This window comes from Drosophila persimilis, unplaced genomic scaffold (genome assembly GCF_003286085.1).
Source record: "Drosophila persimilis strain 14011-0111.01,24,50 unplaced genomic scaffold, DperRS2 tig00000124-arrow-pilon, whole genome shotgun sequence".
Classification (NCBI taxonomy): Eukaryota; Metazoa; Arthropoda; class Insecta; order Diptera; family Drosophilidae; genus Drosophila; species Drosophila persimilis.
This window is the reverse complement of record NW_020825294.1, coordinates 7,114,207-7,180,803: the sequence shown is the minus strand read 5'-3', so window position 1 is coordinate 7,180,803 and position 66,597 is coordinate 7,114,207. Positions and strand designations below refer to the sequence as shown.

General features: G+C 47.4%; 4 protein-coding genes and 1 long non-coding RNA gene across 5 annotated transcripts; 2 read left to right on the top strand and 3 right to left on the bottom strand.

The window, feature by feature from the left end:
- The first annotated feature begins 14,826 nt into the window (after positions 1 to 14,826).
- LOC6602212 (multiple epidermal growth factor-like domains protein 8) lies at positions 14,827 to 25,120 on the top strand. The gene is made up of 4 exons (XM_002027214.2): positions 14,827 to 15,401; positions 15,463 to 15,879; positions 15,944 to 22,682; positions 22,742 to 25,120. The coding sequence occupies exons 1-4, from the start codon at positions 15,030 to 15,032 to the stop codon at positions 23,872 to 23,874; spliced, it is 8,661 nt and encodes a 2,886-aa protein (XP_002027250.2). The 5' UTR covers positions 14,827 to 15,029; the 3' UTR covers positions 23,875 to 25,120.
- A 2,144-nt stretch (positions 25,121 to 27,264) lies between these two features.
- LOC6602213 (protein purity of essence) lies at positions 27,265 to 45,021 on the bottom strand. Its single transcript, XM_026987803.1, has 13 exons — positions 44,894 to 45,021; positions 44,615 to 44,709; positions 43,836 to 44,257; positions 41,580 to 43,779; positions 40,977 to 41,507; positions 34,797 to 40,902; positions 34,524 to 34,728; positions 33,768 to 34,454; positions 32,036 to 33,699; positions 31,224 to 31,706; positions 29,210 to 31,163; positions 27,554 to 29,150; positions 27,265 to 27,494 (listed from the first exon to the last, which is right to left on the bottom strand). Exons 1-13 carry the CDS (start codon positions 45,010 to 45,012, stop codon positions 27,412 to 27,414), a joined length of 16,146 nt encoding a protein of 5,381 aa, XP_026843604.1. The 5' UTR covers positions 45,013 to 45,021; the 3' UTR covers positions 27,265 to 27,411.
- A 560-nt stretch (positions 45,022 to 45,581) lies between these two features.
- On the top strand, positions 45,582 to 46,523 carry LOC6602214 (TBP-related factor). The gene is made up of 2 exons (XM_002027216.2): positions 45,582 to 45,726; positions 45,861 to 46,523. Exons 1-2 carry the CDS (start codon positions 45,584 to 45,586, stop codon positions 46,378 to 46,380), a joined length of 663 nt encoding a protein of 220 aa, XP_002027252.1. The 5' UTR covers positions 45,582 to 45,583; the 3' UTR covers positions 46,381 to 46,523.
- Positions 46,524 to 46,979: 456 nt separating this feature from the next.
- On the bottom strand, positions 46,980 to 47,421 carry LOC113565471. Its single transcript, XR_003408602.1, has 3 exons — positions 47,398 to 47,421; positions 47,140 to 47,336; positions 46,980 to 47,075 (listed from the first exon to the last, which is right to left on the bottom strand). It is a non-coding gene; the product is annotated as an uncharacterized LOC113565471 (long non-coding RNA).
- A 438-nt stretch (positions 47,422 to 47,859) lies between these two features.
- On the bottom strand, positions 47,860 to 56,736 carry LOC6602215 (CD109 antigen). Its single transcript, XM_002027217.2, has 7 exons — positions 56,666 to 56,736; positions 53,622 to 54,511; positions 49,791 to 53,553; positions 49,532 to 49,725; positions 49,295 to 49,469; positions 49,123 to 49,228; positions 47,860 to 49,058 (listed from the first exon to the last, which is right to left on the bottom strand). Exons 2-7 carry the CDS (start codon positions 54,491 to 54,493, stop codon positions 48,847 to 48,849), a joined length of 5,322 nt encoding a protein of 1,773 aa, XP_002027253.2. The 5' UTR covers positions 54,494 to 54,511; positions 56,666 to 56,736; the 3' UTR covers positions 47,860 to 48,846.
- Between the last annotated feature and the right edge of the window lie 9,861 nt (positions 56,737 to 66,597).

Sequence of the window (66,597 nt, the reverse complement as noted above, 5' to 3'; positions counted from 1 at the left end):
ACAATAATGTTTAGAGTCCTGCTGCAGTATAATTTTCAGATCTTATTACGGCATGATGAGGTTGCGTTTGTTTTCTATTTCCATTTGATATAGCGAATAGAATAAAATACTGTTTCAAAACAGGATGGTAAAAAAATTTTAATATAAAAACTCAGTAAGGGTTATTCCATTGAACCTTTAAATATAGAGCTCTACACTAGAAATGGATATTTCTCTGTCAAAGTTTTACATTCTTTCGAATTTTGTTAACTCTGCTCCAGCTCTGGACACCAACTGTTGACGTCTTCCTTTGAAATCGCTAATTGTGTCACTCTAATGTCTTTGGCCAACCATGTGCGTGAATTGCGTGTTTCATTTGGCCACGCAGCAGACCGTGGAGGACAACAGCCACAAAAGATTTTCCCCCAGTAACACGTTCTGTTTTCACGACATGAAAAATGCTTTCGATCTACGTGATGCTCATTCTTCTTTGCTGTCAATGCTACATTTATTGGGGAGTAAATGGTTCTTTTTATACCCGATACTCAAAATGAGTATTGGGGTATATTAGATTTGTGGTAAAAGTGGATGTGTGTAACGTCCAGAAGGAATCGTTTCCGACCCTATAAAGTATATATATTCTTGATCAGCATCAATAGCCGAGTCGATTGAGCCATGTCTGTCTGTCCGTCTGTCCGTCTGTCCGTCCCCTTCAGCGCCTAATGCTCAAAGACTATAAGAGCTAGAGCAACGATGTTTTGGATCCAGACTTCTGTGATATGTCACTGCTACAAAAATATTTCAAAACTTTGCCCCGCCCACTTCCGCCCCCACAAAGGGCGAAAATCTGTGGCATCCACAATTTTAAAGATACGAGAAAACAAAAAACGCAGAATCGTAGAGAATGACCATATCTTTTAGACTGCAGAATCTGAATTGGATCGTATTACTATTATAGCCAGCATCAAGAAAACAATTTCATTTTTTCTCGCCCTGTCTCTCTCTAACACACAGGTAGCATAGGCGGCTTTGCTTAGAGTAAAACATTAGCGCCTAGATCTCAGAGACTATAAAAGCTAGAGCAACCAAATTTGGTATCCACACTCCTAATATATCAGACCGAGACGAGTTTGTTTCAAAATTTCGCCACACCCCCTTCCGCCCCCGCAAAGGATGCAAATCTGGGGATATTCACAAATCTCAAAGACTATTAACGCTAGAGTAACCAAATTTGGAATCCGCACTTCTCTTAGATCTCACTATAAAACGTGTATCTCAAAATTTCGCCCCACCCCCTTCCGCCCACACAAAGGACGAAAATCTGTTGCATCCACAATATTGCAGATTCGAGAAAACTAAAAACGGGGAATCATAGATAACGACCATATCTATCAGATTGCTGAATCTGGATCAGATCAGATAATTTTTGTAGCCAAAAGGAACAAATCAATTTGCAGTGGCTACGCAGCGCCCGACGTCACGCTCAGACTGATTTTCTGTCTCTCTCGCACGCACTCTTTGTCGTGTCGTTAAATATTAGCGGCGTCTGCCGGAGGAGAGCCATACTGACTTAGTATCGGGTATAACTGTAGAGTTGCGGTGTCCGCAGCAACTCACAACGTTCCCCCTCGTTCTATTTACTTTTGATGTATCTTTTTAGAGTACTTTTAGAAGGCTGCCAGGCTCGCTAGGAGCCCGTCTTCCAGCTTCGATCCATCTGGGAAGACGTTTATGGTTACTTACCTCCTAGAGAATTATAAATGAAATACTTTGTAGAAATAACATTTACAGTAATTTGCATGTTTTTTGGGAATGCATGTGCTTAATTTGCTAATTTCTGGTTGAGATTGAAATAAATTTGTTGTGTTTTACAATTGAGCGAACAAGACCTGTGCTAGTTTTATGAGTGAAAACTGCTTCATAGTTTCCTGGTCATGCTTTAAGAGGTCCACACTTTGCTCGCTTACCATCTTGATTGCATTCGTCAGTTGTTTGACCATTTTGCTCGGCCATTTGCTTTTCCTTTAAATTTCCGTTTCCGCTCGAAGCACTTGACTGTCGTCGCCTCGTGTCACCGCCATGGAAATGTCATTTCCGTCACGCCGTGGCGCCTGGAAGAGGACCAGCGTCAAAAAGCAACACAAAACGCTTCCTCGTCATCGTGGACGTCCGTCATTGTCCTTAGCGCTTCCACGTCATTTCCATTTCCCATGTACCTCCTCTGTACAGCAGTTGACGTCTAGCCCGGTCGCCACGTTGATGATGGCTTCATAAAAACTGCTATCGACTGCAATTTTTTTCCAACTGATTTATTAATGTTGACAATCGAGGATGTCGTCTGACAATGGACCTGCTATATTCATTAAACTCATTTTAATGGAGTTCCTTTACTCATTTCGAGAGTCAACTGAAGCCATATTTACGAGTATTTTGTTGATTAATGTTGGTTTTAATGCTGCATGGTTTGTATCCTTCTGGCCTTGTATTTCAATGCGCTAATTAGGTTTCCATTTACTGCTGTTCTTTTCCTTATCCTTTCACCTGTAATTACCTCAATTCCCTTGCTAATTGCACTTTCCGTTTTACTTTGGTTGTAAAATCGAGTTGTAGTGGTGCTTAAATGAGATTTTAATTCACAAAGATATATAAGAGCTTATGAAAGCGATTTTGCGGGTACTTAACCATATTTATTTATTTATATTCTCTTGGAATTTGTAGTTTTAGAGGAAACATTTATTGACTCCAATATGCTAATGTATTAAATATTGTGAGAACTTGCCCCAATCGAAGAGAAACCATAATTGAAGTAGAAACAATGGCAAACGAATTTCCCAATTCACGCGCCTGTTGGTGGGCCGCGTGGGCTCATCTGAAATACGCATACGTCACGTGTGACGCACAAACGAGATGATGGTACCCACAGGATGGGGATTATATTTTCGTACACGTGCGCGGAAATTCATAATTTAATTTAATTTACGCAAGAATTTGGTTAATAGATTAACTGCACTGGAGATGTATGCGATAATATTCAATTAAAATATGGACAACAATCTCATGCACTGATATCTCTTTCTTAAAGTAAACAAGGTAAATGTATTCTTTATTTGTTACCTGATTACATATGCGGCTCACGTGTTCATCGGATAGACGTGATAAGGCGATGCATCACTCGATTTGTTAACCTCAAATTGCCCGTTTATTGTCTTTGGGTGTGCCACCTGAATATCAATTGGCGCTACCCCGAAAAAGGACATAATTTATGTGCGCCAATTCATCAACTTCATGGCTCAATACCTTTTTATTTACCTTTATTTTTCTATTTGAAACTCCCCCCTTAAACACACACGCACTCCTTGAACATACACCCTCGCGGATACTCGTATGTGGAGCATTGAATTTCAAATTTATGCCCACGTGACAGCCACTTCCCGACTTTTCCCACCGGCTTTACATCCAACAGGAAACAAAAACGACGTCAATTGTCTGCGTCAACCTTTTCTGGCATAAGATTTACGTCAAACACGATAACGCTGATACACGAATACTGATTTTATTGCGTCAATTTGTATCGAAACATCCGTTGGCATAGGTTTGCTATTTATATTCAATTCTTCTGTCTATCTTTCTATAGATTTGGCTATAAAGATTAGACCCGACAGATTAGCTCTTGGAAATATTCAATGGATGAAGACCTATCATTAAAGGGTTCAATGCACTTTCTTCTAATTGCAAGTCAAACAATAATTGCCCTGCAGCTATATCATTTCAACAGCAGATAACCAAACTGTAATTTTCTTTGAAATTTTCCAACTGGAAATGGCACCCCAGAATGCGAACAAACATGAAAATCAAAAGAAAAACCAAAAAATCCCAGGCCAAAATTCAAACGAAGAGGGTAACAGAAATCTCTGCCAAAAAAGCAAAAACCAAACCGCTTTCTGGGTTTTGGTTCTGTTTGGCTTGGTTTGTTCGACTCTTTTGGCAAAGATTGGCCAAGGAAATATTTCTTTGGTTTCTGTTCTGTTCGCCTGTGGACTCTTCAGGGAGAAGGACTAACTGAATTTGTTTGTGGAAAGTAGAGCTAATAAAATGGTTTCAAAGTAAAGAGGAAGCCAACCCTATTTGTAAAATTTTAATTGTGAATTTCTCAAATATCCCCTACCAAAAGAGGTCAATTCATTCGAACTACCCAAACTTAATTGAACTATCGCAACTATTTACAGAGCCATGTGCCATGGACGACTTTGCACTTTAACATATTTTTGAGGTCATAGCGATAAATATATTGTATTCCCATAGCATATGGTGCCGTTACCAACCCGTCCTACAATGGCAGTTGCTAACATACAACCTTCTGGAGATTTTGCCAGCTCTCCTCGATTCCTATCTGTGTATAATTTGTGCGACAAACTTTGTCATGCGAGCTCTGGCAGTCAGTAAAGCTTTTACCAGCTGCGGTACTGCCGCAAAATAGAACCGGGACGAGGACCTGGACTAGAACTGGGACCCTCGGTGAGACCGCCGACCACCACCTGATAAATTTTCAAATTTGCATGCTAATGGAAGGCATGGAACTGTTGCTGCAAAGTTTTTAACTTTTGCTCGTGGATGGGTAACTGGTACGCTGCTGTGCAGTCGGTGATGGAGTCGGTCCTGTCTAGATAGAACGTGCGAAGAGATTTATCCCAGGGCCCGAAGCATTGACACGGACATGTTGAGGTAGCGTCCTTCTAAGAGCTGAGATGCATTAATTGCACAGACCAGAAGCCTAGAACCAATTGCCGCCGAGTTAGGATTGGTACATTTCGTGCCAGCTAATTGAGATTTTATATTTTCTGTATTAAGTGAAAAATTCAGGACGGATGCACATCTCTAGCAATCCATGAACACCTACAATGTCTGGAGAAAATTTTCCTGAACAACTTTGGTCCCCCGCTGGGGATTTTCTAACTTGCCAAAATTGAGTCGTGGCTAATGAAAGTGTCTGAAATGTGCCAAATGTGAGGAGACGCCCCACTTATTGGCCCACACTGCGTATGAGCACTTTAGGAGGAGTGCAAAAAGATGTCAAACACTTTTGGCAACCTAACGTGGTGGGCGTTGTTAGGCTGGTGGTAAATTCTATTGGAACTAACAACTTCTTAACCCCTTCAGTGAATATTGTATCCCCTTGAATAGTACCTCTTTAATTTGTGCTCTAAAGTATTGGATAATTTCTCGCATTTAGCCTGCGCCAAGGGTATTCTAAATGGGATATCAAAAGGCCACAGCCTGTGCGCTGTGTGATTCTTGCACTCAATGAATCAGTCAACCGTTCATGAATTTACGGTGGCCTCCATTCGACATTCCGGTGCCCCTCCAGCACGCATCCATTCTGATGGTATTCTATTTGAGTTTCACTCGGAATGCATTCATTATTCATACATTCCGTTCCATCACGAGACATTCGAATTGAAGACTATAGATATAGAGCAGACAGATTCGCCATTCTTATACACAGACTGCGTTTTAAAGCATATGACTGCAACATAGAAGATGCCTTAAGCTTTTACTTACCTTCATCTTTTTGTTGTCGACTTAGTCAAAAAAGCCGAAATTTAGTACGCACATTTGGGATTCAATTTTCCCTTTATATGAATGTAGACTTAAGCCCATTTGATGTAATTGGATTTGCCCAATTTAATGCATTGACATCATTTCTGCTTTCAAAAGCTCAAAGAACAGGGCGGAAAACCAATCACAGTTTGGTCTGAATGTTTCTTTATGATTGACTTATTGGCTATTATATAGAATGAGGGCTTAATACTGTAACATCAACAGGCTTTTTGCTTAAGAACTTCCACCTTTCTGTCTGCATTCTACTTACTTAAATTTAAATATTCGATTAGTTTTTGAGCACAGGTCTGAAAGGCCCTTTAGGTTCTATTTATTGGCAAGCGAAAATATTTGAGCTGACTTTTCCCCACGCCAAACAATTTAGCGTCAGACAAACAGCGGGATGCAGTACTGGAAGGAGCCTCAGGTCTCAGACTTCGGACACACTGCTGTCCAGGAAAGTTCGGGGGAAAAGTTTTGGCACTCAGCTGCTTTCTGGAGTAAAGCGCTTCCACTTTCAGTGCAATCCCTTGCATGACAGGAGATGGTGCCCATCCTGGAGAAGAATTTCGCGTCAGAGAGTTGCAATTTACGCATACCGCCAGGAGGTGCAAAAACAATGCCAACAAATCTATACGAACAATCTGGAATGTGCCAGGGCACCGAGAGAAAGGGGTCCGAGAAATTCGCGCATACAAAATAATTGAAAATTGGGCTACGGCGTCAAAGGATGTCTTAAGCATATCTATAGGAGAAAATAGTCAGCATATTCATTGATGAAAATAATTGAGATATAATCCATGTTAGAGATTGCTTTGGACATCTCTTCAGAGTAGCCTCTGGTGGGGAATCTATATCCCTAATTCAGCATGGATACATATTATACAGTTTTCGATTTCAAGAGATATACAAAAAATACTCTTTCGTCACGCAGAATAACAAAATCCCTAGGCAATTTCTCTCTTTTCGTCTCCACATGAGATGGGAAATGGGTTGGAAACCGTCTGACTTGGGGATCACGGACACAGCTGTTTTACATTTCTGCATCATTAGGTGTGGTGCAATAGCAGCCTGAAAATATTTTAATAAGTATATAGATGTGTGGCAAACAGCAGTTAGTCGGGGGCTACAAAGCAAACAGCAGGATGCATGACGTTGCACATACGCCACGTTGTCGACGGCAATGGCTAGAGTCTAAGTGGATCAATTTCCAGGCTATTGAGGGCTAAGCAGATAAGGCACCTGGCTTTGAAGCTGCCACAACGATAACATCTTATCTAAAAAGCTTTTGTTGAAATACTTTCTATTGTAGTAAATTATTATGGCCGCATAAATTGTTAAAGAGCGAATAAATCCCGCACAGTAGGTAAAAGACGGCATTAAAATTTATTAAACTTCACACCTGTGTGGCGGAGGTAAACAAAAATGTAATAAATATTATCTAGTGTATAATGCAATTGTACAAACAGGTCTGGAAACCGCAATGCGGACGGCAAACAGCTTTCGCAGTGTAATGGTCTGTTATGGGTTTTGGGTATGGGCTGAAGAGGGACTTGTGCTTGTGTCCTCCTCGAGCGCAGCTGGTCGGAATTTATGTCTGAATTTCTTCAGAGATGGAATAAAAGTGCAGGCCCTAGAAGTGCAGGACCATCTCTTAGAAGTTTCAATAAAGAATTACAAGTTCAACGACAAGGTTCACCCTAACAAGAATCTTTTTTAGCTCTAGCTAATTTACTACCCAATTTAACAACTCAATCATAAGTCTGATGGGGGCCAAAGATATTAATGATGATGGGTATTAAACTCATGTTTGATTGGAAATTTCCCTCTGCACATAGCGCTTTATCAACTCTGGCATGGTACAGCATTAAAAGTATAATCAAATATTAATGTCCGAGTATGCAATAAATAAATATGAGCAAATGGCGATCGCATTAACGACTGACAATTGAGTTGCCGATGAGTCAGAAATGGAAAAGATTATTCGCTTTGCTTGCAGCTTCAATCAATTATTGCGAAGGCGTGCATTTCTCCCTGGACTTAATGCTTCATGATGGCAAATGAAACGAAAGAGCAAAAGGAACTCATTCTTGCAGAAAGAAACATAATTTTTAATTAAAGGCACACATTATAGGAATGACTGGGAAGACCTAGTGTAGTGCATTCTCTTGAAAAATTGCAAACTACAAATTGTTATTCTCAAGACCGCAAACGATGCCAGGATGTTCAGACCCTGACTTTTGTTTACGGTTGAGGAGAAACATTAGACAATGCAATTTCTTCTTGTATTATTTACTTAACATTACACGAAATTATTTTACATTGCAGTTGACTAAGATGCACCCCCTGCTGAAACTTCAACTAAAATTTATCCTAATCGTAAGTCTTTTTTAAAGTCTGTAACTTTATGACAAATGACTGCAATCTGCACATTCAATCAGGAGGGGAGCGCGTCTGTCACGCGAGTCGTATGAGCAATGCAATCAGAATTTTTCTGTGCAGTGAACTAATTCACAGGACGGTGTCAATTAGTTAGATGTTGCCAGTGGTAGAAATGTTGGTGGTGTTGCTGCTGGTTACTCTTGCAATGTGGTTTCATTAGTGGCCAAGTTAATGGATGCCTGCTCTATTCGAGCTTTTCCTCCGACTGCCTTCATTTAGCGGTTTACTTTTTGGTGCTGGGCAAAACTTTCCAGCACCAGCATTCATTTTCTCCTATAAAACTTTTTGGTTTTTTTGTATGAACTTTTCCGTTTTCTTTCGTTTCTGGTTTCCCTTTTTGCACAGTGTCTGTGTCTTTGTTGCGTATAAATTGCCGGCAATTAGTTTAATTGTTTTCCTAATGTTTTTTCTTTACTTTTTTCCACTCTCATTGCACTCTCTCCGGCTTTTACTGGCGTCCATTGATGGCCCTCATTGATTAGTTGTGCAATTGTTTTGCAGCTGTCAATGCCTTTGTTTCATTTTACTCCATGTATTCGTTGTACTCTTTTTTAATGAACATCAAATACAAAAGCTTTTTAGTTATTATTGCCATTGTTGGGGCCAGAAGCCCCATTCTATGCTGGGAAAATTCAAGAATAATGGCTGGGAAAATCCAAAGATGGGCATCAATTTCCTTGTTGCTATTTTTCGATTTTCAATTGCTTCCATTAAGGGGTTTATTGCTTATAAATGTCATTAAAGGCATACAAAAAAATTACATAAATCTTCGTCTACTTTGCTGGAGATAAACTCACTTGTATAATATTCAAAATCTTGCTTAGATTAGCTTAGATACAAAATAAAAATATTTTATATTAGAGCTAACAATCAGTCAACAATTTCTGTCGTTATGGTCATATATTCGCCAGAGTAACTGTAATCAGTAGAAAATAAATATTCAGGAAATTAATTGTGAGTCTCATAGTACATTATTTTAGAGTCAACATAAAGAGTCCACATACTAATTTCCATTGTTTGTGGTATTTTTGTGCTGGATTTTATGTTCTTGTTCAGCCAAATGCCAGAAAGCAGTACAATGAAATGAAAATTTCCCAGCGCCACATGCGCACCCTGAACTCTGGGCTCAACCTAATTTAATTTCCCGCAAGTAAAAGGAAATGTTACCCTAGTCAAAATGTTGTGACACAAAACCGCTGTGTGGCGAAGAACTACTCTTAAATCTGCAAATGTTTTGCCAACTCATTATTAACTTGTTTTGATTTAATTTCCATTTAAAAACTTAAATTCCGGCATTGCGGATGAAAAATAATAATAAAAGTCTCCTCTCTGGTGCTTCCTGTGCAAAGAAATTCATTTCAGCCAAGCTTATGTATAACATTTAAGGAGAAATTAAAACTAAATCCACGTACCGTTATACCGCAAGGCAGTAGCTGCGTTGATGGCGATAATGTATTCCAATTTCCTGCCAGAAGTAAAAAATTGTACTGCACAATTCCTAGATTAATTCCTTTCATGGGGCTTCCTGTTTCCGGCTGCTGAAACGATTTAAAGCGTGAATAAAAGCGATATACGCGAATATAGCGATACAGTCAAATTGAATTACTAATAATATATGGATACTTCAACACAATTGGAGATGGACACCATCTTATTTCAGTATGATTAGATAGTTCTTCGCATCTTGGTGCCTCTGAAGCTAATTACAAAAGTTTCGCATCCAAAGGGAAAACTAACACTTGGAACTAACAAAGACTCGCTGCTGATTGATGCCCGACCAGTTAAAATTTTCTAATTTATTTAATGGCTTTTGAGGCAATGGAAATTGCACTCCGGGCAACTGTTGCAAATGGGAGTACACATTTATAATTAGGACACTTTTAGTGTTTATATATGTACTTTTAAACGGCACACAAAAGTTGTGGACTCTTTAGACTCCCTTATAAATTGCAGCAGCTCTGTTTGGAAGTTGATTTGCCCTTGGCTGCTTGCAGTTTGCTGGAGTATCTCTCGCTTTATTTCTTGGTGCTCCTCCTGTAATTCCTGGAGTTTTCTCGTTTAATCCGCTTGTAGAAACAACACTAGAGCTGCAGAATACCTCAGATTTGCGAGGGTGCCGAAATCCCTCGCAAATTTCAGGTATTATCATGTCAAATACTTATACGCAAACATGCGTTTATTGTTTGTTTATTTAATGGCTGCAAAATAATAATCATGAAAAAAGAAAATACATACATACTTATATATATTTAATAAACTTACCACCACCAGTTTCTGCTCTCTCCATTATATCCATATTATTTCTGTTGTATTTTTATCTTTTTTTTGTCTTGAACGATTTGAAATTCGAATTACGATTTGAAATAGATCCTAGGCGCGAACTATTTTTTGTTGCCATTCATTGTTTCTAGGGTTGCATTTTGGTGGACGGCGGCCAGAGAGTACTAAGAGAATATGCATTTGCTTCACCTAAACTTCCAGTTCAAGATCCTGCCGAATAGTCGTTGAGGTAGTGTGCATCACTCCTGGGGAAAGTCCTCACTTCAGCAGTGTAGGCCACGGCAGGCTTTTTCTGTTGTTTAAGTTAGAGCAAAATATTACCGCGACTTTTGATTCGATGCACATGGTTAGTTGAAAAAAAATATCGGTATTTTTGTGCGATAAGAATCATTTTAAAATCTTATATAGAAATCCAATAAATGCAAGTATTTCGAATAGGCCAATCATGTATAGAATTGATTCATCAATCGTATAAAATTATGTGGGCATGGCTAAATGTTCTATATAGCTAGTAATATTCGTCGGAATAAAGAATTGAGCAATTGGAATGATACTCGTTTGTTTATGCTACTGTTGTATGAACATAAGTGCCTTGTGCGTCTGCCTACAGTGGCTTCAAATGACAGTAAGTCCTGATGTCACAGGGCACTCCCAAAAACAGCCGCTGTTCCACGGCTATTCCGTGCTTTCCACCTTCTTCGCATTTACAGTTAAAGTCGAGCCACAGAGTCTGCAGCGATGCCGAAACGACCAGCGGCGCCCTTTGGCGCAGTTGTGGCCCACTACTCCCTGCCTCAGCCACCAGAAGACGAATTACAATTGAAAAAGGAGGAAAAAGAACAGACCCTGGACGGCATCTGGACACCGGGTTCTTCAGGATTCTGGCGTCTGGTGCGATGGAAAGACGTGGGGAATGGGGCATGTTCTCGCGTCGGTCCGATGCGGAGGCTCATCTCATCGAGATCACCCGCGTGGATGGCAGCCGTCGTGCTTTGTGGAAGGGGGGTGGAGAAGCCGCGTTCCCCCGTCCTCGAGACGCGTCGCGGGTGCATGTACTTGAACAGAGTCGCCTCGGACTCCATAAGCCGCGCCACGATGGACGAATCCGAGCTGCAACCATAACCGGGAGCTCATATTCCTCTACTGGATGGCTAGGACTACTGGAGCGACTGGAGCACCGGGGACTTTGATCAAGACTGGCCAGAGCCGCAGCCTCGCTATGGACGTGGCCTGCATCCCTCCCAGCTACGACAGACTGCCCGAATTAGCTGCTGCCGGTGTCCGGCAAGATTATCCGTGCCCAGGTGGAGCTCTCTCTCCCTATTCAGCTGTGTTCTAAAACGTTGCCTCTTATAGCTTCCTGGGCGAACTCGCCGAAGCCTCGAAGCGTCTGCTCTTTTGGACAGATGTCAGCAGCCATCAGGCCATCATTCGGGCCCGAGTCGATGGCAATGAGCATGTGGACCTGGAAGAAGTCACGACTCTGGCCTTAGACCAACAGTCCGATATCCCATGCGTATCGATGTTAGTAAGCAACCAATATTGGACACCTTTGGACACTTGTAATCTCCTGTTCCCCCTTTACAGAAAGATCCGTGCTTCCATGCACATCTCGCAGGTCTCTGCCTTCGGGAGATTTGTGTCGGACAATAAGACCGGACTGGAGAGGAGCGCAATCACACCTGTCTGCACAGTCGCACAAAGTGTTTCCACATCTGCATGGCCAGCGGGGTATGACACGCAGTATTCACGACGTATGCTCGTGCCAGATTCTGATGCTCTGATGCTACTGGAGGGCAAGAAGAACTACGGCGTCTATCCGGACAGATAATTTTAAGTGGCGGGAGTAGTGACATAAAGAACGACTGTATATCCGCCTTCTGGCGCTGTGACGAAAGGACTGCCCGGCGGATCAGTTCAGCTGACAGTCAACCGAGGGCAGAGACAAGACTCTGATCTGCGATGGTACCACCAGTGACAACTGTGACAATGTCCACGATGAGGCCGACTGCTGCAAGCGACCTGAGAGTTTCAGTGTCCCATCAACCAGGTGAGTGGAAAGACACGATATCTGCCCAAATTCTTAAACTAACAATATTCTACTCCACCTTCCCACAGCTTTGCATCGGCCGCCCTGCTCTGCGATGGCCGTGCCTCGGATATTTTCGCGCACCGAACCAAAAATCGAGCTTTAATGGCTCCATAGAAGAAATTAAGTAACTAGACTTAAGACCGCTAGACCGCTTAGAAATTAAAGACTTTAAAAATGCAATAGAGAACCTGCCGGCTATGCCATATGAGGTGCAACGCGACCAAGCTGCGGATGAAGATGGAGCGAAAGACTATGGATGAGTATGCCAGGCTACTACTACCACAATGCCTTCTACAAGGACCCAAGGTCCGAAGGCGACACCAGTTTAAGGTACGCGCTTGTCCCCAACGAACGAAGGACAAGTTGCCAAAAGCGGAAGAGGATGATTCGCCCGAAGAGTTTCAGCATGAATAGGCAAAGTAAGTATAAGTACCACCAATTGTATGACACATTTTTGGCTAATTCTCGACCATTGACAGATTGGGAAAGTTATTTTCTCCGGTAACCTTCTACGCCTTTGCAAAGTACGCGGACAAGGAATCGAAACCTAGCCAGAAAAATTGTATCTTAAAAGAGTAACAATCGATCATTTCTGCCTCAGCACTGTTCACAGCTTAAAATGTGCAATGTACTTCTTACTTCATACAACAATTCGTACCTTTGGCATTCATTTATAGGTTTAAAACATTCCTTTTTGCTCTCTCAAATCGTGCATCATGTTTTATAATGGATTTAATTAAAATCCCTGTTGTTCACTCGCTTTCAAACAATTTTTATTTCGCGCTCTCTATTTTGTGATGGATATGATTTCCCCCCTTTTCAGCACAACAATGCACAACATTCTATACTCATTACGTCGCTTTTTAATACTTAATCTAATTATCTACTTTAATTACTGTACTTTGATCGGACATATTGATTGGAACTGGGAAATGTACATAGTGTTTATATATAGGAACTGGACTAGATCCAAAATGTTGTTCGGCATCACTTGGTCTTGGATAGTACCATTAAGGCTGAGCCATTTTAATAGCCAAAAGCTGGAAACATTCGGTAGTATAATAGGCATTAATAAGATACTTTTAATATGTACACCACATATCCATATAAACTTAGTTTTTAATATACCGCCATACATATACGAACCGGTTAAACGGGAACGGCGCGATTTTTGCTTTCTGCCAATGAAAATTGTCAAAAATGCATTGCATAACATATTATTGGAAATGCATATTATAGAATTGAGAATATATGTATTTGTCATCCCAGGCTCCAATTGGGCAGCTTACTGTCTTCTTACAGAGACCAAGAATAGGTATAGGGATCGGGATATATATACAAGACACTAATCATATGCATAAATACATATGTCTAAAACATATCGTTTGATCTTCATACATATCATATATTAAATAAACGAAATAGGGTATACAAAGGCATATACAACGGATTACACACAACATGCACCAGCATCATTGCGACTGTTTTGTTCAACTATTTTGTTTAAACCTTCTTTTAGTCAAAATACTATAAAAGCATGTATTTAGAATAAGCCAGTCAATTAGAAAATAGGTTAATTAATCGTAAAAAACTATGTGGGCATGGCTAAATATTCTATCTAGCTAGTAATATTCCTCGGAATATCAAAATTGACCGATATGAATGACTATCCTCTTTCCTTCTTTGGTTGTTTTCCCATTTTCGCTAAAAGCCTTTTTTTTACCTATTTCGTAAAAGCGTTTTTTTACGCAAAATCCAATAAAACCAAGTATTAAAAATAAGCTAGTTAAGTAGAAAATTGATTCATCAATCGTATAAAACTATGTGGGCATGGCTAAATGTTCTATGTAGCTTATTATATTTGACGGAACATCAAAATTAAGCAATATGGTTTCAATGCTTGCCGGAGAACTATTAACCTATTATAAGCCAAGGGGGTAATCATTTTAGCGCAGTTCAGATGAAAGATTCGTGGGGTTTGGCAACTTAAAGGGAAGGATAGGATGGATCTATAAGAATTTACAATCGTTAATATATTCCGCCATTTACCTCGTGTAGTTGAACTATTTAAATATAGGGGGCTTAAGTGGGCTAAGCTCGGTTTTCCATCATACGAGTCGCTATATTGTTGTTGAGAAACCAAAATTGAGGCAAAAACAAGCAAAGCCAAGTATTTAATGTGCCAGTTAAGTAGAAAATTGATTCATTAATCGGATAAAATTATGTGGGCATGGCTGGGCGTTCTTTCTAGCTAGTAATATTCACCGGAATTTCAAAAACGAGTAATATGTAAAATATAACTTGAATTCGTCAGTATATTTACGGTATATTTTTTAAACGGTTTGTTTCGGTATATTTCTTTGGGTCAGACGGTCGATGTGACGGGCGGTCACACTGCTGTAAATAAATCGGAATATTTTCAACAAATTTTTAGCGAAAAAATTGCAAATAAAACAAATTTGTTCTCTGTTAAATTCGGTCACGCCAGTGACCTAGGCCGCAGGCGCCTAGTTCGATGCAATGTAAGACCAGGGGCAAAAAAAGCTGGCAAAATCCGGATGTAAATAGTACCAATGGTCTCCTAGTGCTGCTGTTGAAAATTTGCATAAAAAAGTGAGCTGCGAAAGCAGCAATTAAAATGCAAAAAATGTACGCGTTGTTGGCAACCTTGACATTCTGGATAATCACCTTGCGATCGCCGCTTCAATCACAACAACTCCACATACCGCCGCCAGCGCCATGCGACCGTAGTCGCAAAGTTTTCACCGAACCCTATGGAGAGATCAGCGATGGCCCATCCGGCTTCAACTATACCCAGGACTCGCATTGCGAATGGCTGATCAAGGCTAAGAATGATAGCCAGTTTATAACGTTGACATTCCACAGCATGGGCACCGAGTGTTCCTACGATTATATTTACGTTTACGATGGCGACTCCTTCAATTCCACACTCCTGGGCAGCTTCAGTGGTCGGACACAGCCCCAGCGACTGGTGGCCCGAAGTGGCAGTGTAAGCGATTACCGATTAAAGGCACATATATCCTTAAATATCTAATATTTCCCCCTTCTAGATGTTGATCCTGATGTATAGCGATACCAACTATGTGCTGGATGGCTTTCGGGCTTCTTATTACATATCAAATTGTTTGAACAACTGCCACAATCATGGGAAGTGTATAGGCCATCAATGCGTGTGCCATGGCGAGTGGGTGGGTCCCGACTGCGAGGACGAGGCCTGTCCCCAGAAGTGTGGCGAGAGTCAGGGTCGTGGCAAGTGCCAGAAGAGCATATGTCACTGCTCGCCAGGATACAGTGGTCGCCTATGTGATCTCAGCGATAATCCTCATGGCAACAGCTGGCGCTGGCTGGCCACCGACGCCGAAGGCATGACCCCGCGTGCAGCACATACAGCTGTCTACATTGAAGAGGAGGATGCTCTGTTTGTGTTTGGTGGCTATGATCTGAATAATGTGATAAGCACATTGCAGGTAAAGAAAAGACAAGAAAAACTCTCTCACTTTTGAAGCTAATTTGTTTTTTGTCTGCTTTTAGATCTACCGCTTTAGCACCAGTCAGTGGGAGGATGAGTGGGGCATTGCCTTGCAGAGTCGGCGACACTTTTATCATCCTCAGAAGATCGACCATACCCTGCTCAAAGCTGTGCTCCAGCACAAGAACGAGGATGAGGCCAAGCTGTGGGGCCTCAATAGCGATGTTAGCTTCTTTCGCAACATTCTCTACACGCTGGCCGAATCGAATCTGCATCAGCGACGCACACGCTCCTCCCTGCCTCTTACTATAGTCAATGCCAATTCCACCGACGAGGAACTGAACGAATATCTAGAGGATATCCTCGAAGTGGTCACCGATCACAAGCCCCACGGGCGCTATGGCCATGCAGCAGATCGTGTGCCGGGTGGTTTCGTCATCTTTGGTGGGAAACATGCCAATGGCAGCTTCTACAGCGATCTCTGGCAGTACAATAATACGGAAAGTGGTGGCAAGTGGAAACAAATGGCCATCAGGTCGAAGATAAAGCCCCCGGCGGTGGCCAGGCACACACTAAACACAGCCCGGGATCACTTGTATATGTTTGGTGGCAGCCTGGAGACGGGAGAATTCTCCTCCAGCGTCTATCGCATTGCCTTGCCCCTGTCGGAGGATTCCCAGTGGGAGCTGGTCAAGCCGAGAGGTGGCAAAACGTTGGATGTGCGACTGGCGGCTCACTCGACGGTGTACTACAGGGCCACACATTCACTGATTGTATTCGGTGGCATCATGACCAGCCTGGCACGCTTCTCTAAGCTGTCGGATCGCATCTTCGCCTTTCAATTGGATCAAATGCACTGGACGGAGATACTGTACCCACGTACGGCGCTGCGAGACACGAATATACCCAGAGAGAGGGCCTTCCACACGGCCACCATATCGGGTAACTATATGATCGTTTTCGGGGGCTATACGCATCGGCACAACAAGGATGAGATCTGCTACGACAATCAGATGTACTGGTACCATTTGAGCTGCCACATTTGGATCAATCAGGTGGTGTCCGCCGAGGACAGTCTCTACCCCAAGGCCCAGGGTGTGTTTGCACAGGCGGCGGCACTGCGTCGCAATCATACGCTGCTGATTGTGGGCGGCTATCATGGGAATGTGAATGCCGATCTGTTTGCCTACGAACTGCCGCAGGTGCTCAGAGTGGAGAATACACTGTACAATCCGGAGGTATCCTGCCGACTGCATCCCTCCCACACGGCCTGCCTGTCGAATCCAGAGTGTGGCTGGTGCTCTGCAGACAGCAGCTGCTACGGACGCACCATTGGCGCGAACTGTACGACGAATCTACAGACAACGAGGTGTCCTGGCATATGCCCCTCGCTGGGGGACTGCCACTCGTGTCTGGTGCATGGCAGCAAGTGGGGCAAGCAGGGCTCAGGCGGCGGCAAGGCCTTCTCGGTCACAAGCAAACTGGGCCTAAACGAGTGCACGTGGTGTGTACAGAATGCCAAGTGCCATCATCGCGACGACAACTATGGCATCTGTGGCGAATCGACTGGCTGGTGGGGCGACCAAGGCACAGAAATACGCACGCCCACGCTCTGCACCATCAACGATCGGAGGCCCGGACTCACGTACATCAAATACCATTATCCCATCAATTTTACAATGCCCGATTATGTGGGTATTGTGAATGCCACCATGGTGGACTTCTCCTCGCCGCCGTTCACCACCCATTTTGAGCAGAAACTCGAGGGCGAAATGCTGGCACGCCTCGTCGGATTTGTGCGGCCCAAACAGCAGTGGAACAACTCGGCCATACAGGTGTGCAGCAGCTACTCCTCGTCGCTGCTGAGATTTGGGCTGGGACTGAATCTCGACGAGCTGGTGAATGTCACCTCCCAGAGCTCCAATCAATCCTACTGCAGCAATGTGCCGCTACCCACCACAGAGATGCCATTCCTCATAGACTTTCAGGCGCGTCGCCGCATCGGTTTGAACAGCATCTACAACACGTATCAAAAGACCAAAATGGAACTGCAGCATCTGCATGGGGGACAACTGAATGCCTTTACGTTTGAGTATCTGGAACCGTACTACTCGGGACACTGCACGAAGTACGAGAACTGCCTGCACTGCCTCACCGATGCCTCCTGTTCGTGGTGTCCCCTGACGGCCAAATGCCATTTGAGGTCCGTCAACGAGTCGGCTGTGTGCACAGATCCCAAGGATACCAGCCACTGGTCGTATCTCATAAGCAAACCCACCCAATGCTCCAATTGCACAAACTTCGTGAGCTGTGAGGCCTGTGCGTCGAGTGGCCTGTGCGAATGGTGGACAGAGGATGCACGTTGCGGCAGGATTGGCAAATCCAACAGCAGCGTGCGAGCCGTAGAGCAGTGTCCTAGATCCTGCCGGGAACGCAAGGGCTGTCAGGAGTGTCTGAGCGAGCGTGGACGCTGTGTGTGGTGCGAGGCCAGTGCCCAGTGCTTCAGTTTCGCGGTGTACACCAGCGAATATCAGTTTGGCATGTGTCGCGAGTGGATGGATCAGGTGGTGCCACGACAACAGGAGAAAGCAGCAGCAACAACAGATGAGCAGCAGCAGCAGCAGCCTCTGCCTCCCCTCCAGCAGCAGTGTAAATCCTGTGAACAGCATCGCAACTGCTCCGCCTGCCTGCGTACTCTCAGCTGTGGCTGGTGCTTCGATCGCGACAATCCCATAGAGGGCATCTGCATGCAGGGCGACTTTAGCTACAGTGCCGGCAACTGTTCGCTGGCTTTGAACAGCTCCTCCCATCATGATGCCGAATGGGCGTATGCCCAGTGCCCGGACGTAGACGAATGCGGACTGGGACTCCACGATTGCCACAAGGAGGCCAAGTGTACCAACACCCAGGGCAGCTACAACTGCCACTGTCGGAGGGGGTACGTGGGCGATGGGCGTTTCAGTTGTGTGCGCACCTGCTTTGAGCTCTGCCAGAATGGTTTCTGCTCGGGACCGCCCGACTACAGCTGTCGCTGTGACTTGGGCTGGACCGGCAGCGATTGCGGATTGAGTTGTGGCTGCAACAATCATTCAACGTGTGCCGAGAGACTTGGAAAGTGCGACCAATGCCAGGCCTGGACAGAGGGCGAACGCTGCGAGAGATGTCGCCAGGGGAGTCATGGCAATGCCACCGCCCCGCAGGGATGTCATCCGTGCGAGTGCAATGGCCATGGCAACCAGGATCTGGGCATCTGCAACGTAAGCAACGGCGAGTGCTACTGCAAGGACAACACCCAGGGCCTCAAGTGCGATTCCTGTGCCCCTGGCTACTATGGCGACCCACGAGACGGCGGACAGTGCTACTACCAATGCGAATCCCGAGGAATACTCTCTAACATTGGCCGCAGTGCCATTGGCTCCTATCAGGCCTATCGTTCGCCCTGGGGCGCCAGTCTCGAGGTGAAGGAATGCTTGTGGATACTCCAACCCAAGACCCTGCAGGCTGAAAAGTCGCTGCTGCAGCTGGAGTTCCAGTGGCAGAGCCTGGCCATGGACTGTGACGAGAATGCTGTGTACATCTACGACAGTCTGCCGGATCTCACGGGAGCCACACAACAGAATCAACTGCTGGCCGTGGTCTGTGCCCCCTACAGTTCGGCGCGCATCATTGAGGCCCGGTCGAGCCATGTCACGGTACACTACAAACAGGCTGGTGACCATCGCCACTTCGGCTTCAATGCTTTGTACTCCGTCAAGAACTGCGTGGCTGGGAGCTGCCTGCCGCCGCACATATGCGACTCACAGATGCGGTGTGTTTGCCCCGCGGGATATGTGGGCGCTCGCTGCGAGATCGAGGTGTGTCCGAGCAATTGCAATGCCAAGCGCGGACAGGGCTACTGCGACACGGAATACGGACGCTGCATTTGCAGCAATGTCAATTACGCTGGGGCCGATTGTTCCACGCTAGTACAGCCGCATCATCTGGTGCTGACGGAGCTGTTCAACACGCAGCTGTTGAGCGAGAGCCAAGAGCATCTAAGGAAGACCATACCACGTTTTGGGCACTCGGTTAGCGCAGATCGGAGGGGATCCCTGTGGATGTTCGGCGGTTACTCGCCGAATCATGGACCCCTCAATGATTTCCGACAGTTTGACATCAAGAACGGCACTTGGCTGCAGGTCACCGTGGAGTCGTCGACCCCCGAGGATAGCATGCCCCTCGGCAGGTACTTTCATGCCTCTGAGATCTATGTGAAGCGTCAGATCATCTATATCTATGGCGGTATCGGCGTGAATACGCGACTGCTGGATGACTTTTGGATGTTTTCGATACAGAATCAACGCTGGAGTCAAATCAAAGTGGAGGTGGACTCAAAGGATGTGGAAACGCCAGAGCCGCCGCCTCGTCTGGCCGGGCATACCCTCACTCATGTACGCTACCAAGAGCATGAATCACTGCTGCTCGTGGGCGGCCTCACCCTGAACAAGTCGCGGCCTCTAGAGCTCTGGGAATACAGTTTGGACACAGGACGCTGGCAGAAGCTGGAGGCAATGGGCGCACGAATGCCCGTGCTGTACGGCCACAGTGCCGTTTACCATGCAGAGACCCAGAGTCTGTATCTGTTCGGAGGCTATGCCTCGCAGCCGCAGAGCAATCTGTATGCGTTGGATCTGCAAAAGCTCAGCTGGACAGAGCTGCCCAGCTTCAAGGAACTGAATGCACCCGCCACGAACCTGCCCAGAGCTCGCTATTTCCATTCGGCAGTGAGCACCGAACACTACATGATCGTCTATGGGGGCAGGACCATCCCCTACAATGCCACAGATGTCCTGATAGCCTATGTCTACTCGTGCAACCAGTGGGTGCGACTCACCGAAGATGTGGAGCTGATTGGTCGCGTGCCAGCCTCCAATTATGCCGAGGACATGGCCATTGATCCCGATACCGGAGTGATATTCGTGATTGGCGGCTGGGATGGCAGTGCCACGCACAGCCATGTCACGAGGATCGCTTTGCCCGAGGACATTTGCCAGCTGTGGAGCAGCGGGAAGTATTTGTGCCGGCACTACATGGGCTGCAGCTATTGCACCGTTCAGAATACGTACAGCTTCAGTAGCCACTGCTTCAGCCAGGGTCGAACGCCCTGCGCCAATCACAATGGCACGCTGGTGGTCAACAATGGTGCCGCCTGCACGGATGCCTGGATGGCCAGCAGGAACTGCTCGAGCTTCGGCAGCTGCAGCGCTTGTCTGGCCGCCTGGCCCACCCATCACGAGGTGACGCCCGTCTGTCAGTGGTGCGATCAATGTGGCATCCAAGGGCGATGCGTGCCCGCTGGCGTTGATTGCTGGCGCAGTGCCTGGTGTGGAAATGACCAGAGTGTGGCTGTCCTAGGACTGTGTCCTCTGCCCCAGTGCTATTGGCTCAACTGCGAGTCCTGCCTGCTGCAGCCGCAGTGCCAGTGGGCCCGGAACGAGCTCGGCAGCGTCGAGTGCATATCCAAGGAGCTGGTGGAGAAGAACCAATACCGCGTAATCGATCGCTGTGCCCCGCCCTGTCACAGTCATGAGAACTGCAGCAGCTGTCTGACCAACACGGACCAGGATCAAAAGGACTGTAAATGGTCCACGATGCTGGGCCAGTGCCTGTCTCCCAGCTCGCAGCCGCTGCTCTGCGCTGGCGGTGTCTGCGGACTGGTACTGGAGTCTGCCGAGCTGGATCGCTGCCCGGAGCCGTGTCATGTGTACCAGCAGTGCTCCAGCTGTCTGGAGCATGCCCACTGCGGCTGGTGTGCCCGCGAGGGTCTCAACGGAGACGGCATCTGCACTGAGGGTGCGCTGGAGAGCAAGCAGGAGCATCCGTCGGGCTCCACCTGCGATCTAATCTACTCGACATGGCGCAACGACTCCCACCTGACGCATGCGGATGTCGTATCCTGGCACTACATCCACTGTCCAGCCGAGAACGAGTGCACCAACGGACACCACAACTGCCATGCCATCTCGGAGCAGTGCATCGATCTGGACACCCCGCTGGGCTACAAGTGCGTCTGCGCGCAGGGATATCGCGAGGAGCAGGGCACCTGCCTGCCCGTCTGCAGCCAAGGATGTGTCCGCGGCAAGTGCGTCAGTCCGGACGAGTGCCAGTGCGACTTCGGTTATGTGGGGGCCAACTGCAGCATCCAGTGCCTGTGCAACGGCCACTCCAACTGCGAGTCGAGCAGCCTTCTGGACATCTGCCTCAAGTGCCACAACAACACGATGGGGGAGCAGTGTGAGAAATGCCAGCCATTGTTTGTGGGCAATCCTCGCGAGGGCCATTCCTGCCAGCCCTGCCTGGAGTACTGCCACGGCCACAGCGATGTCTGTGTGGCCTATGACTCGGATCCGACTGTCTTCAACATGTCACGCTCTGATTTGGATCGCATACTGCTCGAGGGTCCTGCCCACAATGCCACCTGTCTGCGGTGCGGCAATCACACGGCCGGCGATCGCTGCGACAGCTGCCTCACGGGCTACTTTCGGGGCAGCGAGGATCTGCACAAGGAGTGCCGCCCCTGCCAGTGCCATGGCCATGGCAGCATCTGTGACCCCGTGACTGGGGAGAAATGCAATTGTGCGAATAACACGGAAAGCGATGCCACCTGCACAGCGGGTGGGGGTAAGAACTCAGCGCAGCTCTGCTGGAGTGTGCAGTGCTCCAAGTGTCGGGACTCTTACGCGGGCAATCCCATCGATGGACATCAGTGCTACAAACAGATCACGGTGGAGTCGCGCATGTGCTTCGACGCCAAACCGATAGGTGAGTCCCTCAGCCATTCATTTTCTTGTTTGATAATCATTCTTCCCATCATTCCGCAGAGGAATGCAAGTCAAAGCCCGCCGCCTTGAAGCCCGGCCAGACGGTGTTCTTTGTGATCCAGCCACGCTTCATGAACGTGGACATACGGATAATCATCGATGTGACCCAGGGTGAGTTGGATGTGTTCATGTCCCCGCAGGACGACTCCTTTATTGTGGAGACCAACGAGACGACTGGCTACCATGAGATATTCTTGGACAATCGCTACAATTGGGGGCCCAAGCAGCAGCGCGATCGGCCCTTGAATGTGGCTCTGCCCAGGCATGATAATGTGACCATTCAAAAGCTATTTACGCCCGAGCGACGTATCTATGCGGATAAGGATGGCCTCGGCGGCGGAATGAGCATGAACAGCTACTATGTGCCACAGCTGCACGACTGCAAGAGCCACGGGGGTCACAACTTTATAGTGAAGGATCAGCATGCCAAAGACCTAAGCACACATGTCACCCTCAACCATTGCAACACGCTGCTGCGGCTGTTTGGGCTGAGAAATCGACTGGTTCTCACCTTGCCCCAGCACGCACACAACCTGAGTGCCACGCGATTCTTCATTGCTCTGCGTGCGAACGCCGGACCAGAGCCTAGCTATGGATCTGTGGTCTTTCGCCAGGATCAGCTGCACATTGATCTGTTTGTGTTCTTCTCGGTGTTCTTCTCCTGCTTTTTCCTCTTCCTGGCTGTCTGTGTGATTGTCTGGAAGGTGAAGCAGACGGCGGACCTGAGACGGGCCAGACGACAGCATGTTGTGGAAATGCTGCACCTGGCCAAGCGCCCCTTTGCGCAGATCTTCTTGGCATCCAACAGTTTGGACACGGAGAGTCCGCGCGCGTCCACCTCCACACGGGCCATGCGCCAGCGAGCCCGTCAAGCCTTGCTGCTCCAGGAGCAAGCGTCCACGGGAGACCCTATACCGCCAAGGTACACGCGCCACCGCCATGCCAGGGACATCATGATGGTGGCCATCGAGCCCACGTCCGATAATCAGGCTGCTGTGGGTACGGTCTTTGTTAGCCTGCCAGGACGCTCCAGAGCTCCGCTGAGCATCGCTCTCGGCTCCACACTGATCACCTATTCGCGGCAATATATGCGTGCCCAGAGGGCCCACCATGTGGCGCACCATCCGGCATAAGCTGCTGCACAATAAGGAATCTCTTCTGTTGGCATGAAGCCTTGGACCTAGTGAAATATTTGCGTGTGTGTGCGTATGCAAAACGACATGTACTATGCATATATATATTGATATAGCTTAGGAAAATACTTGTACATAACGTTTAGATAACGAAAATAATGACTAATCCTATGTACATACTAGTATGTATGTACGATATAGAGCAGCGATGGGCAACGGTCCTTGATACAAATGCTAGCACGTGGCGCGGCACATTGTGACTCGGACTCGATACGCACAAGCGATTTCCGCTAAAGAGAATCGCCGAGAATTGCGAAAATCCCATTCATGTCATGTGCAGGATACTGCAGAGGCGCACAAACGAATGCTGCACAAGAGAATTCCTAAGAATTGCAAAAACAACTTGCAGGACACGGAACAATAATGCTCTGTTGGGCTACTCCTAAATTCAGCGTGCTTCTCCGAGCACACAAGTCGACGTAGAACTCCATAGAGTCGACCCCGAGGCAGACCAGGGACACAGAACGGAGCACAGGGCCAGGGGCAACGGTTGCCTCTGGTCGCAACCAATGGATTGGTGCCAGATGGACATCGTTAAACCACTTCCGACACGTCATACGAGGGAGGCCGGCCCACCCGCTGATATAGAAGATGCAAAAAGCTGCTCACAAGTTGTGAGAAATGCATACATAAATTTCATATAAACTATAAAATATATACTATATCTATATTGATTGATAAACATACAGGAAAATGGATAAACATTAGATATAAGAGCATATAAGAATACTCCACAAAATTGGGTCTCTACATTGTATCAAAAAAACCAAACTGGTAAATTGGTAAAAAAAAAAAAAATTCACAGAACAAAAAATAATTATTTCGACTGATTTTTAAAGGACTGTATTCATTTGGTATGGTTTGAATTATATATAATCTCTATATAAACCCAATTGGCTGAGAATTAGCTCATATGTGTATATGTGTAATCGGTACTATTTGTGAATTTAAACCAGTGTTAAGAATAAGAACAAACGTATAAACAGAAACGGAAACCAAGTGAACAACTCGCCAGCAATAGGAATTTGATATTGTACCTATATGATATATATGTATATGTATGAGCATGTCAATTTGATAGCAAGAAAGCCATACGAAAAACGAAACAAAGAAATCATGAAATACGTATTATATATATATATGTGTACTAATTGTAAACTGAATGTGTCATAGCATTAGACGAACTTCGTTCGATGTGTTGTTAATGTCTAATCCAAGTGTTTCGTCATGCCTATGTCGCCTAAGATACATATGTATGTGCGTGTCTGTCTCTAAACAATGTAATATGATTTATATTTATATTCTCGCGTACCTAAGTATTTAAGTGTATATCTCCCTAATTGTATTTTGTATAAAGTATTATAATATTTCCTTCTCTGTTGGTGGTTTAGCTAAGCAATTGCTCAATTAGTTTTTTAGCTCTCTCTCTCTCTCTATCTATACGGAAATGCGCACTTGTCACGCACTTATGTACCTACTATTTTAAGAACAACCCCACTACTATATTTATGTACCCAAACACACACTTGTTATGTTTACACACACCACACACGCAGACGATAAGCGAACAAATCATGGAATTACGAAAGGACAGATAGTCTTTCCAGAAGCATACATCTCACAATAGCAGACGAACAAATTTCAAACTGAATCTTTCCTAACGCGCTCTATACACTATGACGTCTCAATAACAGTAACCAGAAGGTTGTAAGAAAGAAACTCTCACTACTATATATCACTTTAGTTAAGAAAAAGAAAAACACGCTCTCTCCCTCCATTAGGTATCCCTTTTTTTTGTTTTAGCAAAATTTTTAGAACTGATGTACATTTAGAAATTATACTTCAAAGCGTCCCATTCTGCAATATATGTATGTGTATTTATATTATTAATAATTATGTTTTTAATCATTATTTTTGAATTGTGTTTGCAATAAAGAAGATACGTATGTATGATAAAAAATATATATACGAGTATAGTGTATGTTTAATATTTATGCTGTGCTCTCTGGTTTCAAGCCCACGTATTTAGTCATGACCATAACTTTGTAGATGATAAATATTATTTATTTGTCTCTTTTATATTTAAGGAGTTTATCCGTCGACATGTAGATTTTAAAGAAGTGGAAAAGAAACAGTTTTTATACCCGATACTCAAAATGAGTATTGGGGTGTATTAGATTTGTGGTAAAAGTGGATGTGTGTAACGTCCAGAAGGAATCGTTTCCGAACCCATCAAGTATATATATTCTAGTCCCTATCAGCGCCTAGTGCTCAAAGACTATAAGGGCTAGAGAACCAACGTTTTATATCCGGACTTCTGTGATACATCACTGCTACAAGTATATTTCAAAACGAGAAAACTGAAAACCCAGAATCGTGAACCCCTTCCGCCCCCGCAAAGGACGAAAATTTGGGGCATCCACAAAGCTCAGAGACTATTAAGGCTAGAGTAACCAAATTTGTGATCCGCACTCCTGTTAGATCTCACTTTAAAACGTATATCTCAAAATTTCGCCCCGACAAACGACGAAAATCTGTTGCGTTCACAATAAAAACGCAGAATCATAGAGAATGAACATATCTATCCAATTGCTGAATCTGGATCAGATCGGATAATTTGTATAGCCAAAAACAAGAAATCAATTCACAGTGGCTACGCAGCGCCCGTGTCGTGTCGTTCGGAGGAGAGCCATACTGACTAAGTATCGGGTATAAATGTAGAGTTGCGGTGTCCGTAGCAACTCACAACGTTCCCCCTCGTTTGCTCTTAAAATCCTGGATGTTTTTATTCCACTAGAGACTTTGGCGTTCGGCCTGACAGTTTCCCTTCGATTTTAGAGGAAAACTTATGCATTCCCTCTGACAGAATTCCCAATCGGCAAGGTCAGTTTGCGATTTTGGAAAGGGGTGAGTCCTGTCGGTGTTAGGGGTAAAATCAAAATTGGGAATTGGTTTTGTGGGAATTTCTAGACAGATTAGGGAGCCGTCTACATGTGTAGATTTCTGAGCCGCCGTTCAGGGTGATTAAGTTGGTGGCAGCTTTGGTCAACTCAAACGCTTTGCCTCAGGCGTTAGACATTTGGGACCCCCAAAGGCGGTTAAAGCTTTTTTGTAGCACTTCTTACAAGGTAAAAGGAATTTGTCCATGTTATAATTCAACTTCTTTCGTGGAGTCGAGCGAATCGTAATCATTATAAAAGGGGGAACCTGCTCTAAAAATTGTAATTGAATTCTTTTAAATCATAGTAGAGGATGCCCGCGTACTGAAAGAATGTGTTCCGATTTTTCCGGTTTCATTTCACAGAATCTACAGGAGTTTCAACTTCTTGATTCACATTAGTTATTGTGCAAACGAATAATTTTTATTGATTAAATAGTTACATATATGTGATACGTTATATTATGTATTAAGATTGTAAGCCTTTGCTTTGCTTTTGCATTCCTTGTGTGTTTTAATTATTAACGAATCGAAATTATTTAACTAGAACTTGTGGTCGAAGGCAGGGAGGCCAGCAGATCCTCGATGAAGCTGTCCGGCTGTTCGATCAGAGTTAGAAGTCCTACAAAGAAATATGGTTAAGAAAATACGAAAAGTGCAAAAGCAAGCGAATGATTTTACCTGCCACATCGCAGAACTCGCCAAACGAAGTGCACGGCAATAGCTCCTCAGTCAGGATGTGTAGGATGCCATCTGTTGACTTAAGCATAGCCTCGTCATTTTTGCGTATGTAATCGAACAGGGAAACTGGCCAGGCCTCCTCCTTGGGCATGGTCACCAATTTGAACAGGATGTTGTATATCATATCGATCATGGCCCACATCATCAGGTACGGCTTGTACACACTGTAATCCTTCACCTGGCGATCGGCCGGCGCAAGCAGAGCCTTGCACAGCACCGATGGTGAGACGTGTCGTGCCTGGGCCACGGCCAGCATTCGTTTCAGATGCGCCACCTTGTGCTTGTTCCACAGCTCGCGACTGTGCAGCGTCACCGAAATGGTGATCATGTACAGCGGTCCCTCTACCTCGAAGCCACACTCGAGCCACTTATCGCTGGGCGGGGCTGTTAGATAGGCGAGTACCGTCTTGCTATCCCTGGCCGCCGAGCGCGAGGACAGCAGCATGTAGATCGAATAGAAGAGCAGGTAGGGCACAAAGTGCATATTGGACTGGGGACCACCGCCGCCGGCATCATCGTGGAAGCTACGCTCCCAGGCGAAACGCACCAGCAGCAGCTTCAGGTCGTGTATGCTGCTCGTGTAGGAGATGTCACAACGCTGGGTGCTCTCCTGCATGTAGCTGCTGTGACGCGTCATCGAGGCGGAGAAGGTCGTCTCGAGCACGGACGGACCCCAGAGCGGCAGCAGACCATTGCATCGGGTATTGGCATTCTGCAGACTAGCCCGCTCCCATTCATCACGGCCGCGGGTCAAACGAATCGCTGAGGTGTGACAGTCCACATGGACCACATTGAAATGGGTCACCGTGGTGTAGCCAATGGTTTTGCGGGACTTCAGCTCGAATTCCTCCACGTTGCAGCGCTTGGTGAACGTATAGATGCCCAGCACCTTTTCGGGCTGGCAGGCATACCCCTCGCGGCAGATGAAACACGTCAGCCCAGTCTCGTCGCGCAGTTTCTCGATCTTTTGCAGTATAGAGCCCTTGGCCGTCACCTGTCCCTTCTCGTTCGTACGCATACCCAAGGCATCCAGTTGTTTCTCGCGCGTGGCCATGGCCAGACGTTTCTTTTCGGCGCGCGTGAAGTCACGCACTTGCTGGACGCGGGCCGCGGTGGCTGCATCGGTTGACAAAGCCTCTAGAAGATTCTCGGCCAGACTGCCGACATGCTCATCGCTGGACACTTGCTCTAGGCGATGTATAATCGGTATAATGTCCTTGCTGATGGCCACCTGAGTGGCCTCGTGATGATTGGAGAGTCCGGTAAGGAAGCGCAGTATATACTTGAGACTAGGGCGCGAAATGAACTCCTTCAGCTCGTCGGAGTCGGTGCGCAGGAGTGTGGGCTTCACACATGGGGCATGCTCTGTGATGTAGGCCAACGAGCGTTCCACAATGCCCAGACTGACAATGTAATCCTTGAGGGTGCCGCCAATGCAATTGTGCTCGATCTGATTGGTCAGGACGCAGAAGAGCTCAAGCTTGAACTCCTCCTCGGGTGTGCGTTCTTTGTCAAAGCGTTTGAAGTTGAGTGTGTCCTGAAAAAAAGAGTGTGTAAGAAGCGTGCTCCACAAAGAACTCTCTCCCTGAAACCTACCTTGAAATGCTCACACAGCAGGGCCATCTTCACCTCATTCCCGTAGACCAGGGCGGCCAGCACACGAATGAGATGCCGCAACACCGAAGGATTGTTGCGTACATTCGGACAATCCGTGCAGGAGATCAATGCCGACACATACTCGGGCCCTCCGAACGTCAGGGAGAACTGCAGGAACGAGTCCAGCGTATCACTGGCTGCCTTCGAGAGCAGCGTTTCCATAATCTCCAGCAGTTGTTCGGTGACTGCCGACTGTATTGAGTCATTCTCCGATTGCAGGCACATCTGTAGCACCTTCAGCAGTGTATTAATGGCCCCAATCTCGGGCTGGCACAGGACCTCCTGGCAGCGGCGCACTTTTACACAGATCAGGAAGAGCTTGAGTAGAACCTGGATAAGTTCACGCTGGCGGGAGATTCTCTGCAGACTGCCAATCCTGTCCAGCATCACACGAAGGCCATTACAATCGGCCAGTACGTTGGCCATGCGGTATAGCTGCTCTGTGTCCACCGCCTCCTGACTCTTGTTGTTCAGCGTCTCGACAAACTCCTCGGTGGCATCGCCCAGCAGTCCGCGCATGCGATAGACAATACGCATGGCATCGCGATCGCCGCCCTCGGCCAGCCACACCTTTTTGTACACATCCTTGACGGGCAGGTCCAAGCTAATGATCTTATTGTTCACCAGCAGCTCCATGCCGTTGTCATCCTCCAGCAGGGCAATCAATTCACAGTCCGTGCAGATTTTGTTCTTTACATCTCGCATCAGGGGGCCCAGACCCATTTCGCCGGAGGGATAGGGATTGCCGAGCATGCGGCCCTGCAGGAAGTCCTCCTGCTGTGGATCCTTCTCCAGGGTCATGTAGAACTCGCTCTCGTCGTGCTCCTCCGGATGTATGATCGAATACAGACGCTCAAAGATAAACACCGGCGTCTTGATGTCATTCATGCGCGTCTTGTCGACCGTATCAATGAGAATCTCCATAAAGGCACGCGTCTCTTCTTCGGTGCCGCTGGTCATCTCCTCCAGCATTTCGAGCAGCTTCTCCTGCGCCTCGTCAATGTGTCGGGTTCGCTGAACCACCAGACTTCTCAGAGCCAAGTAGCTCTCGAGCACGGGGCCCAGCAGACGGGTCTTGTAGGTCCTGCGTATGTTGGGGCACTCGAGGAAGAGCCACAAGAGCTCCACATATCGGCGCAGGGCATAGCCGAGCGTCAGGTCCGAGGACAGCGAATGCTCTTCCATGCAATGCACTTTGGCTATCTCCGTAGCCAGCAGCGACGAGATCTTGCACAGCACTCCCCTCAGCACCAAATACTGCAGCCAGGGCGACTCGGTGGCAATGCTCCGGTAGAGAGCCAAATACTCGTTGCTGGCCTCTCCCGCCTCCCCCACATGATACAGGAAGGACGTGAGCAAATTGAGAGCCTGCTGCTTGCGTTCGTGCGTGCGTGCAAGTCCGCCGAGCAGCGTGCACGCCAGTTGCCGGCCAAAGCGGGAGTTTTCGTTGAAGAGCAACGGTTGGATCCACTCTGCATTGAACACCAGCGGCTTGGTCACACGCTGCTTGTCCAGCACATTCGAACGCCAACGTTTGCCAAACTTCTCGCCCAGATATGCCGCCCTGGCGGCTTCCTTGGTCTTTCTTGGCGGTGTCTCCGTGCCCGCCGACTGCTGCTGTTTGCTGCTCTTTGGCTTGGTGCCTGCCGGTGCATCCTGTTGGTGGTGGCTGATAGGCATGCGATTGCTCCAGGCCAAGTACTCGTGATTCTGATCCGAGTTGAGCCACGCCCGATAGTCGATGGTGTTGCCTTCGGGCAGTTTAATGTTGCTCAACTCAATGGCAGATACTGGCTTGCCGCCGCTGCCGCTGCCAGAGATCGTGGGATTAATCAGACTCTGCAGAATGCGCAGGCAGGGATGCAGCACTGAAGCCACCGGTCCACGGGGCAACCTTCACGAGGAGGAAATGGCTATTAGCTTTAAGAATCATTAGGGTTTGTCTTCCACTCACTTGCAATTGCTGATAAACAGCTCAAAGATCACCTTCAGCTTGTATTCCCAGCATAAATCATCTTGGCTGAGAAGCACCTCCAGCAGCGTCATCTCCTGATGCACGGCTGCCTCCAGACTAATCAGGGGAATGGACCCCATCAAAGCGCTCTTCACACGCGACGTGACCAGCTGCAGCAGATGCATGCACGCTTCGGCATTGTCCTTGGTCAACACCACCAGCAGATTGCGCACCTCGTTCTGGATCTGCGGTGTTCCACGGCGCAGATTATGCTCCGCCAGCTCGCTGACCAGTCCCTGGCTATAGAGACCCATGCGACAGTCATAATTGTAGGCCATGGCCCGCAGCAGGGTAAGGCACTGCTCAGTGGAGGCCAAGGCGCAGCCATAGCAACGGTTCGTTGTGGGATTCTCGGCGCCCAAGACCAAAGCCAGATTGCTGGGCGGCAGATCCTGTTGTTGGCGATCGTAGGCCACCAGCTCGCTAAAAAGGATGGAATGAAATGGGGATCACCAAAAGCCAACTCAAGAGGCAACATAACAGCGAAATATATCGACCAGTGAGACTACATACTCCTGATCGATAAATCACCCACCCAACTCTTTCGCAGACATAAACCTCTCTCTTGCCACAGCCCCCATAGCCCCAGACATCCATTGGAATATCCCTAACTCTTAGTCTTCTACAAACTAAGCATTCAACGAGACGGACAGGCAGACGTATGGACTCGTCGGAAATGAGCTACTTCTCGCTGTAACATCGACCATAAACCCCTATACTCTATAGGTACCGTTTGTTTGCATCGAACTCACCTGCGGCAGGCTTTGACTTTCTGGACAATCTTGCTTAGTTCCTCGAAGCTGGCGCGTGATTCCACGCAGTATTTCTGGGCGAGCAGCTGGATGATCTTGTTCACCTGCGAAGTGCTATGCACACTGGCCATGTTGTCCTCGACAAGACGATCATTGATGCGATGCTCGGCCACCTTCTGGATGAGCAGCTCGAGCAGCTGTTTGTTGGCCAACAGCTGGTGGTAGATGCGATCCGCACGCTCCAGTGAGGTGTGTATCATCAATACAGTCTTGGCTCGATCCTCGGCCGATTCGATCGGATCCACGGCACAGCAGACGCGTGCATACATGCTAAAATCGAATTTGGCGTACTTGCAGAAGCCACACGAGTGGCACAAGAACGGATCCTTTTCGTCATAGTTGATGGCCCGACACTTGTGGCACTGGAACACATTCTCCCCGCAGTTGCCGCACACGCCCGGATACGCTGGCACAGCGGCACTGCAGCGCGGACACTGCAGATTCTCGCTGGAACCGCTCACAGTCTCAAAGAAGTCCGCAAATTCAATCATCAGATTGCAGGCCGTGATGGGCAATGGGAAATCAATCTTCAGCTCTGTCTGTCCCGATTGCAGCGAAACGGAGCGGGCCTTGTGCCACAGCGCAGGGCGGTTCTTCAGCTCGACCACCGCCTGGACACTGCGATTGTTGTAGTACACATTGATCGTGCGCACCATCTTCGTGCGCTTCAGATCCGCAATCCGCACAATCAGCTTCGAGATGGTGTGGCACTGCACCAGCTTGTAGATCATCGTTGTGGTGGTATATTTTGAGTCGGACTTGACCGACGGCAGCTTGATGTTGGCCATCGGCACCTCCGGGTTGTTGCACACCAAACAGGGCTCCGATTCCAGATAGTATCCGTTCATCTGCAGTATCGACTCCAGGGTGGTGTAGACGGGGGCATTCGGGTGCTTGCACAGCAGCTCGTTCTGTGTCCGGAGTACTTCGACTGCCCGCGAGACAAACTCTGGCAGGCGTTCGGTTATGCTGCGTGTTGTCAGAGTGAGGTATCCCAATAGATCCACAAATTGTGCTGTCCTTCGGCCATAGGTGGGCACCAGGGGCCACAGGTTCCAGAAAATGGTCAACAGCTTCTCGCGCTGCCGCTCGTTGGCATGCTCGAACAGCCCCGTCATGAAGGAGTGCGCCTGCCAGCGCAGCTGACTGATATTATTCTCCAGCAGGAAGATCCTTACGAAGCGTATGATCAAAGCATCGCAGGCATACCGAAATATCTGATGGACAAATGTCCCGCACTGTGCCGGATCGAATTTCGAATAGTAGGCGTCGGTGTCCTCGCTTTTCTCACGCTCGCTGCGCAGCTTCGAAGACGCCGACACGACTGCTGGCGGTGGCTGCTGTTGTTGCTGCTGCTTGTTGGCTGGCATATTGCAAACGGCCGCCTGCAGCAGCTGTATAATAATGGGAGACACGCCATCATCTAGCTGATAGCAGGCAATCTCCATTAGCATGGCCAAGGCATCCTCATGAACCACACAGAACTTTTGCCAATTGCCAGTGCGCATTTGGCTGATCTCCTGGCAGGTGCGCAGATGCTCTGTCAAATCCACCAACGAGTCGTAGCTGAGCATTGGCGGATTGGCATTGTACGGGGCACCAGTCTAGGGGGGGACGAAAGAGAGAGCTTAAACGGTGCCAGAGTGGGGCATAGAGTAGAGAGAGCACTTACCTTGCTGCTTACAATGCTGCACACTCTCTTGACCACACGGAAATGCGCATCCAACGAGTGACCATCGCGGTACATGCGGAACTTCTCTTTGCTGCCGCAAATGTACATCAGCAGCTTACGCACCTGCCTTCGCAGCAGTGTATTCAGATTGAGCATCATGTACTCGCACAAGGTAAATGTCATGGCCTCACAGAAGCTGCTGTCGTAGTTGTCCGGATGGGCGCTGCTTAGCCGCAGAATCTGGTAGGGCAGCCGCACAATGATCTCCGTGAGCAGTCCGTCGTACGACTCAAAGATATCTGGATAGTTCTTCAGATAGTTCTGCGGTATCAGTATGGATATATCTGGTTTGGGGCCGTGTTTAACGGGTTTGAGCAGCTGTACGCCCGGTCCCGAGGTGGCTCCCCCACTCGCGATCGGTGCTGCGGCTTGGCCTGGCGCATAGGGATCCCCTAGCACGGTTTTCCAGTGCACGAGGAGCGTGTTGAGTGCCTCCAAAGCATAGACAAAGGCCCCACTCTTGCTCAGAACATTCGCTGTGGTGCTGGCCACAAATGAGCTGTTATCCTTGAACTGATGCGGTGGCGAGGTGGTGCCAGTTTGCTTCGATTTGGTCTTGCCCATCATCACACCAAAGAGCGACAATAGAGCAAGGCGTACTTCATTTCCGGGACATTTGTTCTCCATCTGCAAAACAGTATACGATTTAGAAATGGTTTGTTTATGCTCCTCGCCGACTCTGACTCCGATTCGTACCCTTGAGGCCGCTCCACGTTTGCCTATTTCCACGTACTCCACTAGAGCCTGAAGCAGCTCCTGGAGCACCTGCTGGTCCCTTTCGTTGTTGCCATTGAGATCTGTGGTCAGCATGTGTATCACCTGGATGAGCGGTATGGCCTGCAGACCATTGCACAGATCGAATGTGCCCAAGTGCTGGATAATGCTCTCCAAAACAGCAATCCTGCAATGCAGAGACAATCAAACGATTAGAGATTAAGAGATTGCGATATTCTTGGGATATTTTCTCACCTTAAATCGTGCAGTTTCTGCAGCTTTTCATCTTCGTTGATCTCGTTGTTGTCCTCGGTGCTGCTCATGGCGCTCAGGCCGCCTCCTGGGGCAGAGGCAGAGCCACCAGAGCCACTGGGTCCTGGCTGCTGCTCCTCGCCCGGCTCTCCATCCTTGACGGAACTGCAACTCTGTCGCGGTGACGTTGTATTCGGATGATCGCCAAAGTTACTGCTGCGCGCCGATGTGCCGCCAATGCTCTCCACACCACTGCCACCGCTCTCGGATCCCCCACTGCCTGCCGGCTCTGCGGGTGAGGTGCGCAGCGTGGAGCCATCGGTGGCCACATTGGAGCCCTCATCATCGGAGCCTCCCGCAGACACAGAGACCGAAACACTGGCCGCTGCAGCATTGGCTGCCGCCTGTCTGATGCCCTGGATATTGGCCAATCCCTGCTGCAGAGAATGCAGGGCATTGGCATCGGCTCCGCCATGCTGTTGGAGACTCAGGGCAATGGCTATGTCCATGATGGCCTCGTCGTCGCCATCTTCGGGTAGACCCAGCAATCGGGGGAAACCGCCGCCCATGAACGCCTCCAGATTGAGCAGCTGGTGGTTCGGCTGCTGTCCGGGGAGTCCTCCCTCCACTGCCTCGAGCAGAGCGGCCGCTGCATTGTCTTGATCCTGTCCGGCAGCCACGCCTGCTGCCTCTTCGATGATGTCGTTGGCCGCCGATGCAGCCACCGCTTGCAGGGCCTGCATTTGAGGCGTGGGCGTGGAGCAGGCAGGCGGCGTAATGACGGCTATGGCCGCCACCTTGCGGCGCTTCATGCGTGGACTGAGGAGAAGGATCAGTGCCTCCTTGGCGCTGTGACTGATCACGGTGGCATCGTGCTTGAGCAGATCAATGAAGTACTGGGTCATGCGACCCACTTGACCGGGATCGGCCAATGCAAAGCCATACATAATCTCCACCAAACAATGGACGATGGTCTCCGGCTGGCACAGGCCGCGTCTCACAATATTCACTGGCTCGTCCAGATCGGGGGTGATCTTGTGCAGCTCCAGGACAATCCTCATCAGGTCGGGCACCAAATCGTAGCTGTTCTCCAGACAGATCTTGGCCAGTGACTGGGGACGGGAGTTGGCCACGCCGCGTACCAGCAATATCAGGCGATAGAAGGCCTCCGGATCGATTTCTTGCAGAGATTCTAGTTGCTGCAGCTTCGGCTGCATGGCCTGCAGTTCGCCGTGCACGAAGTGCAGGATCACGCCATCCTTGAAGCTGTGATAGGCCGCCCGACTGCCATAGAGGGTGGCCAGCACATAGCGGGCCTGGGTTTGAACGGGATTCGGTGTGGGCAACAGCAGCAGTCCGCTGGCTGTCTTCACGACCTTCGAGCGCAGTGGGGCAGCCACGGCACTGCCGCCCAGCAGATGCAGGGCGCAGTCCAGCACCTCCAGCAGATGGTTAACCATGCGATCCAGCTGGGTGATGCAATTGAAGCCCTCGCCAAAGTTGGCGGCGGCACTCTGTTGCGTGGCCGTCACGGGCGTCGGACCAGAGCTGGGTGCCGGTACGTCTTCGCTATCGTCGGGCCAGCCCACGAGCTCCTTGGACTTGCCATAGACCTCGATAGAGTCCAGGAGTGTGACATGTTCGGGGTCCTGCGACTTGGCAAACACCACCTTCAGCATTTTGTCCGATTGGAACATTTCCTCGCGCGTCAGGGGTATATCAAACCATCGCGCCTTCCTCATCGTTGTGGGTATGGTGCGTCCGAGGATCGTAACTGATACGGGTGCCCGTTGGATATCCTGGGTGCCCAGCATCACACGGAAGCCCACCATGACTACATTTGGATCGTTGTTCACCACCTCCAGTGTGAATCCCGTGGCCTTTGTGCTGGCCACAAACATTCCCGTGGAGAAGAGGCGCGTCTTGAGCTTCTGTTTGTTGTAGATCTGCAAGAGATCGTTGCCGCCAAACTCCACGTCCGCCAGCATGTTGCAATGCTCAAAGAAATCAATCGGGAATATGGGCTGGCCTCCAGATGTCAGTTGCTTCTGGTGCTGTTGGCTGCTGGCCTTGCGATGGAGCAGCTTTCCAGCCGCTGCAGAGCCGCCTCCCTTGCTTTTCCCCTGCGGATTGTTTGTGGTATTCTTTGCCAGCAGCGTGGAGCTGTACAATTGATTGCCGAAAGGTTGCACCTGCGGCGACAGCCAGAAACTCGTGTGCTCTGGTTGGGCCGAGAAGATCCTGAGGCTGCCGTCCTCGCACAGGAGCAGTAGGGTGGTTTTCTCAGTCCCCGCCACGCTATGGCGTATGCCCACCACATCCATTATCCTCGATTTGGCCGACTGGGCCTTGATCTCCTGCATGTATATGCGTTCGGGTGTGATCATCAGTATCACTGGATTATTGGACGTATGCATGCTGGCATAGATCAGTCCGGGATGCCCGGCCACCTCTGTCCAACCCACAAGCGACTGGAGCGGCACCTTCGAAGCCGACGATGATTTGCTGGCCGTCGATGCTGCTGTGTTGTTGATGTCCAAGTGATAGATGCCCTTGACACCCTCGTTTACGTTCGTCAGGGGCGAACAGAAGCTCCTGCCGCAGGTGTAGCTGTAGAAGAGCAGCTGCAGCGCGTGCGAGTAATAGATGGACACACCACCGCCGCACACCTGTCCATTGATATCCTTGATATGCTGATGGCTCAACTCGAGGGTATTTGTCACATAAAAGTCGCCGTGCACGGCCAGACTCTGCTGATCCAGCTGCTGCGTATAGATGTAGCCAGAGCTGGTAAAACTGAGCATGAAATAGCTCCCGCTGCCATCCTGCTGATGGTACATGAACGTGCAGTCCTTGATCTTGCCAACAGCCACGAGATAGTAGTACTTCGGACTGATTGTGTCCACCGACAGGTCGTAGATCTTCACGTAATCCGTGGTGACAATGGCCAGCAGAGTCTGGGAGCCAGGCAGCCACATGGCCTTCTTCAGGAAGTTGCCATTCTCCAATTGGGGCGTGATGACAATGTGTTCATTGGTGCTGCCGCTGCTCGAGAAGGTCAGCACATGGCACTCTTTCAGTCCACACACGGCCAGGCAGTCCTCATTGCAGGGATTGGCCGCCAGCGAGAGCACAGTGCAGGCAATGGGCGCGGAACTCAGTTGCGTGAGAGTCAACTTCCGCTTGGAGGCATCTGCCTGCTTGAGCAACGCCGATAGCTGCAGTATGGTGACCTTTCCCTTCTCATGCGACACGGCCAACTGCTGGCGGCGTCCGTGCGGCGAGGACAGGCAACAAAAGGCCACGCGGCGTATCGTGCCAGAGGTCAGCAAGTGCTTGATGGTCTGCCCCTGATCTCCGGAGTAATTCATCCGCACATTCTCGAAGGCCCCCTCCTGGGAGCCCAGAGTGGCGAACATCAGTTGATCGGTGATCTGGAAACTCTGCTCCAGCTGATGCAGACGCTGCAAGGCGGCAGTGGCACGCCTGTGGCATCCCACAATCGAGTAGAGCGTGCAGTTCTCCCTTATCGACGGCAGCAGCACATCAAAGTACTCGAGTATGCATCGGACCACGAGCATCCATTGTTCCTGATGCTGCAACGTCTCACGGTAGGGTTCGAGGAGTTTCCCCAAAAGCTGGATTCTCTCACTGCTGATCGAGTCCTTGCGGGCAGGCGCTCCATGCTGCTGCTGTGTGGCTCCTGGTGCTGTGTTGCTTCTCTTCTTACTCGCCAGGAGACTCATGTGCGAGGGCAAGTAGCTGCAGCTGCTGCTGCCGCCAGGTCCCACCGACTCGCGTACCTCTCCAGAGCCCAATCTGCGACTCAACGCCTGACACGAGCCATCCTCCTTGGCACCACAGTCGCAGAAGAAGTTCCCGTACTTGGCATAGCTGACATCGTGCCCCTTGTGGCACACCCGGGCACACACAGAGCACACGCCGACCGTGTTGATCATGTTGCAGGTGTGACAGTGGTACCAGTGCTGGTTCATGAACTCCTTTTGGGTCTGCGAGAATGTGCACAGCTTGTTGTTCAGCGTGTCCTCATCGGAGTCATCCAGCAGCGAGTCCTGTTCCTCTTCGGCCAACTCATCGTACAGATCGTCAATGTCCGTCTGCAGTTCGTCGTCCCACGGGGGCATATGCTGGCGACTGCCACGGTAGCCAATGCTCTGCAACAGTTCGCTGAGGTACCGCAGCAGGGCGCTCACATTTTCCGCGTGTCGCAAATGCTTGTCGGGGAGCTGCAGTTTGGCCAGCTCCAGCCACAGCAGCGTCGTATTGAACAACGCCACGTGTCCGCGTGCTGGAGAGGCATCCGCCAGGGTGATCATTATCTGTAGGACATCCGCAAAGTCACAGCCATCGTGAGGCGGGCTGATCAAAGTCTGACCCAGCTGTAGGAGGGCCTGGAAGAGGGGCGCTGCTATCGGACCTGCCTTGCTCTGATCGCGTACTAGGTACTTGGTGATGGACAGCAGTAGTCCTCCATTGCGTTCGCTTTGGCGCTGCTCTCCCCCTTCGCTGTGATCGCAGGCCTGTGAGGACTCCTCCGAGGGATTCGGCTGCGCTGCCTGCCACAGGCTCAAGATCTGTGAAGTGTTGGGTGCAGCTCCTGCCGCTCCTGCTGCTGCCCCGCAGTCGTAATCTATGTCCATGGCATCTAGCTGATCAGAGATACTGGGCATAGCCGACACTGTGGCCATGTTTGTGGGTGTCTGGGCATTGCTACTGGAGCTGCTCGAAGGCTGCATGATGCTCGTGAGCAGGCGGCATGTCGGATCCATGGTCTCGGAGTTGCTGACATCGCCTGCCGTCATATTTGGGCCATAGATTATGTGGGCCAGCCACAGCTTCAGACGTGCCACATCGACTGTGGCCAGATCGCTGAAACAATCCACCAAGTCCTCATGCTGGAACTGGGAGTCCGCTCGAGTGGATTGCTCAAACAAACGTTCGACAAACTGCAGCATTTTGCGGGCATAGCTCAGGGGCAGCGTGGTACCCGTAAAGGACAGCAGCAGCGTGGTCAAGCTGCCCGTCTTCTGGTCATGGAAGAACTGGCGCATGGCCTGCACAGCTGTGGGCTTCTCCAGCATCTTGATGAATGTCTTTAGGACAGCAAACAGCATTGATTCATTGAACAAGGCTCTCTCTTGATCCAATGGGGTGCCTCCCGCCGCTGGCTGTCGCAATTCTGCGGCAAATTCGATCAGCATACGATAGCAGTAGCCAATCATGTGCTCGTACAGCAACAGTTTCTGCGCCTCTAGGGTCAGTCCGCTCAAGATTTCCCTCAGACACTGCTCGCTCTGGCCCTGCAGATAGTCGGTGCGCATGTCCAGCATTGAGGCAATCAGCAGCGGCTTCAACTGGGCATCCATTTCGGTGCAATTGGAGGCGTAGGGCAGCAGCAGCTCCATCAAATGGAGTATCGTCTTCAGGCAGTGTTTGAGCGTATGCAAAGTGGAATAGGCCACACCGCCGCTGCCTCTGGTCAGCTCTGTAATGTGTGCATCAATAACATTCAGGGTGTATGGCTCCACGGGATGCTGTTTTCCATCGAAGGCCGAATCATTGACCATCAAACACTTGGGCCATTCATTGGCTATCAATTGCTTATCCTCATTCGGCAGCAGCTTAAGGAATGCCGCATGCAGCTCCAGCATTATGGCCGGCTTATCGCTCACAATGGGCACTATCAAGTTGAGGACATGCTCGGGCGTGGTGCTCGACAGCTGCTTGAGCATTTGCTCGCGCACAATCTCCGATAGGTAGCGATACGAGTCCATTAGCTTGATCAGCAGCTCGTTGATCATTTGATTGCGTTGCAGCGTTTCCGTGGATAGACCCTGGTCATCCTCGTGCTTGGATTTCTCTTCATCGATGGATTCGTTGGAGGAATACACCTCGGGATGATCATGGTCTGTGGCATTGCCACCACCACTACTGGAGGCCGCACTGGTGCACGATGATTGGTCGCCACCGCTGCTATCCTCGCAGTCCTTGCGCAGCAGCTTGAAGCCCTCCTTTTCGGCCCAGGCCACGGCCTGCATGTGGGCCACCAAGGCATCAAAGAGTATGAGTTCCGAGAGGCGTGGAATACCTATAAAAAAAAAAAAAAAGAGATTACCATTAATCTCGACTCAGCCCCGGCCATAAATTCCGCTTCACACTTACCTTTGTTACTCATCTGCTGATTGAAGGCCTCTACACCAAGGATTGTTTGCTTCAAATTATATCGTATATCGGCTGTGGTATCCCCCACTTGGGTGTACAACGACTCTGCGTACTGTGTGTACATGCCCTGCTTTATGAGGCTATTGACAATCAGATAATGTGACGTGGCCAAGGGCAGGCGTGTGCTCCACACCAGCGAATGCAAATTGGGTGCCCGCTCAATGCGGAGCGCCTCCACGTGAGAGGTGGATGGGGGCAGGCCCAGCAGCAGTTTCCAGGTGTTGGTAAAACAATACTGCATGGCACACAGATTGTGTATGCTGTTGCTCTCGCTGTTCTCCTTTCGGGAAAACGAGGACATGTCCGCTATGTTCAGGATATCCACGAGGGCGTCCACCAGCAGCGGATACTTGAGTTTGTCCGGTGTGCAGAGTATAAAGTTCCAGGCCAGGCCGTCCAATTTGAATTCGCTCACCCAATACGCCTTTTCGGGCTCCTTTACGACCAGGCTATAAAACGTGGGCCGTATATCTGCAGGAGAGACAATCAATTGAGAGATTGGTGATTGGGAGTGGCTATATCGCCTGCTGGTGGATTACTTACTCGATCCATATTCTCCTGAAGACTTGCGGAACTTCTCTTCAATATCCTGACGGCAATACGAGTTCAGTTTGGTACGACTGTTGATCAAATCGGAGACCTTCTGCGTCTCCGGCATGCTGCTCACGCTGAACAGTATCCAGCGGACTTGATCCAACAGTTCGGGCGGTGCGTGATACAGATGTTTCATCAGATACTCTAGGAATACGAGCAAGCGCGATAGAAGCATCATTTGGCTGTTCCTGACGACACGCTCGGCACTGATGCCGCGACAGACTTCGGCGCAGCGTATCACCCCGCCCGCAGTTAGCAGCAGGATGGATTTCTTTTGCATGAGATTGAGCGAGTGGAACAGAAAGAGCAGCAGCTGGGCATGCTCAATGTTGATATCCTCGTAGTCCGAGTCACCGGCAGACGAAGAGGAGCAGACGCCATCAACCAGCGTGTTGATCAAGCGATGCCACACCGACAGGCAGGCGGCCTCCTTCTCCTGTATGGGTTTCAGCAGCAGTATCTGCACAAGAACGGAAAGGGTGCTGGGATAGACCTGTAGGGGCCATGTATTCGTATCCGTGGACCACGGAGAGATGGCCAAATGTTGCAGCAGATTCGATTGGAGCTGCTCGGAGAGCAGTCCCGTGGAGATCAGGTTGTGTATGTATCGACCAGCAGCACCCGAGAAACGTATCATCGACGCCTGCCACTTGGCAGAGGAACCAGAAGATCCAGCTCCTGTGGCAGCAGCCACAGCAGCAGCCGTACTTGGTGGCGACTGCTGTTCGCTGTCGTTGCGCATCACATCGCGATCAAAGTCCTTGATTATGTTGGCCATCAGCAGCATCTGCTGATCGCTGACGCCTGCCTTCACATAGCGCTGCATGTAGGCATGTCGGTTGGCTAGGAATTGATCCAGGAAGCAGAAGATGTCTGCCGACAGCTCCAGATACTCGTGCGGCTCATCTAGTTTCGGTACCAAAGCGCTCTTCTGCTCTCCACTGCGCTCTTGCGACGAAGTATTGGCATTGTCGTCGTGCGTTTCCGGGGAGAGGGTTTCCTTGAACCAATGCCCCAGATAGCTTTCGCTGTCATCTTCTTCAGAGTTGTCCGAATAGGACATGGACTCATTCAGGCAGGTCGTGGAGTCCGAATAGCTAATCGGATCGCATTCGGTGCGGTCTTTAGTTGAAGCACGCTTCAGAGTGCATGCCTTGCGGTAGGCCACGGTGGCCAGAAAAGTGAACAGCTGATGCAGCGTGGCAGTGTTTAGGACCCGCACAATCCTTTCCAGCGATGTGTAATTCTGCAGGATGTCAAATTGCGCTGGCTCTGGCAGCGTTTCGGGATCTGTGACACTGCTCTGTCCGCAGGCGGATTCAATCTTTAGATCCTCAATCAGTTCGGACAGCAGCTTAATGCTGTGATTGGCAATAGCTGCATTCAATTCTCCAAAGCCCTGTTGGACTTTGAACAGATTCACCCTGGCTATTGGTGTACTGGGCGCTGTAATCGACTCTGTTTTGGATGATACTTTTGTGGCGGCTGCCGCTTTGGCTGCCGTTTCTGCCGAGGCACTGCCACTGGCACCCATGGCTCCCTGGATGCCGCTGATGAGCAGCCAGCTGCCGTAGCACAAATGATTCTGATATATATACATCCTGGCCGAGGATTTGAACATCTCGCCAATGCTCGAATAGATTTCGAGGGCTTTGTTTACAATCCCGCTAGCCTGTTCTTCAAATTCGTCGTGATCTTTGCTTGTCTGGACACTGGACAAACCACCGCCGCTGCCCTGGCTGGTGGACGCTGCAGCAGCCGTCTGTTGTTGCTGTTGTTTCTGCGCGCTGCTCGCCTGGCCCATGCTCAAGACACTGGTGGCTATCGAGGTGAGGACAGCATTGTACAGCGCCGAGATGCCGCACATGGAAAGCTTTTCAATGCGGCTCGGTGTCAGCGGCTGCATGACTATCAAAGCATAGGCCTGGCCCACAATCGAGAGATCTGTAAGCATGTGATTCATCGATGATTTCACAGTTGTGGCCTCCGCCTGTGTGAGTGGCAGGTAGAGGGGTTTCCCAGCATTTATCGTCTCCATGTACTTCATGCGATAGCGACTGAGAATGGGCAGGCCCACGCAGATGTCCAACAGGGTATCGACGCCATTTGCCTCCTGGAACACCTCCACATTGGCTGCCAAAAGTTGCTCCTACCAAAAGGAATGAAATTTAATTCAAAATTCATTTGAAGAAAGGCATTTCTTACAGTGCAGTCGGTGATCTCTTCGCTGAGGGGCACCCAGGTCATCTTTCCCGGCTCCAGCGGCGCCAACAGCTGCTGAAGGATAACCGATGATAGGTCCGAGCGCGAGCGTTTAATCTCCAATTTTGGTGACTCTTTATCGTTGCTGCCGCCAGCACCAGCACCACCTGTGGTGCTACCTGCCATTGACATAATACTCTTATTGGATGATTCCGGATGTTTGGAGCTCTTCACCACCCCAGCCACGGCACTGTAGTCGAACTGTGCGACAGCCGAAGAAGCATTCTCCCTGCCCTCGCAGAGCATTTTGAGGGCTGCCAATAGCCATTTCGATTCAAAGACCGACACTTTTGGCAGACGGAAGAGTATAAAGCGAATAAGCACTGCCGTGGCATCGTGCAGCTGGCATATCTGTGTCTGACAAACTAAAAGAAAAACAAAATGTTTAAGATGTACACACATTTGCTTATAAAGAAAGCTTAAGACCCCTTGATACCCCTTAGCAACAGGCCGCGGACATACATTTTGAATATAAACAGACAGAGCGACAAACGAACGCGCTTTCCGCGAATGCGGTACAAACCGCTGCCGAAATATGATACATCCTCTTCTTTAAAGGGTATAAGTAAATACACACGGATGTGTGCTGGTTTGTGTGGGACCCCTTAACGAATTGCATTTCATTGCGAAAAAAAATGTCTCATATAGCTTTGTTGTTTTCTTTTTTTGTTTGGTGAAAAATCATTAAAAGGTAGAAGCGGAGGGGTGCGGAGAAAACTTACTTGATTTGATTTGCATAAGTTTGTCGGCAGCCAGTGCCGCAAAGGCCGTGTAAAATGGTACGAAACTGCCTTCATCGTCGAAAAATTCGTGTTCGCTGCATAAAAGAGGCAAAATATGGTTTTAAAACGGTGCAAATTGTTATAGTTCCGCGGCGGCGGCCATATTTAATTTTGCAAGTCACTTTTTTGCACTTGCAGCGGCAGTCTCATTTTCTTTGCTGCGCCATACAGGCAGCAAGAAAAAAGTTCTTTTGGGGCTTTAGGCTGTTGAGTACTCACCATCTGGTTATTGCTTTTAGCAAATTAACCACTTCGTTTTTGTTTAATGCACCCGTGCGGCTTAAAAGCAAAGCTTTTATTACGGAGTTCCAATCGGTCCCGCCGCTATGGGACGACATTTTTTCAAAAATATCTTATTCTCCAATTAAAAAATATGCAAAAAGTCTAGGCCAGTGTGACCGATAGAATGTATACCCTCAGAAATATGACAAAATATACCTTCTCATTTTCAAAATATACCGTAAATATACCGGTGAAAAACAAACTAAGCCCACTTAACCCCCTCTGTTTAAACAGATGAACAACTTGAGTTAAGGCGCCGAAAATAATACTGTTTCTAGGCGTCCTCTTAACTTACAAAAAAACCCATGATATCTTTCATCAAGATTTATAATTTTCGAGGCTATCTTTGAATATCTGCTGATCCAAAATGGGATTATTGTTCTATTTTTTCATGGCATGAAAATTATATGTCCCCGATTCTGATAATACGGCTTATCATTCCTAGATAGCTTTGAAAGCCTGCTGCAACTATGTGTTTTTTTAAAAACGCATATACAGGCTGTTACAAAAAATACCAGTTCGCACAGCCGATTAATACCGCACTGGTATTTTTCCACATTTATGCAATAGAGCAGCACTGTTTCTCGCGTGCCGATTTTTGTTTATAAATCGAACTAAATTATTCCAATGCAATTTCATTTTAAAATTGAAGACAAGGACATCGTGCCTGCGGCTGCCAGTCATGTGATCAATCCGCACAGTTCTTTGCAGCCCCAGCAGCCCGCTGTGCTGGTGGAGCCGAAGGATGCCCAACATGAAATCAAGCTGCAGTTAGTCCCGCTCCAAAAATTTCAATGCCAGCCACAAAACTGCTGGTTCGATCAGTGAAATTCACTGATATCCCATAACAAATTTATATATATGTATTAACCAGAGGATTCCCTTTTGTTTCCCCTTTTGACAGAAACATTGTGGCAACCTTCTCCGTTAACTGCGAACTGGACCTCAAGACCATCAATTCCCGGACCCGCAACTCTGAATACTCGCCCAAGCGTTTCAGGGGCGTAATCATGCGCATGCACTCGCCCCGCTGCACGGCGCTCATCTTTCGCACGGGCAAAATCATCTGCACTGGGGCCCGCAACGAGAGGGACGCTGACATTGGCTCCCGCAAGTTTGCGCGCATTCTCCAGAAGCTTGGATTCCCCGTCAAGTTTATGGAGTACAAGCTGCAGAATATTGTAGCCACGGTGGACCTGCGCTTCCCCATACGCCTGGAGAACCTCAATCAGGTGCACGGCCAGTTCAGTTCCTACGAGCCAGAAATGTTTCCCGGCCTCATTTACCGCATGGTCAAACCACGCATTGTCCTGCTGATATTTGTCAATGGCAAGGTAGTCTTTACGGGTGCCAAGTCGCGAAAGGATATCATGGATTGCCTGGATGCCATTTCACCTATACTGTTAAGCTTCCGAAAGACGTAGACGGATATCTGTGGAAACGGATATCGGTTATTATCGAGAGTATTTTTAAATAGTTTTTTAAACGCCTTTTTAAGAACAATGCCATTATTTAGATGTGTAGCACAGATGATATTTCATAGAAAATTTACATATATATTTATAGACATGTCGGATCGATGGATTATTCTCGGTGTTTGTTGGTTGTGCATGAAATTATTTTCAGCGAATTTCTACTGTTGTGTGCACCCGTTACATTACTGCTATCCGTTTTTCTTGTCCCGTGCCTATTCTATTACTGTACTTGTGTTCGTTGATGCATTGATACTCGCTCAGAGAGGATACGGCCTTTGGGCATTTCAGCTTGAAAAAGTAACAAGATATTGATTTGAAATACATTGTAATTGAAAGAAAAATCCCCAATGCTTTTCCCATCGCTCATGACAAGTGCGACCAAAATTGAGAGGGATTGTGGTCTGCTTCGCCTGTCCTACCAAAAGTACCATGCGGTACTAATCGGCTCCTAAATCACTTCGCTTACTTCGCGCTTACGTATAAATTATATTGTATAGGTTACATAACGTTTAGTATCAAAATATAATTTTTATTAGTATCAAAATATAATTTTTATTAGTATCAAAATATAAAGTTTCAGCTCCCACAGCTCATAGTATCAAAATATAATAAACGATTCATTCATCATTGCCGCAAACATACACCTGTTGGATTGGTGATTGCTCTTAGTACTCGAAAAGGATGTAAACACTTGCTTTCAAAACGAACCGTGTTTTTGTCTTGGATTGGTTAATTGGTTGTCAAAAGACGAGGTCTCCAGAACGATCAATCAGTGGCCTTTTTGTTTTTTTTTTGTATCTGTTGGATGGGTTTCCTCACTCAACGAAAGTCGCAGACGAACGCAAGGAGGACGAAACGGAAGCAGGACGAAGGACGAAGCCGCATAGGAGAATTGCCTGAGCCATCTACAAAATACAGTTTTTATCAAAAGAAAACTATCTGAATGAAGAAAAGAATTTTGCTTACTTAACTTTTTCTTATGATTTTGTTTTTTTTTGTCACTTTGCTTTTTTAAAAAAAATTCACTTTCTGCTTAATCTCTAGTAAAAATAATTCCGAAATAATATTTTTCAAAATTTAGAATTTTTTTTATTTTTTTTTTTGTTTTTTTTAGTGTTAAACCTACAACACATCGTACAATACTGATACTATTTCAGTAGTTTCAAAAGATGTTGAATTTGACAGCTGGGGTTTTTGTCGGGCATGGATTACTTGTTTCTGTTTTTGTTTTGGGGAAATAGAATGATATAAGTATGATAAATCATACCTAAGGTACCCAGGGAACACACATCAAAAGGCGGCATTATTTGGTGGCCGGTATCGCCATTGATAAGACAGGTAATAAAAAGTTGCAAACCTCTCCTTGGTAGAGTGAAGTTCGGTCTGAGGATCCACCGATAATTACCAAAAACCCAAGACACACAAAACTTGTATTACTTTCGTTTATTTTTCACATTTCTTTCATTACAAAGAAAACGCACAAAAATTATGTACTTCCTGGAGAGATTCGATTCGATTCTTATTGGTAAAGGAGGGACGGAGGACTTTACACACGAACGAGCACATATATTGTATATTCTCATTCCGTCTACATGGCTATGTTGTCAAGAGTACAAACTATTTGTGGGTTCATTTGTGGTGGAAGGGAAAAAGTACGTATAAAACTTACAGACTATGCAGATTCATAAGTTGCATAAATAAAATTGGACGGTTCCGGTTCCTTCAACGAGCGATTCCATTTCGCTTTTCGTTTACAATTAATTCGAAGAGTAAGGCGTTAGGATTATATATATATATATTACTCTATAGATAGGTTTCAATTTCAATTCGATATGTATGCAAAAACACTGATGTCTCGTCGTACATTTTGCTAACACGATTTCTAAAATCTATTAAAGGCATTTTGTGAAAGACACATACAAAATATTGAACGCTTCGATCTCTTCCTCTCTCTTTCTCGATTAAAACGTTCTCCCAGCGGCACTTGGAGCCCGCTCTATGGGGTAAGGCATAGATAATGGTAGTTCATTTCATATATGGTTTCGAATATAACTTAGAGAATACATTTTTGTTTTTAGTTGGGTCGGGGATTCTGTTTTGTGTGCTTTTGTATAAAAGATTCTCTTTGTTCAGCGTTAAACATAAAATTACAAAATTAATACATGAATTAACTCTGGCTCGGGCTGTTTTGTACATTCATTCGATTTTACAGCGAGTGGGGGGTCAAGTAAACAAATAAAGAATACTACAAATAAGACATAAAAACAAAAATGTTGACCAGCATTTTTGGGACGGAATGCAATTTCGTTTGGCAAAAAAACAAAAAACTAAAAAACAAAAAAAGCTAATTTTCTTAGCAATGCAATTTGTGGGAGACATTGTGGTATGGGGATGGTTCTCTATGGTTTTCTTTCTCTATGTGAGCAAATGCAGCATATTCAGTACCAGATGCGTGCGACTTCTCAGCAGGTAGACAAAAACGCTGAAGAACAGCAGCGATACGGACATGGAGGCACGCCAGCCCATGTTGTAGATGGAACAGTACGGGCACTGAGAGCTGCCGCATACCTCGCATATGTTTAGCAAATATGTGGGCAAAGCATCGAAAATTGATTCATTGAAGCGTTCTAAAAGATAAACATCATACATTATTATCTGGCATTATTTGGATGTTTATAAGAAAGCACTTACCCGGCGCATAGTAGTCATAGACGCGCACAGGCAAATACCGCGACATATTGGCCACTGGGTACCAGCGTTCGATGGTAAAGTTTACACAAATATCCTCCTGATCCAGCTGTGGGATTAACATAAAGTTAAGGATTAGTTCAGATTCGTTTTATCCGACATTTCTGGCACTTACAAAATCAAAATAGAAGATAATCTTGCGATCTAGATAGCGGGCACGTCTCAGATTTCGCACACGATTGCTGAGGACATAGCTGTCCAGCTTTTGCTGCTGTATCCAATAGCCAGTGGGTATAGCCACATCCAATATGGCCATGCCCGAGCGTTCCGATTCTGCGGTGTTTATCCAGCTGCAAAAAGAGAAGGCCATAAGTTACTATACGCCTGCTCTGAGATCCGATGGAAAACCTACTTCTGGCAGGCCACATAAGAGATATGCGACTGATTCCTGCCATGGAAAATGGCCTTGGTGTGCAGCCCAAACGCTGGCACCGCCGGTTTGGTTTGGAACTTTTCTATATCCACATTATATTGGACATGCATCTGTAGGATGGCATAGCCAGCGCCCTTGGCTTGTACTTTAATGGTGCCCCAGGCATCAGGTATCTACAGAGACAATGAAAAATCACTTAGTAATCATGTGAAATCTACTAAAGGCAGGCAGCACTTACCTCGATGCTCTGTAGTCGCGCCAGATTGGTGTCATCGATGTGCAGCGTCTGTGTCTTTCCGCCCGTCGAGGAGGCCTCTATTTCCACACTTAGCGAAGAGACTTCGCGTATCCTTGACCTGACCGTGTACTCGACCAGAGCCTTTAGTGCGGCACTTGTGTCTTGGGTGGACTCCCAACCACCATCGTTCAAACGCTGAGAGTTCAACCAACGCACAATGGGATCTACAAAGAACTCGCGACGTGCCACATAAACCAGCAAAGCATATGCCGTTGTCTCTATGTTCAAGGAATCATATTCATATGGCAGTCGGGGCAGGGAGAACCACTTCTGGTTCTCCAGTTTGCGCGGCGGTTGGGGTATCTCTTGGTTTCCCCAGTACATAAATTCGCCAATGGTTCGGGCATGCCTCCGCAAGATGCCAAACACATGCTCGGCAATGGGAGAATTGCACAACTGCAGAGCATACGCCGTGATGGCCACGTCATACGGTTCGGGTGTCTCCTGCAGGAACTGCATATTCCGCTCAATCCAGGCCACAGCACGCTGCGTGGCCAAGGCCACACGGGAGCCCAGAGTGCCCGACAGATCCTTGACGGTGGCCAAAGTGATGAGGACATGCGATGTCAGTGTAATATTGCGATTCCTCAAATGCGTATAGCTGGCAAAATTGGTGCGATTGACTTTCCGATCTGGCGTCCAGGTTACCTCGTAGAAGGCACCCTCTGGCGTCTGGTGCTGCAGCAGCCAGCGCATATTCTTCTCAATGATGCTGGCATCGATCCATATAAAGTTCTCCCACTCGTAGAAGCTGGCCTCCTGGAAGATCCGCATGCAATAGCTCGTCAGCCACACGGACGAATCAGAGTTGTTCCAGTCCGAACGGAAGAGCGAAAAGCTGCCATCCTGCCGCATGAAACTCAACTGCCGCTGATAGCCAATGTTCATGTGATAGAAGGCATTCTTCTCCAGGGTTTTGTTGCGCTGATTGATCAATCGCATGAACATCATCGTATACAGATTGGCGGCAAAACTAAAGGCATTCTGTTCGGCCGATTCCATGGGCAGGTACAGCAAAGAGCTGGCATTCACGGGCATTGTGGGGAAGACGGGTCCCACCACATCACCCACCACCGAGATTCGGGCGCGATTTGAACCGTAAACAAAGTACCGGTCCACCTGGTAGGGTATCTCTGGGGTCTGCGTCACATTCACATGCAAATACTCCAGGACATAGGCGCGATTCGAGAGATCCAGCAGCAACGACTGATGACGGTACTGTGGCAGGCCATCGGACTCCACATGCAGTCTCCTCGTGATGGTATCCGTGCCCAGTAGGGTGGCCACATGCAGTGTGACGTCCACATCTCCCAGCCGCTGGGGCACCACCGGCACATACACCACTGTGGTACCTTGGGCGTCCAAATAAATGAAGAACTGATGCTCTCCCCCGCTGATACGCGGATTATACGACCGCACAATGCCATCCTCTTCGACATGGACAAACTTATAGTCCGGACTGCCATGCAGCACTACCGTAGCCTCAATGGGCGTGGTCATATAGTTGAAAACAGTCACTCGCACGCCCACCTGTTCGCCCTGCCTGCAGGTCTCGGGCATTTCCACATTAATGAAGAACGGCTGTACGCCCACATATTCAAGGGCCTTGTTGAGCATCCCGAAGCCCTTGGAGGGGCTCACACTGAACGCGCTCACCATCCAATAGGCCGGGCGATCGGGCACTTCCACATTGAAGATGTAGCGACCATGTGGTCCTATATTGACATCTCGCCACAGCCACACGTTCTCGTAGTGTCGCAGAACGCGATTGAAACGATACTTGCGATAGCTCAGCAGCTCCGTGTCATTCCTTATGTGGCAGCCAATCTCATCTGTGCCATCGTCACAGTCGAACAGGCCATCGCATTGCTTCTCCAGCCGATAGCAGCGTCCACTCAGGCACTCCCCATAGCCCAGGGTGCGATTGCACGTGTCCTGGCGCCGTGGCACATAGCCATCTGTAAACACAATCAATCCACTGTACTCGAACGTGCGATTGGCATCAATGCCAAAGGAAGAGGCTGGGAAGTACACCAGCTCGTCGGGATTGCCCTCGTGCGAGTACCAAATGTGTTTGTATGTGCCATTCGTTTGCTCATCAAAGTTGGACATTTTCGTGATGATCTTTGCGTAGGTCAACTCATTACCCGCCTGCATCGTATAGAAGGCACTGTCAATGCCCGAGAGACCCACATAAGAGCCGGGTTCTCCGAATATGGCCACCTCCACCTTCTCTCCAGTCCTGGCTTTGCGATTGTTAATGTACACCGTGAAATTATTCCTGGAGATGCCGTTCACAGGGAAGGTTAGCGAATCCGCCACCACCTGTCCCTGCTGTGTGATCTTCCATACCACCATCGTGGCCATGGGCGCCATTTCTGCACTCAGGACCACCGCTATGGTCTTTATGCCCTCCGTGATGGTCTCCCGATCGTTGACAATGATCACGCCCTTGGACATGATCAGGTAGTTGAACTCTTCCAGATAGAAATTCGTGCGTATGTGGAATATAATGTACTCCCCCACCACAGGGGCCTCTGTGCTGGTCGTGATCTTGATGTGCTGATTCCTGGGGGAGTAGTGGGACACCAACAGCAGCTCTGTCTGCACACGATCGCCGCGTGGGTCGATGAACACCGCTTGCAGTCGCATATTCTGGATGCCATTCAAGAAGTCCCTGCTCTGCGGACGATCATCCAGATTCAAGTCATTGCGAATGTCCACCTTAACCTCCCAGACGCCATCGCTTTGCTGTGACATGGCCAGACGTTGGGCGGGCCAGTCCCGGCGACCGCCACTGCGACTCTCCACAAAGCCCGTGACCTCCATGAGTCCCTGGCGCAGAAGTAGGGGATCTATGGCCGAACCATCATGATATTCCACAGCCAAGTACGTGGTAAAGGGCATGGCTGGCTTAAAGACCTGTGGGGACTCCCCCAGGAAGGCCACACGCAGACTCGAGTTGTAGACACGCGCCACGGAGTAGCCACTGATGATCTCATCGTAGAATTTCTCACCCACGGTGGCCGTTATAAGGATCTCCATTTGTGAGAGATTGGGTACGAGCAGCTCCAGCTCTCTTAGGGGCCATTTGAAGTCGAAGGTTCCATTAAAATAACGCAGGAACGGCAGCACTTTACGATACGTGCTCGTCCACGAATCGTACGACTCTTGGTACTCGGGTTTCTTCACCCAAAAGGGCCACTCCTCATCGAACTGATAATGCCGCTCCACCACATACTGATTTCTGTATAGGATATCCTGTCCGAGATCGGCTCCATCTTGCGACAGTTGCGGCACGTTGTACTGCACCTGGGGATTCTGATTAACATTGTTGTAGCGCCAGCGTTCGTTATAGCGATTCGCCTGCTCCAGGGGACTGCGGCCCAGGCGGAACTTTTCGTTCAACACTTGATTGCTAAAGTAACCGATCGGTCGGATGGTGGCCTTTAGCGTGAGATTTCCACGCACTGGCAGGCCACTCGTGAAATTGGCCATCACGCGGCCATAGATATGCGGATCGGTGGTAAAGAAATACGCGGGCATCGTCACATTCACCTCAAAGCGTGTCTGATAGTACTCCTCGACGGTGAAATGGCTCTCCTCCTGCTGTCCCTGGGCAATCACACGGATGGTCCACTCTCCAAATGTGGGCTGATCCGACAGCTTGTACTCCAGCGAGACGGAACCCAAATTGGATTGGCTGCAAAAGAACAACGAAACAGATAAGAAACAGCGAGCCTTTGGGTTGATTGGTGCGCGATCCCTTACCGCGATAGCCAGCGCTTTAGTATATGCCTGTTCGGATCCAGCATATACACATCCACGGGATTATCAAAGCCCTTCAGTTCAGTGGTTATAGGGATGGTCCTGAAGCGTATAGTCTCCCCCTGCATATACAGGGGCTTGTCCGTCTGCACAAAGATCGTCATCGAACGCTGGGAAAAGTCCAAGCGCGTGTCATTGAGGAAGGCCAGGCCACCAAACACATTCTGATAGAAGCCTTCGACTCTCAGTCGATAGTTTCCCGTGACACTGGTTGGGGGTATCCTCATGAGCAGGGTCTCAGGCACACCCTCCTTCACGTCCTTGGAATCGCCGCTGATCTGTACCCCATCACAGGAGATACTCGCATGCACTGTTACGGGATATTGGGCCTGCAATATCGACACGGACACCTGGTAGATCAGGCCGGGCCGAACCATGCGCGAGGCCACTATAAAATAGGTGGGCTCTCGCGAGTGCAGGGACTCCAGGAAGGTAGCCTTCACATTGTACGAGGACTTGCCACGCGTCAGACTGGGCTCTTCGTTGTCCAGATAGCCGGAGCCTCCACCCAGCGGCCGTTTGTTGTAATCATCTTGGTTTGTCAGATCGTTGTAGCTCCCCGCATCGCTTCGATAGGGGGGATTCGTGAGTGGGGGATTCACATTATTGTTGCCATACTGATTGGGTGTCTGGGGAGATCCTGGGAATCCTGGACTGTTGTAGTCCGTGTTGACGCCCCACGGGGACTGCTGATTGCTGGGCAGTTGCGGTTGCGGTTGCTGTTGTGGCTGCTGATTGTAGTAGGTGTCGCTTTGACCCGCTGCCAGGATGACTGCTGCCGTAAGCAGGAGCACAGCTTGCAGGTGCCACATCATCGAGTATTGCCTGCTTGGCTGCTTGGAGTAAAAGTCAGTGAATGAATTAGTGAACATTTAGCGTACGATCAGTGCGTTGCATCTATCGAATATACTATAAATAGTGAGAGGCTGTGGCCTGTTTCTAGGACTGTTTTCGGTTTACGGTTGGGTTGCTCTCTCGGTGGCGTGGCTGATTTCCGCGTGCTGTGAGAACTCGGGGCATTGCATTAATGAGGACGGCTATGCGAGATATTTATAGAATCCCCCACAGCAGCCACAGCCACCACCGACACTTTCGCTCTGGCAGGAGCAATGAACGTGTGTTCTTTCCTACGGTTATACATAGATAGGGGGTGCGGGGGTAGCACTATTAAAACTATGTCAAATTTTAAGTAAAATGTCATTCAAGGGGGCCTCGCAATTAGTCTTTTGAGGAATGGTCGGGCGGTGTTTTCTGTGTGTGTGCCAGAAACAGAGAGATTGCTGACAGCTTTTATTTTTCCCCCTCATCAGCACGGGGCCCCACCACACCAAACCAATGTTCTTCAAATCCTCTCATAATTTATGTTAAGCCAGAAACGATTAGAAAATGCACAGAGCACAGTCCACGAGAACATTTCCACAACCAATCTGTAGAGTCGTTTGTTCATATAAGAAAAATAATTTATAATGCATGCGCTATTTTTGTTTTGAAACGATAAAAACGATATGATACAAATTCCATTCGATAATTAAGGCAATATTGTTATCGATAATGTTATCGATCAATGAAATTTTTGCGGCCTGGAGAAGATATTTTGTGGTACAACAAAGTCTATAGAAGAGTTTTTTGAGAAAACCTTAGAGGAAAAGCATCCATGAAGAGTGAGAGGTAAATAAGCTCTAGCATGGACGTTAATGGATCTGCTAGCAGCGCAGCAGCAGAGAAAATATAAGCTCTGAAATTCTAATTTTCGGTAAATTGAATTTGTTTTCATACTATAACGGTATTAAAGTGTAGTGTCGTACGACAATATTGCCTTTACTGAACTACTTATCGATAATCACTATTGATATCGAAAATTACGGTTATTTTATGGCGTGGAAAATGGCCGCCTGTAGGGAGCCCTGACCCTATCCTGTGCCTTATCATAACGCAATCAGAAATGAAAACGGATACTTGCACATGCATCATTCGTGGCAGGACTTGGCCACCCTCCCTACATGCGCCGTAGGTAACAAGACAACACACAGTGTTTCAGGCCAGGCAACCATACAACAAAAGAGAGACAATATAGTAGTAATAATAAGGCACCGGCTGGCCCGGGCACACTTGACCCTCAGGCAAATACAGATAGAGCGAGGGAGAGGAGAAGGAATAAGTACGAAGGGATCATTTCAAATGCAGTTGCCGGTAAGCGTACTGGAACGGGAACACACGCTACCTGACCAGACACACACACACACTCACACACTCAATGCATGTGTTGGTGGTGCACTGAAGCAGCAGAAGTTACTGGCCTATGGACTGGCGATACCGGGACCAGGGGCAAGTGAAAACAAATATCTAAACGAGAAAACCCAACTCGTAATAATTTCAACGGTCGACTGAGACGCCTGTAATCCACCCTTTGCTGGCCGCTACAGACACTCTGACACACACACGAGACAGACAGTCAGCCAGCATGCTCTCATGCATACAAGAATGTGTATGTGTGTGTTTGTGCGAGTACAAGTAGATGTGTAAAGTGGCATTAATTAGCGGAGAGAAGACCCATTCAAAATGTAATGTGTAAGAGGGCAAAAGTGCAATTGAAATGGCCAAAGGACCCTAAAAGTGGCCAGGACCTGAAGCGACAAGGAAATTTGAGTAGCGTAGCCTAAAATAAGAGGAGACGCGCTAAATCCAATTGGGCAGCAGGTGGCTGCCGCACTCAGCCGTATTCCCCTTTTTCTACAAATGAAATTTTGCAGTGGAAGCGTTTTCGCGTCTTTCGAGGATGGACTTTTCACGATTTGCAGCATCAGAACAAAAAATAGTCAAAATGTTAGTGCGTCTCTTTAAGACGCTTCTTAAAATTTTCGGTCAACGCCCATGTGCCAACACCAACAGCAGCAGCAGCAACAATAACAACGACAGGCATTCGACACCAAACAAAAATTTGGGCGGGTCACCATTAGAATTTGTTCAAACACACAACGATGACTCACCTCTATACAGAAATCAATTTTTTCACGATAGGCGGCAAGCCAAACTCATTATATTTAACAACAAAAGGGAACTTAAAACGAACTTTTAAACTTAAATGTTTGAAAAAATTAAATGAACACAAAACCACAGATCCACACCCCGCAATGACTAGTGTGACCGCTGATTTATCGTTAAAATATACCGTCCGGCCCTCAGAAATATACCAACATATACGCTCCCATTTTAAAAATATACCGTAAATACACTAACGAATTCAAGTTATATTTTACATATTCCTCATTTTTGAAATTCCGTCGAATATTACTAGCTAGATTGATCTCTCAGCCCTGCCCACATAATTGTATCCGATTAATGAATCAATTTTCTACTTGACTGATTTGTTTTAAATACTTGACTTGTTTTCTTGCTACGGCGATTGCTGTTTTGCTCCTTCACAACAATATAGCGTCTCGTTATGATAAAAAAACGAACTTAGCCCACTTCAGGCCCCTCTATTCAAATAGATCAACTACTTTAGGCAAATGGCTGAAAGTATTAATGATTGTAAATTCTTCTTGTAGCTCCGTGCCATCCAGTCATCCAACCACCAAATATTCATTATTTTCGGTGGAATATTAGAATACTCCCTTGATTTACAATGGGTTAATCGTTCTCCGTCAAGGATTGGAAACAATATTCCTCGACTTTGATATTCCGTCGAAAATTATTATCTAGACAGAACATTTAGCCATGCCCACATAGTTTTATACGATAGATGAATCAATTTTGCACTTAACTAGCTTATTTTTAATACTTGGTTTTATTGGATTTTGCGTAAAAAAATGCTTTTACGAAATAGGTAAAAAAAAGGTTTTAGCGAAAATGGGAAAACAACCAAAGAAGGAAAGAGGATAGTCATTCATATTGGTCAATTTTGATATTCCGAGGTATATTACTAGCTAAATAGAATATTTAGCCATGCCCACATAGTTTTTTACGATTAATTAACCTATTTTCTAATTGACTTGCTTATTCTTAATACATGCTTTTATAGTATTTTGACTAAAAGAAGGTTTAAACAAAATAGTTGAACAAAACAGTCGCAATGATGCTGGTGCATGTTGTGTGTAATCCGTTGTATATGCCTTTGTATACCCTATTTCGTTCATTTAATTTGAAGATGATATGTATGAAGATCAAACGATATGTTTTAGACATATTTATGCATATGATTAGTGTCTTATATATATATCCCGATCCCTATACCTATTCTTGGTCTCTGTAAGAAGACAATAAGCTGCCGAATTGGAGCCTGGGATGACAAATACACATATTCTCAATTCTATGATATGCATTTCCAATAATATGTTATGCAATGCATTTTTGACAATTTTCATTGGCAGAAAGCAAAAATCGCGCCGTTTCCGTTTAACCGGTTCGTATATGTATGGCGGTATATTAAAAACTAAGTTTATATGGATATGTGGTGTACATATTAAAAGTATCTTATTAATGCCTATTATACTACCGAATGTTTCCAGCTTTTGGATATTAAAATGGCTCAGCCTTAATGGTACTATCCAAGACCAAGTGATGCCGAACAACATTTTGGATCTGGTCCAGTTCCTATATATAAACACTATGTACATTTCCCAGCTCCAATCAATATGTCCGATCAAAGTACAGTAATTAAAGTAGATAATTAGATTAAGTATTAAAATGCGACGTAATGAGTATAGAATGTTGGGGCATTGTTGTGCTGAGAAGGGGGGAAATCATATCCATCACAAAATAGAGAGCGCGAAATAAAAATTGTTTGAAAGCGTGTGAACAACAAGGATGTTAATTAAATCCATTATAAAACATGATGCAGGGATGTACGATTTAAGAGAGCAAAAAGGAATGTTTTAAACCTACATATAAATGAATTCCAAAGGTACGAATTGTTGTATGAAGTAAGAAGTACATTGCACATTTTAAGCTGTGAAGAGTGCTGAGGCAGAAATGATCGATTGTTACTCTTTTAAGATACAATTTTTCTGGCTAGGTTTCGATTCCTTGTCCGCGTACTTTGCAAAGGCGTAGAAGGTTAGCGGAGAAAATAACTTTCCCAATCTGTCAATGGTCGAGAATTAGCCAAAAATGTGTCATACAATTGGTGGTACTTATACTTACTTTGCCTATTCATGCTGAAACTCTTCGGGCGAATCATCCTCTTCCGCTTTTGGCAACTTGTCCTTCGTTCGTTGGGGACAAGCGCGTACCTTAAACTGGTGTCGCCTTCGGACCTTGGGTCCTTGTAGAAGGCATTGTGGTAGTAGTAGCCTGGCATACTCATCCATAGTCTTTCGCTCCATCTTCATCCGCAGCTTGGTCGCGTTGCACCTCATATGGCATAGCCGGCAGGTTCTCTATTGCATTTTTAAAGTCTTTAATTTCTAAGCGGTCTAGCGGTCTTAAGTCTAGTTACTTAATTTCTTCGATGGAGCCATTAAAGCTCGATTTTTGGTTCGGTGCGCGAAAATATCCGAGGCACGGCCATCGCAGAGCAGAGCGGCCGATGCAAAGCTGTGGGAAGGTGGAGTAGAATATTGTTAGTTTAAGAATTTGGGCAGATATCGTGTCTTTCCACTCACCTGGTTGATGGGACACTGAAACTCTCAGGTCGCTTCCAGCAGTCGGCCTCATCGTGGACATTGTCACAGTTGTCACTGGTGGTACCATCGCAGATCAGAGTCTTGTCTCTGCCCTCGGTTGACTGTCAGCTGAACTGATCCGCCGGGCAGTCCTTTCGTCACAGCGCCAGAAGGCGGATATACAGTCGTTCTTTATGTCACTACTCCCGCCACTTAAAATTATCTGTCCGGATAGACGCCGTAGTTCTCCTTGCCCTCCAGTAGCATCAGATGCTCAGTAACATCAGAATCTGGCACGAGCATACGTCGTGAATACTGCGTGTCATTCCCCGCTGGCCATGCAGATGTGGAAACACTTTGTGCGACTGTGCAGACAGGTGTGATTGCGCTCCTCTCCAGTCCGGTCTTATCGTCCGACACAAATCTCCCGAAGGCAGAGACCTGCGAGATGTGCATGGAAGCACGGATTTTTCTGTAAAGGGGGAACAGGAGATTACAAGTGTCCAAAGGTGTCCAATATTGGTTGCTTACTAACATCGATACGCATGGGATATCGGACTGTTGGTCTAAGGCCAGAGTCGTGACTTCTTCCAGGTCCACATGCTCATTGCCATCGACTCGGGCCCGAATGATGGCCTGATGGCTGCTGACATCTGTCCAGAAGAGCAGACGCTTCGAGGCTTCGGCGAGTTCGCCCAGGAAGCTATAAGAGGCAACGTTTTAGAACACAGCTGAATAGGGAGAGAGAGCTCCACCTGGGCACGGATAATCTTGCCGGACACCGGCAGCAGCTAATTCGGGCAGTCTGTCGTAGCTGGGAGGGATGCAGGCCACGTCCATAGCGAGGCTGCGGCTCTGGCCAGTCTTGATCAAAGTCCCCGGTGCTCCAGTCGCTCCAGTAGTCCTAGCCATCCAGTAGAGGAATATGAGCTCCCGGTTATGGTTGCAGCTCGGATTCGTCCATCGTGGCGCGGCTTATGGAGTCCGAGGCGACTCTGTTCAAGTACATGCACCCGCGACGCGTCTCGAGGACGAGGGAACGCGGCTTCTCCACCCCCTTCCACAAAGCACGACGGCTGCCATCCACGCGGGTGATCTCGATGAGATGAGCCTCCGCATCGGACCGACGCGAGAACATGCCCCATTCCCCACGTCTTTCCATCGCACCAGACGCCAGAATCCTGAAGAACCCGGTGTCCAGATGCCGTCCAGGGTCTGTTCTTTTTCCTCCTTTTTCAATTGTTTTCCTATGAAATTCGTCTTCTGGTGGCTGAGGCAGGGAGTAGTAGGCCACAACTGCGCCAAAGGGCGCCGCTGGTCGTTTCGGCATCGCTGCAGACTCTGTGGCTCGACTTTAACTGTAAATGCGAAGAAGGTGGAAAGCACGGAATAGCCGTGGAACAGCGGCTGTTTTTGGGAGTGCCCTGTGACATCAGGACTTACTGTCATTTGAAGCCACTGTAGGCAGACGCACAAGGCACTTATGTTCATACAACAGTAGCATAAACAAACGAGTATCATTCCAATTGCTCAATTCTTTATTCCGACGAATATTACTAGCTATATAGAACATTTAGCCATGCCCACATAATTTTATACGATTAATGAATCAATTTTCTACAAGATTGGATAGTTTTTTATCCTTGCTTTTATTGTATTTATTGTAAAAAAAGGGTTAAACGAAAAAAGTTCAACAAAAAAAAGAGTCGCAATGTTGCTGGTATTTGAAGACGTGATGCGTCTATAGCCTTTGTACACCCTATTTCGCTAATTTTATATGAAGATCAAACGTAATTTATTAAGACCTTTTCTCAAATTGATATTCTTTAGACATATTCAAGTACCTTTTTAGTATCTTGTATATATTTATGTCGATCCTGATACCTACTAAGCCTTGGAAGACAAACGTATTCACAATTCTATAACATCCATTTGCATTTGCCATTTGCATTGTCGACTACATGGCAATGTAATGTAGAATTTAGGTAAAATGTAAATAGCATGCGGCAGAAAAACCTAATTGCCATTACAATTGCACGTTTAGTTTTTATCTCTCAATTTGTAACCCACTTTGGTACTATGACCAAAGGCCGTGAGATTTCTATAAATGTAGCTTTAAAAAACCTACGACTTGTTTCTACATTATCTGCATTTATCTACATGTTATCTACGACAACAAAATTTATCTAAAATGTTACGGATGAGAAGACAAAAATATGGGGTTTTTTTTTGGTATTTTTGTATATTTTTTCGAAAGACTCTTGGGTATTTTCGAGCTACACCGGCGTTGGTTCCACCATCGTATTAGTTGTATGTGTGTGTGTGTATTGTATGCGTGTGATGTAAGGTCATTCGCGTGAAAATATCAGCGAGGAAAAAATCGAATTTTTGTGTTTTGTGTGCTAGGTAATTTCCGAAAAGCGTGCAAAATCAAAAAGTTTAATCAAATGCCAATGCATCAGCGGTGTTCGTGTGTATATTAACAAGCGGTGAACATGTGAAAAATTGTCAAGAAATCAAAGGTGCTTGGTTGCCCAACGCAAAAATTGTGACGAAAAGCACCAAAGTACTCTCGCACACACACACACACATGTGCTTATACGCATACTCTTGCATGGCAAGAGGGAGCTTGGAGAGCTAGAACCGAACCTAGAGTTGTCAACGCTGTGCGAAGAATTTCGTCATTGAGAAGAAGAGTGTTTGAGCATGTGTGTGTCTGTGTTTTGTGCGTGCCTTGTTACAGTGTGTGTGTGCGTGCTTGCGTGTGTGTGTTGGTAGTTTGTTCTCTTTGGTAGTAAAATACAAAAGAAAAATCATCTCGACGGAAAAATGTGAAAAAATGTACATAATTCCGTACCTCAAGTATGCAGCCAGTGCCCGCCTCCCTGCCAGTGCCCACCCCAAATCAAATTGAGATGAAACACCGCGCTACCGATTGAAAAACTATTACATAAATAGTGCAAAGTGTAAATGTTATTGAAGGCAAAAAGAAGCGACGCCGCGCACGCTGTCGTCATCGCCTGCTAAAAAAAAGAGAAATAAAGAAAGAGAAGAAGAACGGTGAGGAGGAGGAAGAGCAGCCCCCGCTAAGTACCGCTAGCCAGCCAGGCAGCGAGCGGCCGAACGAAAACGCGTTACTTATTTTTGCGAAAAATACCAATTGTTTGTGCTTCCAGTATATGCATACGTACATAAATATATGTATAAGTGATGTTTGATGAACAAATCCATTACATATAGGATATCGACGAATTATTGACCATATAATGTGGAAAATAAACTAATAATATTTGCCATGCTTGCGTGGAGTGTGGAGTGGGAGTGTGGTGGAGGGGAGTGGAAGGAAGTGAAAAGGAGCGGTGGAATAGTGCGGGTGGGTGCGCCTGTGTGAGTGACCTCGCGTACATGTGTCGCGTGCCTGCGATGGTGTTGGTGTGTGTGTGCGGTGGCAAGGAGTGTCATGCGTATATTTTGCTGCCCCCCTGTTTCTTCTACTTCCCCCCTGCTGACCCACTGGCAAAGCCTATCGACAACCACAGAGCAGCAGCAGCGGCGGCAGAGGCAGTGCTCCTTTTGCTCCAGCGAGTTTTATCTTGTTTTCCCCATTTTAATCATATGCGGGCGCAGAGGAGAGACAACGACAATCACGTCATCCAGCCTGCGCCATGACACACCAACATCAACATCAATACAGTGAATAATGACAGCTAAAGAACGGCTTTGAACAGGTTTTGCCTCCTATAAGCAGTGAGAAATTATGTTTTCTATACGATTTGTATGGAAAATTACATTGCATACCTCTAGGTCTCGGCAAATAATTTGAAATCATGATTATCGTGATTCACGAAAGCCTGGTTTTACTGTACTCAACATCAATGAGAAAACACACACACGTGTGCACTATAAAGTCATTTGAATGAACTTTTATTGGCCCAGTGCCGCAGCGGCAGGGAGCCTGAGGGAAATGAGAGTGGGATGGGATTGGGATGTCCCCCGCCCGCTCTGGGGATGCGTGAATTTGATTGCTATTTCGAACGCCATACGAGCTCAACTAAGCCTTTTAATTAAACCAATTAAATATGTTTAATTCATTTAAATTCTCACTTGTTAATATTTGTTCAGTCCCCACATTTGACCGACCGCCCCCTCCTTCCGACGTTCTGTCCGTCAGGCCAGGCCGAGCATCGTCGGCACACTCTTTGTGTGTGTGTTAGTGGTTTGCGTGTGTGAGAAAGAGAGCAAATAAACTGAGTCATGGCTGACGATGACGTTATGCTGCTTAGCTGCGGTTAGAAGCAATTTGTCTCCAAAGTGTTTATGCTCAAAGTTTGCCAATAAAGAACGGCGAAAGAAAATAAACTTTCCTAGAAATGTGCCCAACACATATACACAAACACACAATTCCATTCGATTGACCTCGAAGCAGCTGGAAAGCAAATCGATAGTATTGTTCGATCGATAACATGTCACGCCGCCTGCTCTGGGGCCGCTACCTCTGCGCTCTCTCCCTCTCTCTCTTCTTTGCATTACGGCAAACAGCTGATTGCGCTGCCGCACATTTTTATATTTTTCTCGCAAAATTTGTAAAAATAAATATAGTTGACGACGACTTTGTGTGTATTCGGGCTGTTCGCCTTTTGTTCCGCTAGCGGTACTAAATTAGACAAGTTCCCTGCTCAAAAGGAAAACATGTACAAACCGAACAGAACCGCTTGAAACTGCTTGCAGATCGAAGCAGTGGTCAGTTTTTGGACTGCGTCGGGGACTGGTCGTGGAAATAGTTAGTATTTGATTAAAGTACTGCATTGAGGCTTGCTTTATCTTATTGTGATATGATTCTCCTGACACATGACGGAAACACTGGCCTGCTGCTGTTGCCCTGCACGTCGTGTCGGGGCAAACAAAGAGCGGTTCAGCTGAGGGGCTCTATCTTCCTCTGATTGTTTGTCCACCCGCTCTGCTGTAGTTTTCAGACGCAATACGAAACTCGAGGCTAGATAACTAAGATCCAAGCTAGGCGGCCGCCTGCCGTTATCAGTATCCGCAGACATCATGCGGCGGAACAGCAAAATCCAACTGGGAATGTTTTTACAATGATCTATCCATCGAATTGCTTGCTGGAATTTTCTACTGATAAAGTAAATCGAGGGGATGGGAGCAATGTCCAAATGGTAGGGCTTTTCTCATGAATATATTTCGTCTCAAATGGATCGACCATTTCTCACTGCCAAATCCCTGAAATAAATGCCGTGAATATTCGAATAAAAGAGTGTCACACTGCAGAGGGAATTCAACTTGAAACTATTCCAAACAATCGCCCCCTTCGTTGTTGTGTACTGGTATTTGTGTACACGATTTTTGGATCACCTTTGTTATGCAGGAGTACAGCAGGGAATTACTGTTATTTGAGTAGGTTTCGCCATTTTGTGTAACAATCCCTAATCGGGCCTGGTCAAGATAACGGGCCGCCCCAACTATTAAGATAAGGCTCTCAAGTACAATCCACTTACTCACTCGAACTCACACACACACACACACACAGAGAGAGAAATCGCTGTCGCAGCGCCCGTGTTTGGTCAGAAGCAGCAGCGCTAGGAGGAGGCTACTCTCTCACGCCTGGTCATGTGCGGCATTCATTCCGTTGCTCCAATCCGTTGCGTTCGCTCGCTCGTTTCGTGCCGTTCCGTTCCGTTCGTTCGCTCGTTCGTTCGTTCGTTCATCTCTGTTCCCCGTGTGTCCGCTTTTGCCGCTCTGGCCATAGTTTGGTCCGTTTTTGTAGTGTAACTGTTTTGAATAGTATGTTTTGACGGTTTTTAATTAAATACTACTCGACCATAAAAAATAGTCCTTAAAAACATACACAAATTTTCTAAAAGAGATTCAAGATAAATACAATAAGAAACTTTTTAAGAATAAATTAAAATCGGAAAAAAAGAAAACAGAAATTGTTTCTAAATCCCAAAAAAGAGTACTTAAAGAAAAAAAAAAATGGACAGTATTCCTACATAAAAAAAACCCCCCACTATAAATACAGCAAAAAAAACCCAGACATTTTCTCTAAATACCAACGATTGCTTTTAAATACAAAAAAAAGTGTTTCTAAAAAAAAGCCAAATATTGTTGCGCTCCTTGTGTGAAAATCATAATTATTTGCTCTTTGTGTGCGTTGCGGCTCTCTCTCCCTCTCTCTCTCTCCTGAATTCTCTCCCACTCTGGCTGTTACGTTTTTGTGTCTAGCCAGAAAATAGTATTTTCGTCGTCAACGTGCCATAATTTGGTTTTTCGGTTTTTGGCTGCAAAAAAAAAAAAACAAAAAAAAAATTCTTGGACTTGAGACAGATTCGTTCGGGTATACCTCGCACTCGTACTCGTACGGACATATGTATGTATGTATGCTGAGGTGTGTGTATGTGTGTCGTGTGCGTGTCGGGGTGTGAGCTTTTTGTGGCCTGTGCGTGGAAACGGTTAATAAAGCTGAGAAGAAAAGTTAACATCAAATTAGCAAGCTGCAGCGCCTCCTCCACCTGCCGCCGCCGCCGCCGCCACCACCCAAGTGTATGGCCAGCACGTGTGCAGCACGACGTTGACGAAAGACAAGCTAAATGCGGGCCTGGGGTGGCGGGGGAGAAGCAAAGAAAATAAATAAATTGAAAAAACATACACACAAAAACGCAAATATTATAAAATTATATTTAGTTGAATGTTAAATGTTGTTCGTTCGGCTTTCGGTTTTTGGCTTTTCTGATACCCCGTTACTCATAGAGAACAAAAAATGGTATTATGTGGATAAGAAAAAGGATTTACATAGTGGATTATCCTAGAGATAGGGCCACCAAAAGTACCATAATTCTCCCGAGTTCGAGGCAGATGAACATCGTTCTTAATTTTCGACAGATCCTGTCTCAAACCTGCAGAATGATTATCAAAAACTATAACATACGAAGATATTATACCAGGAGTAAATTCCATTTAAGTTTTCGTTCGACGTTCGTTCTCGGCTTCTGAGTCGGTGCCCAGAATCGAACACCAAAATACACAAATCAGTCCCAAGAAATCCACAGATCTACCAACAAGTATACCTCATACATCAATTTCTTATCCTGGCTAATCAAATAATTCCCTCTAGAGTAGCGGGGGTATCCCATAGTCGAGCGGTTTCGTTATTTGTTCGCCTTTCAGTTCTCCTCTTTCTCTTCTTCTTTGGCTGCGCCTGTCGTTGGCCGACTTGGCTGTCGTCGCATCCTTGAGTTGCGTTTATATCTGATTGCGCTGCCCCACGCAGCCCCCCCTCTGGGCGATTTGCTTGGGCGCTTTCA

Excerpts from the sequence above, each read along its gene's own strand:
- LOC6602212 (XM_002027214.2), top strand. The coding sequence starts at position 15,030 with ATGCAAAAAATGTACGCGTTGTTGGCAACCTTGACATTCTGGATAATC. Across the intron at positions 15,880-15,943 it reads ATGTGATAAGCACATTGCAG|ATCTACCGCTTTAGCACCAG; the intron begins GTAAAGAAAAGA and ends GTCTGCTTTTAG. Across the intron at positions 22,683-22,741 it reads CTTCGACGCCAAACCGATAG|AGGAATGCAAGTCAAAGCCC; the intron begins GTGAGTCCCTCA and ends ATCATTCCGCAG.
- LOC6602213 (XM_026987803.1), bottom strand. The coding sequence starts at position 45,012 with ATGTCGTCCCATAGCGGCGGGACCGATTGGAACTCCGTAATAAAAGCT. Across the intron at positions 43,780-43,835 it reads AAGAGATCACCGACTGCACT|GAGCAACTTTTGGCAGCCAA; the intron begins GTAAGAAATGCC and ends TCCTTTTGGTAG. Across the intron at positions 31,707-32,035 it reads AAAGTCAAAGCCTGCCGCAG|CGAGCTGGTGGCCTACGATC; the intron begins GTGAGTTCGATG and ends CATCCTTTTTAG.
- LOC6602214 (XM_002027216.2), top strand. The coding sequence starts at position 45,584 with ATGCAATTTCATTTTAAAATTGAAGACAAGGACATCGTGCCTGCGGCT. Across the intron at positions 45,727-45,860 it reads CAACATGAAATCAAGCTGCA|AAACATTGTGGCAACCTTCT; the intron begins GTTAGTCCCGCT and ends CCCTTTTGACAG.
- LOC6602215 (XM_002027217.2), bottom strand. The coding sequence starts at position 54,493 with ATGATGTGGCACCTGCAAGCTGTGCTCCTGCTTACGGCAGCAGTCATC. Across the intron at positions 53,554-53,621 it reads CTAAAGCGCTGGCTATCGCG|CCAATCCAATTTGGGTTCCG; the intron begins GTAAGGGATCGC and ends GTTCTTTTGCAG. Across the intron at positions 49,470-49,531 it reads TCTTATGTGGCCTGCCAGAA|CTGGATAAACACCGCAGAAT; the intron begins GTAGGTTTTCCA and ends CTCTTTTTGCAG.